The sequence below is a fragment of the Populus alba genome, chromosome 10, assembly GCF_005239225.2.
Source record: "Populus alba chromosome 10, ASM523922v2, whole genome shotgun sequence".
NCBI lineage: Eukaryota > Viridiplantae > Streptophyta > Magnoliopsida > Malpighiales > Salicaceae > Populus > Populus alba.
This window is the reverse complement of record NC_133293.1, coordinates 15,300,364-15,364,315: the sequence shown is the minus strand read 5'-3', so window position 1 is coordinate 15,364,315 and position 63,952 is coordinate 15,300,364. Positions and strand designations below refer to the sequence as shown.

General features: G+C 36.6%; 5 protein-coding genes, 1 long non-coding RNA gene and 1 pseudogene across 19 annotated transcripts; 3 read left to right on the top strand and 4 right to left on the bottom strand.

Annotated features, from left to right (window-relative positions):
* Nucleotides 1-5,359: 5,359 nt before the first annotated feature.
* LOC118039992 (uncharacterized) lies at nucleotides 5,360-9,144 on the bottom strand. Of its 10 annotated transcripts, XM_073411795.1 has the most exons (7): nucleotides 8,556-9,144; nucleotides 8,117-8,216; nucleotides 7,677-7,706; nucleotides 7,397-7,480; nucleotides 7,238-7,302; nucleotides 5,676-5,774; nucleotides 5,360-5,568 (listed from the first exon to the last, which is right to left on the bottom strand). In XM_073411795.1, exons 2-7 carry the CDS (start codon nucleotides 8,209-8,211, stop codon nucleotides 5,561-5,563), a joined length of 381 nt encoding a protein of 126 aa, XP_073267896.1. In that variant the 5' UTR covers nucleotides 8,212-8,216; nucleotides 8,556-9,144; the 3' UTR covers nucleotides 5,360-5,560. The 10 variants fall into 10 exon arrangements, 6 of the variants coding, with proteins under 6 accessions (XP_073267896.1, XP_073267898.1, XP_073267900.1 ...); XR_012170920.1 differs by lacking the exon at nucleotides 5,676-5,774 and having other exon boundaries at nucleotides 7,397-7,485; nucleotides 8,647-9,144; XR_012170917.1 differs by lacking the exon at nucleotides 8,117-8,216 and having other exon boundaries at nucleotides 5,676-5,781; nucleotides 8,647-9,144.
* A 6,954-nt stretch (nucleotides 9,145-16,098) lies between these two features.
* Nucleotides 16,099-18,107, bottom strand: LOC118040003 (uncharacterized). Of its 2 annotated transcripts, none has more exons than XM_035046865.2 (2): nucleotides 17,835-18,107; nucleotides 16,099-17,730 (listed from the first exon to the last, which is right to left on the bottom strand). In XM_035046865.2, exon 2 carries the CDS (start codon nucleotides 17,667-17,669, stop codon nucleotides 16,587-16,589), a length of 1,083 nt encoding a protein of 360 aa, XP_034902756.1. In that variant the 5' UTR covers nucleotides 17,670-17,730; nucleotides 17,835-18,107; the 3' UTR covers nucleotides 16,099-16,586. The 2 variants fall into 2 exon arrangements, with proteins under 2 accessions (XP_034902756.1, XP_034902766.1); XM_035046875.2 differs by having other exon boundaries at nucleotides 16,099-17,726.
* Nucleotides 18,108-19,725: 1,618 nt separating this feature from the next.
* On the top strand, nucleotides 19,726-22,447 carry LOC118040022 (uncharacterized; annotated as a pseudogene).
* An 806-nt stretch (nucleotides 22,448-23,253) lies between these two features.
* Nucleotides 23,254-29,439, bottom strand: LOC118040014 (probable protein S-acyltransferase 22). The gene is made up of 9 exons (XM_035046884.2): nucleotides 28,678-29,439; nucleotides 28,467-28,580; nucleotides 26,821-27,219; nucleotides 26,430-26,498; nucleotides 26,278-26,349; nucleotides 25,584-25,712; nucleotides 25,309-25,389; nucleotides 24,887-25,075; nucleotides 23,254-24,534 (listed from the first exon to the last, which is right to left on the bottom strand). The coding sequence occupies exons 1-9, from the start codon at nucleotides 28,717-28,719 to the stop codon at nucleotides 23,752-23,754; spliced, it is 1,878 nt and encodes a 625-aa protein (XP_034902775.1). The 5' UTR covers nucleotides 28,720-29,439; the 3' UTR covers nucleotides 23,254-23,751.
* An 11,598-nt stretch (nucleotides 29,440-41,037) lies between these two features.
* Nucleotides 41,038-51,837, top strand: LOC118039952 (uncharacterized). 4 transcript variants are annotated; one of them, XM_073412088.1, is made up of 13 exons: nucleotides 41,038-41,282; nucleotides 41,989-42,052; nucleotides 42,227-42,394; nucleotides 42,851-43,224; nucleotides 43,312-43,395; nucleotides 43,473-43,802; nucleotides 44,125-44,254; nucleotides 44,388-44,550; nucleotides 44,949-45,077; nucleotides 45,247-45,441; nucleotides 46,003-46,125; nucleotides 46,480-46,551; nucleotides 51,687-51,837. In XM_073412088.1, exons 4-13 carry the CDS (start codon nucleotides 42,948-42,950, stop codon nucleotides 51,723-51,725), a joined length of 1,542 nt encoding a protein of 513 aa, XP_073268189.1. In that variant the 5' UTR covers nucleotides 41,038-41,282; nucleotides 41,989-42,052; nucleotides 42,227-42,394; nucleotides 42,851-42,947; the 3' UTR covers nucleotides 51,726-51,837. The 4 variants fall into 4 exon arrangements, with proteins under 4 accessions (XP_073268189.1, XP_073268192.1, XP_073268190.1 ...); XM_073412091.1 differs by lacking the exon at nucleotides 42,227-42,394; XM_073412089.1 differs by lacking the exons at nucleotides 41,038-41,282; nucleotides 41,989-42,052 and having other exon boundaries at nucleotides 42,106-42,394.
* On the top strand, nucleotides 46,579-49,589 carry LOC140956052 (uncharacterized). Its single transcript, XR_012171027.1, has 2 exons — nucleotides 46,579-48,532; nucleotides 48,617-49,589. It is a non-coding gene; the product is annotated as an uncharacterized lncRNA (long non-coding RNA).
* A 765-nt stretch (nucleotides 51,838-52,602) lies between the features above and the next one.
* Nucleotides 52,603-55,894, bottom strand: LOC118039985 (probable WRKY transcription factor 4). The gene is made up of 4 exons (XM_035046843.1): nucleotides 55,338-55,894; nucleotides 54,125-54,798; nucleotides 53,868-54,026; nucleotides 52,603-53,195 (listed from the first exon to the last, which is right to left on the bottom strand). The coding sequence occupies exons 1-4, from the start codon at nucleotides 55,743-55,745 to the stop codon at nucleotides 52,937-52,939; spliced, it is 1,500 nt and encodes a 499-aa protein (XP_034902734.1). The 5' UTR covers nucleotides 55,746-55,894; the 3' UTR covers nucleotides 52,603-52,936.
* Nucleotides 55,895-63,952: the final 8,058 nt, after the last annotated feature.

Here is a 63,952-nt window from a genome sequence, read left to right as displayed (position 1 = left end):
CAACACATTACCATGTCCTGTGGGATGAGAACCAATTCACTTCTGATGAACTACAGAAGCTGGTTTACAATCTGTGCTACACATTTGTAAGGTGCACCAAGCCAGTTTCTTTAGTGCCTCCAGCTTACTATGCTCACTTGGCTGCATATAGAGGCAGACTTTACCTTGAGCGATCAGAGTGCATGGCTTCCATGAGAAATGCTTCTACAATTCTCAAGAGCAGCCCCACCAAAGGCAGCTCCTCTACAAAGCTCAGTGAAAATTTAAAGAAGCTAATGTTTCTACTGCTGATTTTTGTCTAAGTCTAAGCCTATGAATTCTTTCAATTAATGACTGGCATCAATACAAAACAGTACCTAGCTCCAGATGTAGCGCAGCCCATTTATCACTTTAGCTGGCTAGATGCGAACGCTTAGAACTTGCATGATGTTAAGAACCTCCTCCTCGTAGCAAAACAACAAACCAAGAGTTGTGCATTTCTTTGTCAATGAACTACGACGCATGTTCTTGTTTGGCCGGAAAGTTGTCTGAATGGCAGGGACTTGCACAAACAGCGCCATTCTTTATCTTTACTTATTTTCGCGAAGAAGCAAAACTATTCCCTTAAGATACCAACCAAGTAGATTAAATTGGTAAATTATATTTGCTAAGATACGATTTGTACTAATTATTACATCTTGATGGATGGAAGTGGTTAAAAGACTTCAGGAAATGTGCGACGATGATCACCTGATCAGGAACCAAAGGAAAGAAAAAATACAGCCCATTCAGCCTTCATGTTATGTGCCAGAGAAATTAAAAGAAACAAAGACCAGATATATAAAATACCGAGGAAAACAAAAGAGAGGACAGTTGTAGGACCCGGAAAGAGAAGAAATGGTCCATAAAAACCAACCAGCTCATTTAACAGACAGGATTAGCCAGCCCAAACCCAATTGAATGGAGACAATACTGAGCTCATGAGACAGGGAAAAGGGAAAGATAAATATGGGTCATGAAGTAAAGACAGTGGAGTCTGTCTTTCGAGTTTTCGAGTTTCCCTTTTGTCTCGTCGGCTCTGTCTCTCGCTCACTGTAAAACAAACAAACATTATATCTGATGACGCACCAGCCAGCCATTGATCTTTTCAATATCTTCTGTTTTATTCAGAGAGTATACTCTTGGGAGTGGGACTGCACGCCCCACAGAACAGAACTCAGCAAAAGACCAGCCCCAATACGGGACCAGTTATGCATGGCCCCACACAAAATCTGACACGTGTACCAGCCTGATATTTACTGTCATAACCTTAACGGGCAGAATACTTTTTAAAATCTATTGAAATGAATTTTTTAATAGTGGTATTTTTTTCTATATTTTTTTTATTTTTAATATTAGTATTTTAAAAAAATATTATCAATTAAGTTTTTTTTTTTTTTTTTTAAAAAAAAAAACTCTTAAAAACATAACTAGAAACGCCTTCTTGGAGTTGATGTCACTCTAATCAATTAAAAATGCTCACTTCCTTTGTGTTTTTTGTTTAGTAAAATTCGTTTCAATAGATTTTAAAAAATATAAGCATACACAACTTATAAATTTACAATTCTGTCTTTGAAAAAACCTTTTTTTTTTTTTATCTCAAATTATAGGCTCATGATTGTAATGTTATTCCTCAACAAGTTTTCCTCCTATTTCTTTTTATTGTTTCAGATAAAAAAAGGTTGATTTTATTCTTCGACGGTCTTGACAAGTGATAAATATAAAGCCTGGATTTTAATTCAGTTCATTCCTCCTCCTCCCCCTCCCCCTCCTCCTCCTCCTCCCCCTCCCCCTCCTCCTCCTCCTCCTTCTCATTTCCGCCTTCATTCTAAGAAATGGTATGAAATTGCAGAATACCCTTCAGGACATGGAAAAAATTACCCAAAAAAGAACCACGTGATATATCATCAGGAGCTATAACAGGTCATATATAGCCGTTTAATTATTTGGTATATCTAGTTCAGCAGCTGCAAGTTTCTCGTCCTCATTAAGCTAAATGAATAGTGCATTCCATCAATATTCTGATTTCGTACACACAGAACTGGCCAAGCGCCTGGTAAAGTTCCTGTTGAAGTATTGCAATAATTTGTACTGTATACATGCAGCAGGCTCCTCTCCTGAGAAAATAGGTAGAATATTTAAGTTAATGGTGGGACTTAATTATGATCAATAAGCTGTGCTAACCATAGTGTCTGGGATTCATGTATACATTAAACAAAACTCTTGCTACTGCAATCTGCCCGCTGATCACCGGAAAGTTGGCTCGATAAGGGCGGAGAGACTGCCTCCATTATATACATGATCCGGTAAAGAAAATAAAGAGCGTCATATAACCACATACATGGGTGGCTCCGCAGCAGGGAAAAAGAAAAGAAAAGAAGAGCATAAATGTCCTTGATATATCTGAAGTGGCCGTGAATTGATTCCTTTTGTCGGCGAAAGCAAACCTTTAATTGATTAATTCAGCTCTGCTGCCACACAAACACAGCGATGCACAGCCGCGGCCGTGGAGAGTATTAATAACATAAACAGTAGTAAAAACAGCCTATAAAACAAGAAGTTATTTTCTTTCATTTACCGGTCCCATCCCATCAGTTCAGTCCAATCAAGGTTCTTAAAATGATAGCGATGCGCTTGTTGCTTTCCACTATACCGCACTGTTGATGACCCGATGGGTTAAATCATGCGTTGCCCAATGCATGAAACAAGCGATGTTGGCATCAGCTGTTTGGTGATGGCTACGAGTGAATTCATCTCCTCCGTGCTGTCCAATCCCAGAGTTGCTTCTTTTCACGATGAGGCATCTTTTCTCCCACTGGCCTCCATCCTAACAAACAAACCCTATTTCAGGTGGGAATCATTCTAAGGTCCAGTTTGCCAGTCACATGCCGGGAAGGGAAAAAAAAATTGAGATGACTCTTCATCTTTTTTCTATTTGCAGTTTTTTTCAATAAAAATATGAATAATATTTGCTCATAGCGATAAGAACACTCCAAGATTACATCTATTGTTCACTAAGAATCAAAACCATAATTTATATATAATAGTCATTTTAATATTTTATATTTGTGATAATTTTATTGTGGAATATTAATTTTTGTGGAATATTGTTAACTAAAAACATATTTATACTATATATATTTGTAATGAAAATTAAATTTTATGAAACTAACTAACTAAACATGAATATGTAGAAAATATATAATTTTAAACTTTTACATCACAAACTAAAAGGTGCTTGTACATAATATTTCGTTTTAAAAATGATGAAAAATTGTAAAAAAAAAAAAAACAACAAAGAATTTTTAAAATATGTTTCTTAAACTTGGTATAAATTTTAAAAATTAAAAATTAGTTTTTCGATTTTCTAAATAAAAAAAAAATGTATTTGAGCATGACACTTCAGTTTATTTTTTTCTTTAACCCTAGTTCTTCAAAAAGAAAATAGAGTGCCAGTGTATTTCTGAACAATATATATAAAAATATATGTTTTCACTTTTTTTTTCTTTTTAGCACGCATAAGATGTCACTCCCCCTTCAAAGGCATCTCTAATGGATGTGCTAAATAAAAAATTAAATATTAAAAAAAATATTATTTTAATTTTTTCATGTTTATTTTACAGTACACTTTAATAAAAATGCTAAACAAAATGCAAATTTTTTTTCCACAAATATTATTCCTACATATCTCTCAAAAAAAGTTAAAAAAAATTAAAACCAATAAAGTGAATCCACAAAATAGTTAATGTAGAAAAAAAAATAATATCAAACTTATTAAAAAAAATTAAACACTGATTTTTCATATTTTAATATAATTTACTTTTCAAATAGTTTTTTTCTATTGAAGTGTATACATATAGTAAAAACACTATATTTATATTATTTAAAATATTATTTTATCGATGTATCTTGGTAGTTTTACCTGTTAGCTAGTAGTAGGATAGAGGTTCTGACTCCTGAGTTTAACAATACAGATGGCCTTAATTTTGCTGCCTGTGCCTGTGCCTGTGCCTGTGCCTGTGCCTGTGCCTGTGCCAGCAATAAAAAACAATGGATATCAGGTTCCCTGTAATTCTGTACAAAATTTGTATTGCCCGGCTTTTCTACGTGTGAACCTCAATGTCCACAGAACTCACACTGCTGGCCCATAGGCCATCACTAGGTTGGCGCCGTATGGGAGGAGGTAGCAGATGATCTTTGCTCAGGGGTGCTAGCAAGCTTGCGAGTCATTGTTAAGGTACATTTGCTTTGCGAAAAATGTTTTTTCTTGAAAAACATTTAAAAACCCAAACCCATGGATGCTAATAAAATATTTTTCTAGGATTGTATAATTTGTGTGTATTGAAAAAATAAATAATTTTTAATTTTTAAATAATGATAATAACATGAAAAAATTATGTTGTTAGTAAGAAATAGTAATAATGGTAATGTAATGATTATAACAGTAATATTTTATAATACTGATGAATGATAATAGCGGTATAATAATTGTAGTGATGGTGGTTATAAGAAGACAATTGTTATAACATTGGATAACCTGTTTGAGAGTGTGGTTAAGATTGTTTTTCAAAGTACTTTTTATGCCAAAATGCTTCAAAATAATATTTTTTATTATTATTTTTTTAAATCAGCGCATCAGTATGAACCAAAAAATATTATTTTTTTTATAAAAAAAATTAGCATTTAAATTTGTTGGAAATGCAGGTTGGCCCGCATCGTAATGTTGATAGTTATAAGAAGATAACTGTTATAATTGTTATAACAGTTATAATTATAATGATAATAATAGTAAATGATATGATGATAATTGTTATGATAATAATAATATTGAAATAATAACAGTAATAATAAAAACAATGATGAATTGATAGCTAATCAAGTGATAGTAATTGATAATGATGGTGATAATAATATTGTTGTTGCCACAATGATAGTGATAGCTAGCTAGGGATGAAAGTGGTGGTTTAAATTATGATGTTGTTGGATACTAGGAATTGATAATACTAAAAAATTATGAAAATTAAAATATTTTTAAATTGACAGTATTTAGAAGTTTATTGAATTTTCCTTTTCTTATTTTTCAATGTTTGTTTCACAATGAAAAAATGGTTGAAAAACAGGTGTCAACTTTTTGTCTAAAAAATATTTTCCATATACCATTTTAAAAGATTCAGCTCCTGCCCACATGGTTCTGTGACTCCTGGGTATTCCGTCATTGCCGCATGGCTTTTACAGCATTCCTGGTGGTAAATAAACGTTTGCGGTTAAAACGGTTAAAAGTAAAATCAGCAACGCTACAGGAGGGACAACTTGCAGAAGTGAAAAATAACAGGGACGCGACTAGGTCAAACTTATCCTCTAGATCCCTGAATAAGAATCTTTTGTTTTTCACTTTCTCGGACATCACTTTCCATCAAAGTTTCCCCGTGTTGATTATGAAAGAAGGGAAAGTCGTAGCGGTACACTTTTATCTCTTAAATATTAAAAAACACGCTCTGGTAACGATTTATCTGCTGGCAATTGGAGTAACTCCCGAATCCCCTCACAAACCTGCATGCAACAATGATATAGTTCTCAAACCCCAAAAAACTATCAAGAAATGCTAGAAAACATATCATCACGTGCTTTCAGCATGGGCATGTATGGTTAAAACTCACATCCAAGAAAAGCCCTCGGTTCACAAGTCATTTCAGTTGTATAGTTAAATGTAATGTTTATGCCCCACCTTGGTTCACGAGTCATCAAAGGACAGCAACCTGTCTACTTAAGAAAGATGAAAAAAGAAAAAACAAAAAAAAAAAAAGATGAAAAAGGACCCGCTGAAAGCAGTTTCCTAGGAGCATTGAGATGTTTCAAAAGAAAGTGGAGTGACTTTTTTATTTTCTTAAACACCAAGATGATAGAAGGCAACCGACATTCATATAATTTTTAATTTTAAAATTCATAAAATTAATTAAAGGAGACCCGAATATCCATATTAATCTAAGAAAAATAAACTATCACTAAAGAAAACCTAAATATTCCTGCTACTTGAAAATGGCTACAGTGATGATATAGCCACACACAATGGCAAGAGTGATGATACAGAGAGACACAGATGCATCGACAATGAAGTGAAGGGAAGATGCAAAAGCAGATGTATTATGCAAAAGCTTTTAAGATCTTATAGTCTCATTCCATTATTGAGCTTGCATAATTAGATCACAATGAAACAGAGCCCTATTCCAGCATCCCCGCCCAAGGGTTCATCAGGATTAATGCCAATAAGTTGTAACCGTGGCCAAGCAAAATGTTCAAAGAGAAGAATAATCTGGCAAGCACCAACTTCTGCCTCGGAGGCACTTTGAGGTCCCAATATATGCTATTAACACAGGATTTAATCCATGTCATCTCTTAGTTATCGTAATGGAATCCATAGGACTTGTACAACAAGCTTTTCTTTTTCTCTTCTTGTTTTATGGTAGTCCTATGGACTAAATACGTAATGACAAATGAGGTTCGTCATAACACAGGATTTAATCCATGTCATCTCTTAGCTATCGTAATGGAATCCAGAGAACTTGTACAGCAAGCTTTTCTTTTTCTTCTTCTTTTTTATGGTAGTCCTATGGACTAAATATGTAATGACAAATGAGGTTCGTCATAAAAAGAACTGATTCTAGATAGCTCATGGTGATAATAACCAGCAAGGATTTCTTTTTTCTCAGTCCTAACATCAGCAAGTTGTCTTGTTATTTAGGGGTGTTTGTTTTACTTAAAATATTTTTACATCCATGACATGTTTAACATATTCTTCGAAGTTTGGTAAGTAATGACATGAAATATTTGATGGTAATGGATTCTTGGCAGAAAGATGGTGGCAAAGTTGTGGTTGAATGACGATGCCAGTAGGGTGGCAGCAGCAATGATGGTGGAAGAGAGGAGGAGGTGGTGGTGGTGGTGGGATGCCATTGATAGGGTGGCGTTTAAAATAGTTGGATGATGGTGTAAGTAAGAAATCATGAGTTCCGTATTATCCATGAAATATTTTACGGAATTTTATGAGCTAAAATAATTTTCTAAGTTCCTAGGTCCACTTCAAAATATTGTACATTTGACCATTTTTCTATAAAATATTTTATGCAAAAACAAATGGCCCCTAAGTTTCTATCTTTGCAACATGTTTCTAGGGGAATGAACTTTAAACAGAGCTTTGATTAACCAAAGAGAAAGTGCATACTTTGCCAGGTAAACTCCACATGGAATCCAAGTCCAACATCCACAAATATGCGGTGGGTATCTGGCCTGATATGTAAATAATACATGGAGTTCAGAGAAGGAATATATCGATACAGCTACTGAAAGGTGTAGTAGAGTACTCAAGGCAGCAAGCACTTACACATCAACTTGCATGTACAATACGGAGCCAAGGTTGACCATCGTACGCTGTTCTTCTCTAAGTTCTCTATGTTCCTTCACAAATCTGAGCTAGAAGTAAAGAGTCAAGCAGATAATGGGACTACCTGGGATCAGTAATTGAGTTGCGAAATTCAATTGAAAGACACTCGATGCCCAATGGCCTCCTTTCAATGCACAAGGAAATTTTGGTTATAAGAAAATGGGTACTGACTACCCACTATTTAATCTCCAAAGAACCATCAATAAAAAGAAAAGGATACAACATCTTTTGTTGCTCAAAAACCTTGTCCCTGCAAAATAAGAGCATGAAAAACACTCAATAAGCATTCAACATAGCAGAAATCATAAATCTCTTTCTACTTGTCAACTTTCGATCCAACAAATTAAAGAAGCAACATCCTAAGAATTTGATGTTAGATAGAATCAATTTTTTTAAGAATTCTTTTCGCATAGAACAGTTGTAAGCTTAAACAGGAATCTACTTGTCCAATTAAAGAATTCTTTTCGCATTCTTTCTCACTTAAACAGTCGTAAGCTTTGAGATTTTAATAGCAGTAGCAGAACCTATGTCTGAGATTACAAAGCAACCAGACAAGCCAAAACTTTTAAAATAATTTGTTATCATTTTGGTTCACGGTTGCTAAAATGGTACAAAGAGGCAATTGGTAGTAATAATTAAAAAAAAAAAAAACATATATACCGTTCAGCAATAGCGCGAACAAGCTGTGGTTTCAAATGGCCATCAAAAAATTCCTCGACTTTATGAACTTTTTCCTGTATGTTGCTATCCATCATTATCCCTGTTACAAAATATAGTCAAACTTATTAAATGACCTCCGAAAGAAGTCACTCTTCTTATATAAACTTGCACGTAAAATATAAAAGTTGACGCAAACCAGCAGCATCTTTTACAATTCCAGTCAAAAAGAGGACATGGGTATTTATTTGATTAGCCAAAAAAACTCACATATTTCAATCAAATTGGAAAAAAAACAAACTTTTCATTTAGACATTTTGTCGAACAGTCTAACCGCGTTATCAACTTCAAGCACCCATGTTACTAAAAAAAAAACAAGAACTAGAAGAAGTAGAAGAAATAACTATTATCATACTTGCGAGTATCCTATACAAGTACTTACCCCTAACCACAGCTGCGACAGGAAAGCAGAGATTATAGAGTTTTTTCAATCCAATCCAAGTACAGCACCTGTGAACAACTGGTATACAAACCTGAAGTAAGGATACCTGCTGCTGCTGATTTGGGAAGTTATTATTACTCGGGTTTTCTTTCCTTCTTTTATATTGACAAAAGGCATCCCCTGTTTGTCAACTGAAGGGTAGCCAGTCCAGCCAAAAATGAACGACACGCCATGATTGAGAGTAATGAATGACATGTCTTCCGCTGTCGTGCTTGGTTTCTTTTGCTGCTAGGCTAGAACCAAGCCGTTCGATCAGCTCTTAGAGAAGGGATTCCAATCTCTTACAAAATTCTAACACTCTTCGGAATCAAATTTCACGATAGGTTTCTGCTTTATTTATCAGTATCACACTGATTTTTTTAAAGGCTAATCTACTTTCTTTCTTCTTTTTTCCTTGCTTCGCGCATTTTTGCCACGTGGAAAATGGCCATTTATTTGCCTTTAATATAATGACATAGTACCATTTTTTAGGAGCATTGATGCTCATAACTCTGTCTCGTGTCATCACTCCCGCTGAAATTGAGGGCAACCTTTTTTCTCCGCTCTGTTTTCGTTTATATAAAGGGAGTGTGCTAATCAATTTTTTTATGTTGCTGCAGAGATGCCATTTTGCTGTTTTCCATTCTACTGCGGTATAAATTGTGATTTTATTTTATTTTTTTCTTTTTTCCTGAAATCATTTTATTCGTCTTCCTTTCCTAAGGTTTCACTCTACTTCATCTTCATATTTTGCAGGAAAGAAAAGCAAATCAAGACATCAGAAAACTGTTCATCCAATTTACTCGACCCATCCGGTGGATCCTGGAACGAAGAACACGCATGTTGAGAGGGGATATGGTGTCGAAGGAGATCAAATACCAGAGCCAATAATCCCTTCCCTCCCAGTAAACTCCCAAGCAGATAAAAACATTGGATGCAGCAACTAAAGGATGTACGAATGGACGATGGCTGTGCCCTGCTAGACTTCCATATCACTAGAAGCATGGCAGGCAACTCTAAGAATGACAAAGGTGTTCAATAAACAAATGAATTAAAGCAACATGCACTATCTGATCCAGGACCTTATAGCATTAACGTGAATTCTCAAGAACTTCAACAGACTATCAGGCAGCAAGGAGAAGCATCAACCTGTCTTCAACAAGAACAAATCAATCTTGAGGGTATGGCTTATAACATTTAAGATCAAAGTTTGCTACCAGCTAAATTGTATACTTTCCTTGCTTTTGGTATATAGACCATCTAGATGCAAGAAATCAACTTGTTTCACTTATTTCGTTAGTTTTCAGGGAAGAAAAATCCAGGAAAGGTGAATGAATGCCCAAAGCATCGGCATCCAAAGTGACCCTGAAGGGTCAAGCACTAAAATACCTGTGAAGTTGTGCAACAATAACAGTGAAATTCCAGGAAGTAAAGACTTGGTTCTTAGAGTTGACAAAACAACAAATCATCTAAAGGGCATAAGAATTTGGGACGGTGACACTCAAGTGGACTTCCTTATTGTTGAGAGCGAGGATCAAGGAGTTAAAGAACCAAATGTTCAGCAAAAGCCCCATGCAGGACGAGCAACAGCTTATGTTCAATAAGAACAAATAGCTTTGATACTTATAATGAAGTTATGGTGAAAGATATTCGAGAAGAAATGAAACCTATTGAATTCAATCATCTTGCTTCCAGCCGGATGGAATTTCGGTGATGTTCACAGCATAAAGAGCAATTCTCAGAGTTCTGGTGAATGAGGCACTGAAACTAAATGAATAATAAATGAATCCCATAATACGTAGAATGGCTTTCAAATTGAAGATGTGTTTCTTACAAGCAAATAAACTTAGAGATTTTCTGTTTAAAAGATGTTTTGCTTTCAAACATGCATCTCAAGATGATAAGATATTCCATTATTATAAAAGAAAACCTAAGAAGTATACTTCAAAATCCTTCCCCTGAGTTTTCCAGCAACCAACAAGAGTAACAACAGCTACATGATGTAGAACGCTTGGCAGGGGAAATTGAAGAACAAATTGATAGGTGCATAGTGAAGACGAAGAGGTCCTGAGTATTAAACGTCAAGTTTTAAATAGCATTCAGTAGCTATAATTAATCATGCATGTTACAAGTAGAATAAATACACAATGTAAGCATTGTCTTACGGTCACTTTTGTATTCCAAATATTCAATACAGTTTGAGACTTATCTCATTTTCTGGTGGATTCCAGATGAACTCTTGAGGGTGAACGTGAGGATCCCTCTGTTATTTTCTTGTTGTGTCAATTGGTATCAGAGCAGGTTTGCCTTGGCTCGATGGCGAATGACCCAAACAATGATCGACCCCTTCCTGGTGGGGAACTAGTTTCCAGGAGAGAGTTTGACGCTCTTGCTACAAGCGTTGAAGAGATTCGACAACTGCTTCTCAACATGGGAAACAACAACAACAACAACAATGAACAAGATAACCAACGTGGTGGTGGCAGAGGCAACCGCGAAGGTCATCGTCAACGGGAGGAGATTGGATCTGATTCTGAGGAGGAGATAGAACGTCCCAGGAACGCATTTGCTGCTAATCTACATAATCGACAACCCATTGAAGATTATCGGATGAAGGCCGACATCCCTTATTTTAATGGTCATCTATCCATTGAAGGATTTTTAGATTGGCTTGTGGAGGTAGAGAGATTTTTTGAGATTATGTCAATACCAGAGGAGAGGATGACTAAGATAACGGCTTTTCGCTTGAAGGGGAGTGCAGCTGTATGGTGGGATAATTTGCAGAAGTCACGACAGAGGCAGGCCAAACAACCGGTCAGGACATGGCATAGGATGAAACAATTGATGATGGACCGTTTTCTTCCAGTAGATTATGAGCAGCATCTCTATCGCCTCTATCATAATTGTATCCAGGGAAGCAGGACCGTAGAAGATTATACTGATGAATTCCTACGGTTGGCAGAAAGAAATTCGTTGAATGAGACTCAGGGGCAGACGGTATCAAGATATGTCAATGGATTGACGACATCAATACAGGATAGAATCGGGTTACAAGTTTTCTGGGACGTCCATGAGGCTCAAAATATGGCTATGAAGGCGCAACAGTTAGAGAAAGAACTGAAGGAACGTGAACTGAAGGAGAAAAAAACAAACTATGGCAACAACAATAATTACCCGAGGAAGGCAGCAGATTCTTATGTTCCTAACAAGGAGAAGAAAGAGATCCAGCCGATACAAAGAAATAATTATAAAGGGCAGAATTACAGAGGAGAGAGCAGCCAGAACAATGACATAAATCAGAATCGAAATCAGAGACCAAACCATGGCCCATACACTAGAGCAACTGGTGATGTTTGCTACAGGTGTTTCCAGCCTGGCCACCGATCCAATAATTGTCCGAAGCGGAAGCAAGCAAACCTTGTAGAAGGAATCGACGAAGCTGATGATCATAGTGGAAATTATGATGATGATTATGATGGGGCTGAGTTTGCATATGAAGATAATAATGAGGTTGTAAATTTGATGATGAATCATACTGCTCTGGAAGAAGATGAAGTGCTCAGCATGGTGCTACAACGAGCTCTCCTTTCGCCTAAACAAGAAGGACAGAGGAATCACATATTTCGTTCCTTATGTTCTGTTGACAACAAGGTGTGCACATTGATTGTAGATGGTGGCAGCTGTGAGAATTTTGTGTCACAAAAGCTGGTTGATTATTTAAGACTCCCAACAGAGAAGCATAAGAATCCTTATATACTAGGGTGGGTGAAGAGAGGACCATCAGTAAAGGTGACAGAAGCATGCAGGGTTCCTCTTTCTATTGGTAAGCATTACAAACATGAGATTTGGTGTGATGTCATTGATATGGATGCCAGTCATGTATTACTAGGAAGGCCTTGGCAGTTTGATGTTGATGCTACCCACAAAGGGCGTGATAATGTGTTTATCTTTGAGTGGGGCTCTCATAAAATTGCACTTGCTCCTGTTGATCCATCTGGAAAGTTAGAAAAACCACAAGCTGGGAGTTCAAATTTTCTAGCTATCTCCAGGAATAGCCGCGAGTTTGAAGACATTATTAAAGAAGTTGGATTTATGTATCCAATTGTTCTTAAGGGGCTTATGGTGACAAATGTTGTTTCAAGTCACGTTCCAAAAGAGGTGCAAGAAATTTTGAGCGAGTATGAAGATTTGATTTCTGAAGATTTACCAGCTCAACTTCCTCCTATGCGAGATATCCAACATCAGATTGATCTAGTCCCTGGAGCAAGCCTACCTAATCTTCCCCATTACCGGATGAGCCCGAAGGAAAATGTGATCTTGAAGGAGAAGATTGAAGAGCTGCTGAAGCAAGGATTTATTCGTGAGAGCATGAGTCCTTGTGCAGTTCCTGTCTTGCTAGTGCCAAAAAAGGATAACACCTGGCGAATGTGTGTTGACAGTAGAGCTATTAATAAAATCACTATCAAATACAGATTTCCAATTCCGCGGTTGGAGGATATGCTGGATGTCCTTGAGGGTTCCAAGGTGTTTTCGAAGATTGATTTGCGTAGTGGCTATCACCAGATTCGAATTAAACCGGGGGATGAATGGAAGACGGCATTTAAGAGCAAGGAGGGTCTTTATGAATGGTTGGTGATGCCATTCGGATTATCAAATGCACCAAGTACTTTCATGCGACTCATGAACCAGGTTTTGCGTCCTTTTACTGGGTCATTTGTAGTTGTTTATTTTGATGATATTCTTATTTACAGTAAAAGCAAAGAAGAACATTTGGTGCAATTAAGACAGGTTCTGGATGTTTTGGAAGAGAATAAGCTTTATATTAATTTGAAGAAGTGCACTTTCTTTACAAACAAACTGCTATTTTTGGGGTATATTGTTAGTGAAGATGGAATTCATGTGGATCAGGACAAAGTACGGGCAATCAGAGAATGGCCAACTCCAAAGACTGTAAGTGAGTTACGTAGTTTCCATGGCCTTGCTACTTTTTACAGGCGTTTTGTACGAAACTTTAGTACCCTTGCAGCCCCTATTACTGAATGTCTCAAGCAAGGAAAGTTTCATTGGGGTGAAGCACAAGATAAAAGTTTTGCGTTGATTAAAGAAAAACTTAGCACTGCACCAGTTCTGGCCCTTCCCAACTTCGAAAAGATATTCGAAGTCGAATGTGATGCAAGTGGATTGGGGGTGGGAGCTGTGTTGTCTCAAGAAAAAAGACCAGTGGCATTCTTCAGTGAAAAATTAAGTGAAGCCCGTCAAAAATGGAGTACTTATGATCAAGAATTTTATGCAGTTGTTCGTGCTTTGAAGCAATGGGAGCATTACCTGGTGCAACGTGAATTTTTTCTCTACACTGATCATGAAGCCTTAAAGTTTATCAACAGCCAGAAGAATGTGAGTAAAATGCATGTCAGATGGGCCACTTTTCTTCAGAAGTTTCCTTTTGTGATTAAGCATAAATCTGGATCTCTCAATCGTGTTGCTGATGCTTTAAGTCGGAGAGCAAACTTGTTGATTACTTTAGCACAAGAGATTGTGGGATTTGAATTTCTGAAGGAGTTATACGAAGCTGATCTTGATTTCAAAGACGTTTGGGTGAAGTGTGTTCAGAGTCAACCTGTTTTAGACTACCACTTGAGAGAAGGATATTTGTTTAAAGGCAACAGGTTATGCATTCCCAGCTCATCCTTACGAGAGAAGCTTATTCGAGATATTCATGGAGGCGGCTTGAGCGGGCACCTGGGAAGAGACAAGACCATTGCAGGAGTTGAGGAACGTTATTTTTGGCCTCAGTTGAAGAAGGATGTTGGCAAAATTGTGAGAAACTGCTATGTTTGTCAGGTGTCAAAGGGACAAACTCAAAATACTGGATTTTATATGCCTTTACCAGTTCCTAGCGATATTTGGCAAGACTTGTCCATGGACTTTGTGTTGGGGCTTCCTCGAACCCAAAGCGGGGTTGATTCTGTGTTTGTTGTGGTCGACAGGTTCTCTAAAATGGCACATTTTATAGCTTGCAGAAAGACTTCTGACGCTACTCATATAGCCAAACTATTTTTCAGGGAGGTGGTGCGTTTGCATGGTGTACCCAAAACTATTACATCTGATCGTGACACCAAATTTCTGAGTCATTTCTGGATTACTCTATGGAAGCTCTTCGGTACTACCTTGAAGCGTAGCAGTACAGCACATCCACAAACAGATGCCCAGACAGAGGTGACTAATAGAACGCTTGGCAACATGGTTCGAAGTGTCTGCACTGATAAATCAAAGAAGTGGGATAATGCCTTGCCGCAAGTGGAGTTTGCTTACAATAATGCAGTTCATAGTGCCACAGGAAAGTCTCCTTTCTCTTTGGTATATACTTCAGTTCCTAACCATGTCGTTGACTTAGTAAAACTTCCAAAAGCTCATGGAGTTAGCATAAGTGCTCAACATATGGCTAAAGATGTTATTGACGTTAAAGAAGAAGTGCGAGATAAGCTGGAAAAAACCAATGCTAAGTACAAGGCTGCTGCAGACAAGCATAGGCGAGCTAAAGTTTTCAATGAAGGAGATTATGTGATGGTTTTTCTCAGAAAGGAGCGATTTCCTGTTGGAACCTACAGCAAACTGAAGCCGCGCAAGTATGGACCTTACAAGATTTTAAGGAAGATCAATGATAATGCCTACATTATTGACCTGCCTGCATCTATGGGAATTTCAAGCACTTTTAATGTTACAGATTTGTATGAGTATCATGAAGATGAAGCTCTTTATTCTGAAGATAACTCAGAGGCGAGTTCTTTCAAAGAAGAGGAGTCTGATGTAGAACGCTTGGCAGGGGAAATTGAAGAACAAATTGATAGGTGCATAGTGAAGACGAAGAGGTCCTGAGTATTAAACGTCAAGTTTTAAATAACATTCAATAGCTATAATTAATCATGCATGTTACAAGTAGAAACGTCAAGTTTTAAATAGCATTCAGTAGCTATAATTAATCATGCATGTTACAAGTAGAAACGTCAAGTTTTAAATAGCATTCAGTAGCTATAATTAATCATGCATGTTACAAGTAGAATAAATACACAATGTAAGCATTGTCTTACGGTCACTTTTGTATTCCAAATATTCAATACAGTTTGAGACTTATCTCATTTTCTGGTGGATTCCAGATGAACTCTTGAGGGTGAACGTGAGGATCCCTCTGTTATTTTCTTGCTGTGTCACTACAAAAGGACTTGAAAGTGAAAGAATCAGGACTCGGAATTATTATATCACTAACTGCCCATATCAATGCTACGATGCTTAGATAATATATATGAAATTATACACTTCCTCAAAATGTCAAAAGAAATCAAAATTAATTCTGAGCAAAATAATATCCAGTGGCTTGACTGTACCGCAAACCGACACAGGTGAATAATCAATTTCATTTGGTCCATCAGGCACTTCCAACATTTCAAACTTATGCACAATGTCCTCGTGAGGAAAAGAATCCATATAACTGGCAAACTCCATCCAATACAATGAACAGATTAATTTATAGAACTCAAAATATCAAGTCCAATTCACGTTCCATAACAGGCAGTAAATCTTTTGATGAAACATTAACAGTTTGATAAGTGAAATTGAATAATTAAAAACAAATTTGACTATCCATGAATGAAAACACCATAGGCAAATGACAAAAATTAACTAAGGACTATATCTTTATACAACGGTACTGTACCCATCAAACTTCACATGCCTGTTCTGATTTCGTTTTCATCTCCTGCAGAATACTAAAAATGTGATATATAGCATTCCAGTGACATTTATAAAGAAAACTAGATAATCATCTGAGGTAAGCACCAGCCTTAAATCTTTGCATGCTAATGGCTAGTGAAAAGTTCCCATGAGAGTTCTTTAGCAGTGGTGAGAAAAGCAACGTAACCATAAATTTTCTCACATAAGTCCTGCCTTCATTAACTGGAGAAGACTCTACAATGGTAATCATTTCACATGATCACATCATGGAGTACCCGCAGATTCAGCAGAAACAGTGACTGCTTCTAAAATTGACTGGCATTCATCATCCGAGGTTTCCATATTATAAGATCTGCAACTATAGTAGAAAACTGCACTCATCATCAAATCAATAAGCACCACAAATGAATGCATAACAACTAAAAGAGGACCTTCCCAAATCCTGGAAGACCCATCTCCATAACTCAATGTCTTCACCCTATGCTCAAACAAACCTTCTATCATTGCCATCCCAATTGTTGATCCAAGAAATATCAGAAGACCCACCTGAGTCTGTCCCCTAATTAAAACACTTGACCGGAGCAGTGCCTGCGGGCCTGAAACATCTTCCAACATACAGACCACGACAGCAGTCTTGCAAATAATAATCGCATTTGCAAAAACAACTGAGAAAGCTAGCCCCGCTATTATTGCAGCATATAGATTTAACTCTTGCCAAAACCCAATTGCCGAAAATGTACTGCAGGCAGCTAAAAGAAGAACACAGAATAATGTGAGACAGCCAACAATCACCAAACTCGACCACAAATACGTAGAAACAACCCTTCTCCAATTTTTACTAATTATCACCAAAAACTTTGAACCGTCGACATTTTTCTTCGAATAAGTGCAATCTACAGAATAAACCACCGCAGCTCTCGATAACAAAGACAAGGTAATAAACAATGGGAAGCACATGGCAGACGAAACAGCCATCTCGGAAAAACGATGACACGACTGTTTGATAAAAGGCCTCAATGGGAGTCCACTGGATTTGGCAACCAACAAAAGCCTAATACTCAATTTCTTAACAATAGACTGATCAACCAATACATTTGACAAAAGAATGGCAGATACTGGGCAAATAAGCAAAGCAGCGATCGTCATAAACGACCATGAATTACATCGGAGAATCCTCACTGTTTCTCTCAGGATCTCCAACGCACTCATTGAATGGAATTGATGATTATGCCTATCACTAAAATCAGATGATTCAAGCTCAGAGTTTTGCAAATGGGTTTCTTCAGATCCCTCCTTTTTTAGCTGATCCAAGCTCATTCTAGGAGAAGCTGTACTAGAAACCTCCATCTTGATGTCGATACATACACAGTGTCTGTGTCAGTCTATTGGATCTTGAGTTAAAATCTGCCTAGCAATGTAACACGCAAAAAAAAAAAAAAAAAACAACTTGATTTCGCTTTAACGGTCAATACGAGGAGCATGGAAAAGAGAGGATCAGATAGCGAAAAAAACCTGGGAACTTTGCAATATGATTGTTGGATTTGAAGGGAATTCACGAGGATTTCACAATTGTGAAGGATTCTGGTATCGAAGGAGAAGTCGGTGGATAATTGGCGTGAATGGAATGGTGGGGTGGGGTGAGTTTTCCAATAGCATGATATGTGGGACTGGGAAGCAGTAGAGGGTTTGCATATATATTTTTTTCCTTTGAAGTTGAAGATGTTTATGCTACCATTAGAGCCTATCGAGCTACAGTTTTATTGGATTGGATGGGCGTTACGTCAGAGTGGTAGAAATAATAAATTTAAAAAGAAAACCACGGACGTCCCAGAGGAAATAATCAAAGAAAAGCAGTCATTAATCATATCCTTGTGATTCTGATTATCATTGTAATAATCATGTCTTATTTATGCAACTCATGTTAGGTAGTGAGCCAGAATTGCGAACGTGAGGATTTGTTAACTGTGTTTAATGGAAAGTATTTTTTGTTGTTTAATTTTTTTAATAATAAATAAATATAAAAACGTTTAAAAATAGCTTTCAAGAAATTATTTAACGGATCCTATTTTTGATTAATCAATTATTTTGTAATTATAGCAATTAGATGATCCAGTACAATTAGATCCAATAAATATCTTACTACCTTGTTAATAAAAGAAGAAAAGTGCACGTGTAAAAAAAGTTTCCAAACACATACACAATTAATTGGTCTCTCTTGTAGAGAAAAAAAAAATAAATGTAAACTTTCTCAGACATTTCAAGCATGGTATTCTTGAGATAAAAATTAGCTAAATGTTAACATTTTAAGTTATGCTATTCTCATCAATATAACCAAGTAGAATAAAAAAAAAATTAAAAAGTTATTGTTGTCGAGATAATTATGATTTTTTATTTTTTATATATTCTATCAGGTTGCGTTGATGAGAATAATGCAATCTATTGAATTTTATACCAACACAACTAGTTAAAAAAGTGTTATTTAACTGATTTTTTTTTTATTAATTATGCTAATTTGTTGCTTTTTTTTTTGTTGTTGATGGTACCGTCTAAAAAAAAAAAACTTAACAATATGGTAAAGTTGAATTGACCGCGGCCCCTGCTCGAGCAACTTTTAAAAACACTTTTGAGTTTGATAAATTAAAAGTGTTTGTTTTTTATAGTTGATAATTATTTTCGTTAAAAATTATTATTTTATTTTATATTAATTTTTTTAATATTTTTAAATTATTTTGATATGGTTGTTTTAATATCAAATATAAATTATAAAAACTAAAATAATATGTATTATTTAAATATACTTTGAAACAAAACCACATTAAAAAATAACTATCTCTTGATTATTCAAACTTAATATCCTGTTAACTTAAGCTTATCCTAAACGAAATTTTAATAAAATTTGGGATATGTGCTATAATGACTTCATGAAAACAAATTATTTTTTTATTATAAAAATAATTTAAAGAGACTACAATTGTAATGTTTTTATTTTTACAAAGAATCATAGAAATGGTCTTCCTTTATACTAGTACTGGGTAACTGAGAAACTCCACCATTAACACGGTATTGTACTTAACAAAGTATCATCCAGTTCGAATAAATTTAAAAATATCTCATTAAATTGTTCTAATATTCCATCCATGCCCGAAGAAACTTCGTCTTTGAAACATACCAACTCACCAGAACATCTTCAAACCTGCTTGCGCGCCAATCGAACTGATTGGTTTTAGGTTTTGGTCACAATCACAAACAAAAAAGAATGGCGATCATACTGGGTCGAACCCAACCCTCACTTCTCCGGTGTAAATGCTCGACATTGGAGCTCGTAAACCAAACTCCCATGACTTCAGAGTAAAATTTATTTATATTAAATTACGCAAATAAGATAAATTTAATTGATTTTTTCATAAGAAAACTGATGTCATGACTGCCTTTTTCCATGGCGGCGATACAATCAAACGACCCGAGATAACTTCCAATCTCTCCATACACAAGAAATAAAAAAAGAACAAACCCATCACTTCCATCCAGTAAAACAAAAACACCACCACCACCACCACTTCTTCCACCCTCTCGATCAACCCAAAATCCACCATGGGATCAACAGCGGCCGCTGACCTTTGCTCTGTCTTATCATAAACACAACGTATAATAAACGCCCACTCCCGCCATTTCTTGGCTCTCTCTGTTCTCTTTATCCTCCCTCTTTCTTTCTTTCTTTCTGTCTACCCCACCATCCAAAACATCATCTCTCAATCCTCCACTCTCCATTCCAAAATCCTCTTTTCTCACGCTACTTTTTATCAAGATGATCTCTCAAATCTTTTCACTACAAATACCATTATCCTCTGCCTTCTCCTTGTACTATTTTCCGTTACTTTCTCTCTTTTCGATACTGGCTCCATCACCTGCAGTGTTATTCATGGATTCTACGGTAGACCTGTAAAGCTTTGCTCTTCAATCAAATCTTCTCTCACTTCTTTCCTTCCCCTTTTGATATCTAACTCTTTTGCTGAAGTTATCTTTTTGGGGGTCGTCCTCCTTTTTGCGTTGTTCTTTTTTGTGGTTATGAATGGAATTCAACTTCTTGGATTTGAAGTTAATGTCTCTTCACCTTCTTTTCAAGTCTTTTGCCTGATTCTTGGGGTTTTTCTGGTCTTAGTTTTGTTTTATCTGCAGTTGAATTGGGTTTTAGCTTAGGTGATAGTGGTTGCGGAATCAATTTGGGGTCTTGAGCCATTGAAGAGGAGCAACTTCCTAATTAAAGAAACGAAAGGAGTGGCTTTGTCTTTGTTTTTATTTTTGGCTTTTTTCCCTGGCTTGTTTGTAATTGCCATTTCATTTCCATGGGGAGACTTGGATATTGGCAATATCGATAGCGCATGGAATATTTGGCCTTTTGTTGTTCGAATTGTGGTGCCTTCAGCTCTCCAAACGATGTTATTTCCTTACAATATCGCGGCGTTTACTGTTATTTACATGGATTGCACGGCTGTACACGGAGAGCTAGTCTGGGGGGTTATTGCTGAGGAGTTTGCCGGTGACTATGTCAGCTTGCCTTTTGATGATGGAAAGATACCTCATTTTGTTTCTGTTACCTATACTTGACAAGGTTAGTGGCCGTGCAATGCCTTTTGTTTGCAATACATGTTTTTGGTTTTCCTTTTTTTTTTTTTTTCTCTTTAGCTTAACAGAGTTTGTACCCGTGTACATGAACTCAGTTCTATGTGGATAATGCAATGAATATGAAACTTGTGTGTACCATAATCTGAAGTAAGATTATTATGGCTCTCTTCTTTTTACATATACTTGGTTTGGCTAAATATTGGACAGGACTCTAATTGAGCAAATTGTGCATTTTGAACGCTGCACCTGCTTCAGATATTGTGGCTTGGGAGAATACAATTTAAGTGTAATTGGTGAATTCACAGCTCAATACAGAAACATAATAATACCGCAATACAAGAAAAAGCTCCAGATTGTAGTCTTAAGCGGTTCAGTTAAATATAACCCAAAATTTGACCGTTGTGACTAGAGAAGGTTGAAATTGGTTTACACTGAACTTAAAAGATGCATGTAAATTGAGGGAAGTAGTTTAAATGATCAGTTCTAGATTTATTTTTCAGATATTATGAATTTGAGTATTATAAATCTTAAAATCACTAAAAATTTATATAATTATTAACTTGAAGATTTTAAAAGACTAGTTGAAATGGACGTAAATATCCAAATATTGTAAGTTAAAAAAACGAAAAAAAAAGCATGTATCATTCCCTGAGATTCAGATGTATCAGTAATCAGTGTATTCTAAATCACAAACGCTATTAAGGAATGAGGTTTGGCTTCAAACTTTTTGACTATATTTTTTATTATTTTAAGTGGTTTCTGCGTAAATTGGCTAAGCAGTGGCCGCATTGTTATCAAGAAGAATCGGTGCCTGGTGTAGTTCAGCATTTGTCTGCAAATTGCTACGACCTCGTGACTCTTGATGCTTCTAATGTGTTTATTAACGCGGTTAAACTTGTTTTTCAATTGTCTGAAAATCATTAAATTTTCAGACATGTGTTAATATAAACAAAATTTAAAAAGTATAATACGTATGCAATTAAAAAACGTTGTTAAGAGAGCACATCACGTTACATAATACCGATGAGTTTATATCACCACTGTTAGGTTTGTGTTTGCTTGTAGCTTGACAGTGACAGACAGCCAGTTCCAGCCAATCATTGCATCTACTGTTTGCTTGTTGCCGGACTGTATTTGATTGGCTAGGTTGGTGGGTTTTTTTTTTGTTCGTGCAGCATGTTCTAGCCAATCATTGCATCTACTGTTATGCAGAATGCTGGTTTTGGTGTACTGCAGACCGAAGTTGATGTTCAAACTGAATCTCTAGATGTCTTGCTATCATTTGCCAATTCTTGATGCATCTGAATTGGAAGAAGCGGCGCGTGTAAAATTAGTTACCGATGAAGTCCCCTGCCTTTTTATTGGAAAATTTGCCCTGCTTCTGTTCATAGTCTGGTATTTTTGTCCAAGTTCCATGGAAAGTTAAAGCTTGCCGAGATTTCAACAAAGTTACTCCTTTTAGATCATGGGGAGTGTTTGGTACAAGACAGCTTTTGTTTTTTGTTTTGGTTAGTTAAATTGATTTTCTTTTTTATACCAGAACTTGCATATAATTTTCTGCTTTCATTGGGTGCTGCTATCGACCGACGACGTCAAGTATAATCTAAAACTCTAACCACTACTTTGCATTCCAGTTGGGGCTTGCTTGACCAGCTTATAGTCACAAGATGAGTGGTTTGCTTGACCAGCAAATTGCGTTCTAATTGTAAAACCCATCTATTAGGGTCTGCCATTCCAGTTCCTTTGAAGACAAAATCATTTTAAGGGTTCTAAATAGTTTTTCATGAGTCAGCAATTGGATGCAGCGAGTTTCCATTATTGGCACTGTTTACAACAGATTATATAAATTTAATACTAAAATTAAATTTAAAAAAATTATAGGGACTTGTTACTTGGTAGATATAAAAAAATAAAGAACTTAAATAAACCTTCCAAATAAAATTATAGAACACCATCTAATTTACCTGTTTTTTGTACTCTAGTCCTGTATCTTTTAACTCAACCATTCCTTTCAAAAATATATATATAATTAGACGCTAATTTAGACTTTCAAAAAGTACTAATTTAAACTTAAACAGAGCTCAATTGTGTGCGTGTATAAAAATCAAGAACCAAATTAATTTTTTTTTTTAAAATTTAAGTATTCCAATTCATGATTTGTGAGAGTGAACAGTACAAAAAACTACAATGAACTACCCAACACCACGTGTTTTGTATAATTTATTGGTGATTTCTGGGTTCCACTTGAACCAACAGGAGTTCAACAAGAACACCATACCAGCATAAAAGAAAATGAAGTGAAATGGGATTAGAGCATATTGACTTCGGGCTGCTTTTGCATTTTTTTTAACAAAAATTTCTTTGTAGCATCCCCGAGCTTTTCTCCTGTTGGTTCTACTGACAGAACCCGGAGAAACAATACAGAGGTACTCTTTGTGGATGTTAAGTTCAATCTACAAAAGAAACCATCTTGAGAGTGCAACAAACCCTTCAAAGGGAATACAATCCAAGCATTATAAACAACACATGATCAAATTTTTTGTACCAAATGCAACAGCCAGAGATTCACGGTTGCAATGAGACTGCATGCAAGAAGCTTCCTTGCGGCTCAGAGGAACGCAAGTACAACAACCTTTTTACAGCAGTGTCGTCTTCTAGCGAGGCCCTTGATTCCAGAATCCAAAGCCAAATACAATATCAATAGGCGAAGTGGCCAGTTCTTGAAGTACTTAGCCCATAAATGAAAGAATGTTGAACTTCTCCCCACAGAAATCAAAAGGAACCGAACTTCATCGAAGAGTCATCGTCAAAGTTCTCTATTGTTAGCCTGGATGGATGAAGATGATGCTTTCATTCTAAATACAGTCTCGTCCCGATCAGCATGGAAGAGGAGGTTACTCCAGTTATCTGACCTTTGAGCAATCCTGGAAGGAACCCTGTCACTATCTTCTCCACCAGAAGCTTCATACCCATCACTAGTAGACCTTGAAATTGGGAATGCATTGTGAGAAACAGCACCAGCTACAGATAGACCTGTGAGACGTCTGGACTCTTCAGCTCCGGATGAGGAAACCCGGAAAGGATGGATATCTGGGGAGTCTAAACTGCTTTCAGGAGAAGAAGCAGCAACCCCAGCTGAGCTTGACATTGCTCGGCTGGTCTGGAAAGCACTACGGGCCTCGCGCTGAAGAGGAGCCAAGCTTGTAGATGTCTCTGTGAAACCTTTCTCATGAGTTATACAGGAAGTCCTAGTTACAGACTCCATGGGTAGGTCAGCTGGAAAGCGTATTCGCTTACTAGCTCTCCTTCTATTATTGTCAATCCTTGGGACCATCCGATGGCCACTGCTGCCAAAGCTGCTATCTGTGTCTAGCCCAAAAGGGGGTTCCCGTCTTGTCACAGGCTGCAGGATTTTGGATTTTTTCCTCGCCTCTGCTGCAGCTCTCGAAACTTCTTCGGCGTTTAATCTGGCCAATGTCCAAGGACTGATCTTTACTGTGGCAGGGTTCTTTTTCTTGATTGGTTCTTCTCTCATAGACTTCTTTCCTAATGAGCTAACAGATCCAGTCTCTGGAGGAACAACATCAAACTGAAAGAAAAAGAAAATTGCCGTAGCATCAAGAAGTTTAGCAGTGCTTTTAAAAGTGTGCGCATGCCTGAGTGCGAGGCATTCAGAAAATAGAACAGAAAAAATCTTAAAAATAAAACACAATATAGTGACTGCTCAACCTATTAGCTCAAAAGATAAAGTGAATTATGCAATTGTACAGAGGTTGTATGTGCAAATGCTACACACGCTATTAAAATCTTGTAAAATCCATCAACTAAAACTATCATTAATCAACTGAACTGCAAACGCCAAAGTTATTGTTCCTCTTACAATTCACGGATTCACAATTGCACAAGCATGCCCAGCAGAAGAATGGATTAGTAAAAAGTACCTGATCTTCCAGAAAAAGACGAGGTGGTGTGCACCAAGCACCCCGGTGAAAAGTAGAAAATGAGCTTGCACTGCTTAATCCAGTGAGTGAGCTGGCAGGAGACATTTGAACACTTTGCTGACCTTCAACGCCCTGTTGCTCTTGTTCCTGCTCCCTTAGAGCTATTATGTAATCATAAGTGCTGATTCCCTATGACATGTACAGGAATTTTGTGATGTCAGCTAATAAGTAATAACTACTTGGAATGAAACCGAATGGGATCAAAAAAATAGTAATAAAAAAAAAAAATTGAAGCTCTTGCCTGCCCAGATATTACGAAAGCAAAAAAAAAAAAAGCTCTATATAAAGATTAAATATTACTCAATTGAATAATTAAACAATAGTAAGCACAATTTGAAGAAAGAAATGATCGGCATCATTACCTTTTTTACAAGGAGGATATGAAAGAAGAAAAGCTGGGCAAGAGGTAAGGTGGCAATCATTGCCAAAATGGTACACACTGACTGCAAGAATATAGACATTCTTTTAGTTTGGTGCAGAGAAATGAGGAAGTACAAATAACAATAAATCATTTCTCTACATTTTTAGCTAACAGGTTTGCAACTTTGCAAATGTTTAAACAGCATTAAAGAAAAAAAAAATGATTACCCAAGAAAAGGTTGGGTTACTCTGAGAGCAAAACATCAATAGCACTCACCACCACGATAACAAAGGGGGCCAAAGAGAAACTGCTTCCCAGCTTGGCAGAGATGTCCGCAGCGAATCGCTTCCGTTCAAGAAAACAGCAGATAAGTACAAGGATTCCAGTTGACCATTGTAGAATAAGCTGCAATCTCAAGCCCAAGGAATACAAACCATGTATATACCTGTCAATAGTCAATTACATCGAAAATGACTTGAAAATGAAGGGCTTACTCTGGGAAATCTTCAGTAATGGGAGGTTGCTCGTGGGAATCAGGATAGGAAGTTCAGGATGTGAAAACTTGTTTGATAAGAATCTCAGGCATGATAGGGAAACTATTTAAGCACAAACAGTAAAGCCATAGACCCCAATGGAACTTGACAATCGACCAATAATGCAGAGCAACCAGCGGACTCAAGAAAAAAATATATATATATATATCCCAACTGTCTTGGACTCATCTGAAATTGTTTAAAAACTCAAGTGTTCATGCATGGACAAATTATCAGGATTAGAGGCAACAACACTGTCTGGATTCAGGATGGTAGGGATCAAAGGCACTTGCATAAGGAAGAATGGAAAGAATTTAAGAATTAAGATATGGAAAATCCTATAAGCCTTTATTTATAGACCAGGGATTACAGGGTATTGATGCAGTCTGACCATCTGAAGATTCCAGGTAAGGAAGAATGTGGAAGCTTGGGCTTACCAGGAGGAGAGCAGAAACCATAAGGGTGAAAAACTGTCCGTAGTTCTTCTTGCCTACACAGTTGTTAAGCCACTGCAGAAGTCCAGTAGAAAATAAGCATGAGGATGATAAAATAAAAATGAAAAATTCCCAACAAATAAGACCTCTCATACCCTGCAGTGATGATCAAAACGATCAACACATTTGTCACATACTCTACAGTGCTTGCTGTACTTGAAAACCTGTACAAGATCATAATTTCATAAGCAGAAACTTTCATGAACTGTCAACACAAAAGTAGTACAATAGAACTTTAGATTGAACTCAAGATGCCTACAATGGCTGTTAGCTTTCTAGCTTTGAGCAGGTTGAATGTGAAAATGTTTTCTTTCATAAAGCAAATGTTTGAAAAACCCCAAAAAATTGTAAATATATGCTACATTATTAAAATCATAATTCTTGAGGGTGCCAAACTATGCATTTCAACCAAGGCACTGTGTATTTATGAACTCTACTGAACAATTCAAAAATAAAAAACTACTGACTTCAAGCACTCCGACCAACCTCAACTTCACACAAACTGCAGTAGAACATGCCATCTTCACTCATCTGTAGCTCAGAAGATTCATCACTCGAACTGCACCAATTACAGATCAAAGCACAAGGAAAGAAAACCCACTGAAGACAAGATGAATTCCCTGAGGACACCTTCTCAATTTGAGTATTTGGCTCTTTCAAAGTTGCATCAGCACCCACCGCCTCTTTATCCAGAGATTTTCCTCCAACAGTAGAAGTATTTGCATCATGTATCGATGAAGTTGACCCTCCACCAAGTTTTGAGTCCTTCTGTGGGTTATGCTTTTCACTGTCTGGAATCTTGAGATACTTCTTAGATCTAAAAACTCCAGGGTCTGCTGGATCAGCAGCTGCACACCAAATATATAGGCCAAAGGCACAAGTAATCTGAAAAGAAAAGGTAGATGTTATTAAAGTTCCAACTACGTTTACATACCTGTATTTGTTGTTGCTAATAAACAAGACTAAACAGATGCACATTCTATGCATAAAAATGGCCAACTCATGTAATGGTTAGCAGAAATGAAAGTCAAAACCGTAGCATGACTGAAATTTTAGACTTACTTTTTCTGACAAACAAATTATTGTTTTTAGATCATGCTAACAGAAAAAATGAGAAGTGTTTCAAATATATCACGAAGTCGAAGGATATCGATTGGACTAGCATGGGTTAACATGCCAGATATAAATATATTGATATCACTATCACAACCTATTAGCTTCTCATCCAAAATTAAATCAATCAGAAAAACCTCTAGCTAAGGCGTATAATGAATCACGCAAGTGAAGTTGTTTGTTAAATACAGAATTAGGTAACCTGAAAATGCATAGCATGTAACACTCAAATCCTGCCCAATTCTGTATTTTGGAAATCAACGGCTATCAGCATCATCAACCTATTGTGTTGACAGAGTAGAAAGCATTTTAGTTCTCTATTCTGTACTTGGCAATACACCAGCTTATAACATATACACACCATTCATGTTCTCAAAGGACACAAAGGTGATCTGATTGTCTTGATTCCCAAGACCATGAAAGGATAGAATTCCAGAATTAATCAATGGTTCCACATTAATCCAGATTGTGTGTGTAAAAGAGCAGCCAGTGAAGGGCATTTTGACAGTACGAGAAAATCCATAAACGAAAGAGGTCAGTGAGAAAGTAAATTATAGTCCAACTATAGAATTTGCAAGGATTGGCTTGATATCCATTGCAAGACCACATTAATAGTATACTGTATCGAATATCCGCGATTTGTTAACATAGGCAAATGCCAAGGGCTAAAATAGCTAATGGGACAATGCTTATTGTTCCAACAAGTGACAAATTAAATCATCTGTGGATCAAATTCGTGGCTCATTTGTTATAGTTTTAGGTAACAGACACAGGGAGACAATCAACTCGTTCACGTAAGTACAGATGTTTGATATGTTTGAAAGGATCTGTAGATAAAAGAACCTCCATAACAGAACAACACAGAAGGAAACCGTATGAGAGAAAATAAAGCTAAGAGCTTTAGAAACGAGCAGAGGAAAAACAGATCTTGGTTATTAAGCCCGCTCGATATATTGAAGGCACAAGGTAAAAATTATATATAAAAAATTTACTAAACGGAAATATGTGAATTTGCTTACCAGAGGAGTGTAGATTCCCATGGCTATATGTTGGAACAACTTCTTCCCAACAAAAGGAGCAAAGAACACATAAAAAGCAAACCCCAAAGCAAGAAATACAGCAACAGCCACAACCTTCACATTGAACACTCAAGATCAAAACTTGCATCCAATAAAGCTGCTAAACACTGAAAGATAACGCAGCAAAAAGGGGAAAATAAAAAAGAAGTACCTGAAGGGGGTGATATGGAAGTTGCCATCCATGCTTTCTCATTTTTTAGCCAAAATGCAGGGGACCAACGTAAAAAAAAAATGTATGCAAGACAGAAGAACAAAAATGAATGGGAAAACAAAAGGTATGACTTCGGTTTAACTTATTTTTTTTCACTTTCCCTCATTAACCTAGTAAAAATTAGCTACTTTAAAATCTCTCATTCCACTGCATTACCAACCAAAACAAAGGTTACTACATAGACATCATTCACATGAATCTAGTCAAACAAAGAGAGACGATGGGGTGATAAAAAGGAACCAGAAAAACAGGTGGAGGCTCAGGATATGACCAGTATGATGTGCTGGGTGGTGAAGTGGAACAGACAGAGAGGAAACCTTTGTCTTGTTAACTCAATGATTCATAGACTATGGTCATGGAATGGAAGGTGAGAGACAAAAAATAAATTAATTAGAATCAGAGAAAAATAAGAGGAAGGAGTGTGGCTTGGCCTGGTTTAGGTTCTGGGTTTTTCTTATTTTGTTTGTATATTCAGGCATAGCTTTTCAGTTTGAGCGAAAACAAAGATCTGTGACCGTAAAGGGGAGAGAGAGAGCGAGAGAGAGAGAGAGCATAGGGGTCTGGTTTTCTTTCCATACCTATAATTACCTTGCAACCTCCCTTTTACTTTTTTTCTCGTTTCTAGCGTTACCTTTTTCCCTGGCCAAATCATGTGTCACAGGCTAGTGCAGCAGACAGTTGTTTGGTTACACTTTGTAATTGCCACCAACCTCTCTAGTCTCTTCCCTTTTAAACGTTGAACAGCGACACCCAATCGTGCCTTTGTAGTTGATTAAATAACAACTACAAATTTGTAGTTGATTAAATAACAATAATTGATTAACATTGATTGTTAATACTAATTAGTAGTTTTTCTGTGATAATTTGTTTTGTATTTGCATACAAGGTTTTTTTGTTGTGTTTATGGAAAACACCGGCAAAGAAGATGGCCCGCGTCAACATTGCTAATAAAGACACTTGTTCTGGAGAAAGGAATAACACAGTGAGGAACAAATGGAGGGAATTGAGAACCCTCCCTCAAACCCCACTTCTTCAAATAGCTTTTCTCCTTTTAAAGCTCCCGGGGGCTGTATCAGTATCACCCCTCTTGGCATGCTTTTTTCCTGCTAACTCCAATTGCTAAATTTCTTCCTATCGTTTTTTCTCCATTATATTGCTTGGGGTCACCTTGTCAAGAACAAATCTTGAGCCAGAAAACAAGATTATTGTCAAGACCAACAAAAACTGTTATCGGGGTGCACTGTTGAGCGTTAACTACCGATCCCAGAAGGGAAAAAAAAAAAAAAAAAACTGTAATTACCAGTCAGGTTTTCAGTAACAGGGACAGGCCAGGATGGTCGCAATCGAATACAGCATGATATAAGCTTAATTTAAAAGCTTGAAAAACACTTGCGAAAAAGTCAAAAAGGCTGTACCATATGGTTGCTTCACAATGTAACAAGAGAAAAATATGGACAGTATATCTGAACCCGTAAAAATGAAAAGTTAGTGAAAAAATAAATAAATGGAACAGGTGAGAAATCATGGGGGGAGGGATGGGGTTGGTCAAATGTCCCATGGCTTTGTAAATTTAGAACCAACACCACCAAAGACAAAGGGGGTTCCCTGTGGACACTGACCAAGAGGAAGGAGGGCGACCCTACAGTGGAGAACGGTGTCTGCTGCAGGGATTTTTTTTAGGGTTTCGAAAAGTTTGGAAGATGCATTTGGCACTTTCTTGTTAGGCATTATGGTCTGTGAGCAATGTAAAATATACAAATCAACAACCGGTTATAATACTATTTATGTATATATATATATATATATATATATATATAGGGTTTTGTATAAACTGCACTATAAACATTTTTATTTAAAATAAAAAACTTTATGTATACATGCAATCAACTTAATTAAAAATAATGTGTTAATAAACAAATAAAAAATTATTATCTATATCTAAAGATAAAGCTTGAAAAAATCAAAATACAAATATAGATTTCATGAATCAAGATACATGTCGTGATCTCACGAGTCAAGATATGTGTCATCATGTGGGAGGTGTACATCACGCCTCTTGCTAGCCAAATTTGTTGTTTTACTGTTACTTTGAAAGCAATGGCTCACCCTTTTTTTTTTCCTCTTCCACCCTCACAAATTCACCCTTGCCCTTTTTGTTTCTGATATTTTAGCAGCGGTCTTTTCTCTTTTGATTCTTTTCCCTAGTCATTTTATAACAAAAATATTTATTTTCAATTTAGTTCATCAATAATAATTTATCATGCACACCTCAGCGCTCCATGTTCTTGGTGTTTTAGTTCTCATCATTCAATCAGATTATATGGTTTTTTTTTTCGAACTGGCCCTTTGTTTTTTTAATTTGTTTTTTCACTTTGTTGAGATATTTTTACTTTTCAACTTAACCCTCCAGTTTATTTTGTTTTTTTTTCTTTTAATTTGATTTTAATTTTGATTTTCGTCCTCGTTATTTTTATTACAATTTTTTGTTGTAGATCATTTCATGTAATTATTTCTTTTTCCTATTTAGTCATTCAATGTTTGATTTGTCAGGGACTGGGCTTTGTGATTTTTATATTTACTATGCTTTCAATTTAACGATCAAGGTCACGAGTTTAGAAAATTAATACGAGTCGATATTTTTTTTCTTACTCATTTTTTTTCTAATTTTATCGTTGGACATTGTTTTTTTTAAATTATTTTATAGTTGTTTTTAATTTTTTTTTATTGATTTATTCTAGTCCCATAACCTAACCCCTTGGCACTGTGGACTTTTTTTTAACTAAGTTTTTTATTTAATAATTATAATGGGTGTGTTTAATTTTTTAAAATATTATTTTGATCCATCCACATGAAAAGATTAAAAAAAAAAAAGAAACTAGCTCAAATGCTTAAATTTTATTCACTCAATAATAAAAAAAAAAAATTTACTGTACCAACACACGATTACATATGTATAAAGCTTCATTCAAAGCATAATGTATTTTAGCTTTTGCTAATAAATTATAAATGTCGTTGCCATTTTTAGAGTGCTGTGTAACTATAATGTACTATAAAACCTGGTAGTATATGATCGTGTGGTACTGATACGATGGGGCGGTGATTATCATCATTGCAGTCATCATCACTGTCTCCACATGAGATCAGGGTCTAGCTCTAGCCTGATACCACTTGATTTTATTTTTGGAAGATTGTTCGTGCTTCATATGCAAGATAATCAGTAATCACCTCTTTTTCACAAAGCGTGCTCATGTGCTTGCGGCCATATTTTTATTTTTTTTTAACAATAAAACTACTTTTACGTGAATTAAACATTTTTTTAATAGCCCGTTTAAAAAAATTAAAATGCAATGCATGTATAGTAAACAAGGTTAACTTGCTTAGTAATAGAAAAAACTACAGGAATTATTTTAGATTTAAATATATATTAAAACATATATGAAATCAAGTACAGATATTTATCAAATTAAAAGTCATTATATTAGTAATTATACTCGAAATAGTCAAATATTTTTATTCATTCTCACTCCTACTTCCACAATGACAAAAATTATTTTTTAATTTATCTTTAACAATACTACAAAATATAAAAAATATAATTCACTTTTTAACAATCTATCGCTTAAAATATATATATATACTGAGATGGGAGTAAGAGCACGGGAGAAAGACGATGAATGGGGGCACCCAAACATTGACCAGTGAGCACGGACAGCTTAGCTACATGCCATTCAAATAAGATAAAAATAAATAAATAGATAAATATTACGACACCTAACCGTGGTGGTGGCATTGGTAGTTGCTACTACGTGAATTTTTTGAAAAAAGAGAAGATGAAACAAAGGAATATGTTTTTTTCCGAAGCAATAATAATATAATAAAACAAGGAATTGAAAACGGCGTCTACGTAGGGGAGGGAGGAGGGGTAGCTCAGCTGCATTAACTTGTCTGGATCTCAATCTGTCGTTCCTCAAAAGACACGCCCTTTCCAAGCCCCACCCCCTCCTCCTTCTCCTTCGCAGCAGAGGCCCCCACAAAACTGGTGGTCAACAAGTAGCTGCACAGTACCTGGCTGATCAGACGGTGAGATTTGTTCCAAGGAAATGATCCGAGTCATCTGTCGGTGAGAAATGAAAACGAGCGAACAAACGTCGTATTGCACGTACTTCTCCGGCTGTCTCCCTGTGTGCTCCTTTCGTTCGAGTCTCTTGCGACTTCGGGGTGCTCGGAAAAGGCTGTTTAAATCTTGTTTTATAAAAAATTGATTTTTTTTATAATTTTAAATTGTTTTAATGTGTTAATATTAAAAATAAAAATATTATTTTAATATATTTTAAAATAAAAAATACCTTAAACCGCGCTCTTCGTTATCCTTCCCCTCTTTCTGAAGGGGACCTCCTACTTTTTACCATTAAATCACAACAAATGGGTTTCGTAGGATCATGGGCCGTGGCTCTGGTTAATTGGTCAGCAAAGGATTCAGGAGATATGCAAATTTTGAGCCCGCGCCCGGGGAAGGTGGAGCATGGAGAGGGCGCATCACTCTCGGACTTCTCGTTGATTTATTGGGAAAACGTGAAGGCGTTGACATGATAATTAAAAAGTATGCTTTATCCAAACTAAAATTAAAATGATTTATTGGAAAGGTTATCGAATCTTCTTTAAAAATGGAAAACCTAAGGATTGGAAGATACTTGTTCTATTTGATTTACGATTTACTGGGCTCGAAAAACTAAAATGAACCATATTTGTGAAAAACCGAATTATATGACTTGCATTGAAACAAGGGTAGTTTTGTCTTTTTCTCATCTTAACTTACTTGATAAACCAAAGCATCTTCTTTTGCTTAATATATATATAATTTTTTTTTCATAAAACATATATAATTCGGAACGATACAGATACTGGCAAGAATTACTGTGTACAATGTGAGGGAACCGCACCAAAAATTAAGAAAAGGAATCAAGAAGATTTTTCAATCCCTTCGAGTAGTCAAGTCAAGACCAAACATTCCAAGAATGGTGTGCAACTTTTGACATCTTCATCAATCAATCAATCAATTATTTTTTATGAGATGCCAAGTTTTTACGTTTGAGAAGACGAACATCTTATGTTGGGTGAAAAGAAAGAAAAAAAAGGTAAAGACAACGAATATCAAAATTAATCTTAGCAAAATAATAACAAAAAAAAGCTAGGAGAGACAATCATTTCTTATTCATAACTTAACTGGTTGGACTATGTTAAAATATATGATTTATATTATTTTTTAATATATTTTTTCAAGTAAAAAATTTTTAATCTTAAAATTTGCATAAACCTCCATTACTTTGTATTTTAATTCTTATCAAATAAACATGGATGATGAGATTTGAATTCATGACTACTTGACTATCAAAGGTTTAATATCATGTCAAGAAATTATTTTTATCCAATAACTTAAAATATTAAATAAAATTTTATAATATAATTTATATTATTCTATAAATGGTATTGGGTATGAGTCGCACATATAAATAAGGATCTTTATGTTTTTTTATTATTTTATTTATTTTTGTATTTTTAAAAAAATATATGCATATGTTAATATTAAAAATATTTTTTTTTTAAAAAAAATATTTTAATATTTTAAAAAATAATGATAATTATATTTTCAAGTAAAATGAGACCCATTGTGAACTTGAACACTCTAACATCGCAAAGTTCACCTTGACATTCGTGAGGAAACATCACTTTTAAGTGTCAAAGTAAAAAGGACGTGGTCCGTGACTGTCCATTCCAACCTTCTCTCTTTTTTATTTTTCAGCTTTTCTGAGACGTGATCTGATCGAAACCCGTGACCTTTGAAAATAGAACTTGCTACCAGCAGCCTATCGCCATCCTATTGCATGAGGTTGCGGCTTAATGAATATATTTTAGAATAATTACAAGTTTTGAAAAAGATTACACGCAAAGAGAGATTAATTTGACATTTACTGTGCTCATTATCATAACTTATTACTTGGCTTTTACTCCTCGACAAGATGCAATGTTGTCAACACATGCCATACACTACCAGTCCCGGTAAACAACTCTTCGACAAGACTGGGATCCTTTCATTTTTCCCTCTGCATCTTCTTTTCGTGTTTTTTCTCAAGTCAATTGGGCCATCCATTTGATGTAGAATCCATACCAGATTCCAAAGTGCAGCAGTCCAAAAGAAGTTGCTTCATTTAGGTGCGCAAGAAGAGGCGGGGAGGGGGGAGAAACTTGTATCTTACATTTTCATTGCTTTACCATACCATAAATCCAACATTATGCTCATTAATCCCTACTAATCTGAGCGAGGAGCAAAAGGTAGAGAAATATTTATCTCGTACCAACATTCACGTGTTCAATGCCAGCATTTCAAGAGAATTTCTCCAGAAAAAAAAAAAAAAAAAGAACACTGGTAATTTAGGAAGCCCAGGAGTGCATTTTGTGGGCTCAATTGCACCCGATTTGCATGAAAGCACAAGAGGCCCATTTACTTGGATCGGTTGCTTTGTCGAGCACACACACTATCATTTCCACAAAGGTCTTCCTGGGAATTTTATTTTGAAATGACACTCCGATTTTACAACACGAAGAGAGGAATCTAGGGATCATCATAAAAACATGGGGTTTGAGCACCTGGTTTTCTTTCCAATGGTCCCTCCACTAATTGACGAGGAGGGGAAAAAGCACGGGTCGGTGTCTTCCATTATTTTTACTTTAGACCAATCTGACGGGAGTTTGTACCAAACCTTTCCTTCCGATATTAAATGGGAAATTAATTGCTCATTTTGTTGGTTCACGCCTGTTTTCATGACACTCCTCTTGCATGATGCATCACAGTTCATACAGACCATAGAATGGAGAGACTTTCCATGTTTGACCGGACAATGGGGTAGGCTTGTTTGCTGTCTTAGCCCAGACAGTTTCGTTGAAAACTCTGGCCCAGGCCCCTTCAAGAGATGTTAACAAGGCCTGTAGTTGGCAGTGTTAATTTTAAAGTTGAGCCCGGACGGACAAACTATCTTCCCCTCTTCTTTTAGAATAGCAATTTTTTTTCCCGATTAGGCCTAAACGAAGGCCCAATCAAAAAGGCTACTAATTATGTTGGAGTGTAGATACTCTCGATGTGTTGCTTCTCAAATGGATAGGTACGGTGACTAAGGAGATCCGCTTCTTTGATTTTCTGAGTTGGAATCCTGGAACTAACATTGAAAAGAATTTATTCGACTCTCGAACTCGGTTAAAGCTGGGATCCCACAGTAATCTATCTATCGAACTGGCTAAGATTTGCCGTGTCAAATTGCCAGTGAGTCCTAGGGCTAGCGACCTCGTGTCATCGGCTGAGCCAAATCAAAATGGCTAGAGCTCGCTATCAGGAGATAGCTTCTGTGTGTAGCCGTTCAGCCACGCTTCTGGGGCCTGGTAAGAAAATGATTGAGGCCCAGAGAAAGTCTTGTCTTGTTAATAGAGATGCCTTGCGATCTTGAATGGAATGGAGACTTGCTAAGGCCAAGGTTTGAATTCCAAGCACCGATCCCCAGTAAATTGACAAGAAATATATCCCACGTGCCATACCTTACTCGCAGTAATTGGCAATAAATTTCAGAACATGGTGTTTTTAATGCTTGCCATCACAGCCCGAGAAGAAAAAACACATCGCGCCATTAACTGGGTGTTGTTTGACCTCACACATCGTTATATCAAATCTTGCAAACGTAAAGCAGGCTCCATCTTAAATATCATGGTTCGAGGGCCCAGAACAAGGTCAAGGAGAACAATCATTTTTAAGCAGTCAACTGCCCTGTTCAGTTCATGTAACTCGAGGGCAAGAGATGGCAGCGCTGCTCGATCATCCTATTAATTATTTTTACATCTCCTTCATATAATAAGAGATCATGTCTCCGCTCTGTTCCGAAAGATGGACACGCAAGTTAGCTTGTTGTGATGTCGAAGTAGTTGTTGATTTTGATTGCCGAGGGAACAATTTCAGGAGTGCTACGAGTGTTGTTTTGTAGGCGAGTTTCTAAACACAATAATTGACGAGTAGGTGTTTCAACAAATCACATATTGTCTGTCTTCTAGCTGATACAGACCAATGACAATTTCTTTTAGATTGCCCTGAGATAAATAACCAGGACTCGGATTTGGTAAGGAAATTGAATTATATTTCGTCTCTCTCGCTCCTCCCCCCCCCCCTCTCTTCGATATAGGTGCTATGTAGCTAGAGATTCCTCATACCATTAATTGCGAGTGTTCTTGCACCTACCGAACGAGCTAGGACTTGCCTGACTCGTAGTAATTCATGGACAAGACCAGCTTGTTAATTTATAGTTTGTGCAATGTCATTTGCTTAGAATAGTACACAAGGAATTGCCTTCACTCCGTAATTAAATTGTCTAACCTCAACTGAGGCTAGTTAGGCCTCTCGACATTGTTGAAGCTGTAATCTAGTATTATACTTTGGCACATCAACTTTGAACTTCCAACCAATAAGTCATCCTTCACCCAATTAGTTGAGTGCAACCTTCAAAAACTTGGAAGATGTGAAATGATCAAAGAAAGGGGTGAAAGCGAGAGAAAAACCAGCCCTTGCTGGTCTTTGCCTACCTAATCTCTGCTCACAGCGTAGACATGTTCATTTTAAATCTATCACCATTTTCTAAGAAGCCTTCAAGGAATCCCAAAGATACTGCAACACTGATATTTTTCTCAAAAGTTTTTGTCTTTTTTAAAAAAGATTTCTTTTTAAAAATGAATCAGTACAAGACTTGGACGTAACTCGAGAACGATTCTATATCATAATTAAATTGCATAAATCACCCATTAAACAATAAAGGATCCGGTCACAGGTCGACCCAATTGTTGTAGGTAAACAATAGTTTATTTATTTATTTATTTTCGTCGGAAAGGATAAAGGCACCCATCAAAGAATTAAAATTATCTTTTCATGGTGGTTCTTTTCTTCAACTGGCTGGCGAGACGAGGACAAAGCTCGACTAGCCGAACGGAGGAGTGCCCTCACGGCCCAACTACTCCCACACGGCCACACGGGTTTCCACCAATCCGATAATGGCTAATCATAGGCAAAGAAAACTTGTAGTGCTAATCATTATTGTTTTGATGAATGGTTGGGTGGGCCCTTCCGCACCTTTAATTGAATATAATAATATTGTCTATCTGAGTTCATTTTATAAAGAGAGAGCAACCATCAACCTATTCATATATAGAAAATGAACCATGGTATTCATGCTTCTTCATTTGGTCGGGAAACATTGGAAGTATCTGAATTCTTATTTCTACTTTCTTTTCTTCTAATTGTCTCTCTCTCTCTCTCTCTCTCTCTCTATATATATATATATATATATATATATGTGTGTGTGTGTGTGTGTGGGGGGGGGGGGGCTATAACACCCATATGCTCAATGTCCCACTGATATAAAGTACCATACCATTTCATTTTCTTTCTGTTAGTTTTTTTTTTTTTTAATTTTTTTTTCGCTACCATCTCGACTTATTAATATCCATCCAAATTCCAAGCTATTATTACATGAAAAAGACGGAAAAAATAATAATAAAAGCACAGTTCACAATTTTAAATTATGAAGAGAGCGCACCAGAGCAAAAGGACCACTCTAAAATATATCGACTTGTAATGTCTGATTCAACAGAAAAATAGTATTTCTTGTAAAATTGATACTAACACGAGTCCCTATCCAAGAAAATACTACCAAGTTTCACCCAAATCAACATATAAAGAGTGTGTGTTTAACTCTCTCTCTCTCTCTCTCTCTCTCTCTCTCTATATATATATATATATATATATATATATATATATATATATATATATATATATATAAAAACCAAATCCTAAAAAAGAAGAACATTTTCCCAATAACTAAGCAGGGCGAGCATTTTGAGGGTGTGTTCGAATTGTGTTTTGAAAAAAAATTAATTTTTTATAATATTTTTATATATTTTTAATGAGATATAAAAAATAAATTTAAGATATATATATATATATATATATTATTTCAATATAAATTTTTTAAAAATAATTTAAAACAAATTCTCTGTCACTGTCACAAAAAGTAAGCCGAATTATTTAGCCAAGGCAATAAATGAGTTGTTTGTAATGAAATTAGGTAGTTGGCTAGCTGTGGTGCGATTTTGTGGAAGAAACAAGCTGGTTTTGTTCCCACGGACAACAAGAGTCACTTTCACATACCAGCTAGCTGCACTCGGACACCCACGCCGGACTCGTATCTCTCTCCTCGCCACTCAGACACGATCACGACCTTCGGATTACTTTAATTAACGCACAATGCTCTCCAACATGTTTCTGCTTCTCGTTTTTATATCGAAAAAGTATCTTGGCCCTCAATTATATGTCTCAGAGAGAACCGGAAAACCATGAGAAATGGGTTTAGCGGGGACATTAATCTCCTTATTTCGTTTCCTATTTTCCCTGTAATCGATTTCTTCTCGGTAAAATGCAGTTCATATATATATATATATATATTTGTCTCAGAGCGAGCGACTTAATTATTAGTCAGGTGGGATTAGGATCTAGGGATATAAACTAGCTAGTGCTTTAAAAAAGGAGATGGCCGTGATCCAGGCTACGACAAAGAAGCAAAATTTCTAAGAAGAAATTTGGCAACGTCCACCATCAAGTTTCACACACAAATATTTAATTAAGGCCACGATCGCTTAATGATTGGTTAAGCAATCAATAATGCTCTCCCCCCTTAATTTGGCAGGCCTAAATACCAGATTTCTACGCCGATTTATTTCAGGGGTAGTTGACGTGTACAGAAGCATTTTTTGTGCGTTGAATATGAATTATATCACGGCTCCCCCCAAAAGTATTTTGTTCTTACTTTCCTGTGATATTCTTAGAATAATTCTCATTCAGTCTATCCAATCCAATCCAGTCAAAAACAAATATTCATGGCAGAATTAATTAAAGAATTCATGGATATTTTTATTTTTATTTTTATTTTTATTTGCCATGAAGTGAGATTTTCAACCCCGATAATTATAATCAGAGGACACCCTTTTGAGTACGAGCTCAATTTCCTTGAATTAGGAGTAATTAAATGAGGACCTCCTCGTTGGTAATTAAATGCTAACCTCCTCGCATTATTAAAATGGAAATTCCCTAATCAAGTTCATGCACGTTCTCGTGTTCGTGGAATTGGCTATGTTACCATTCTTGCCTCGTTTCATTCCGTCCTTTAATCAGGGACGTTAATTAATATCACGTTTTTTCATTGGATTCCAGGTATAGTTCTGGAGATTTTCTCTGTTCATAATTATAAATATATTTATAGCTACCAAGAAATATTTAAAAGTTAATACAGGACACATTCATAAATACGTACGAAAGTTTATATAAATATTAAATCTCATCACAATAATTTCGATAACACGCGCGTGGTAAAATATAAATATACATCAATATTGAATCTATTTGAAAAATCATCCAATATTCAAAAAAGACAGTAGAAAATTAAAAAAATATATTTCTATATAATCTGGACGGGATATGTTCATGGTCCATTCCCATTCTCATGTCCATGCTGGGAAGAAAATGTTTATACCCATCTTTACTGGAATCCCATCTCGGAACGGATGATGCTATCCTTGTCGTTAATTACATGCATGGGAGTTTTGATTTTTTTTTTTAATCTGCCATTAGTTTTTATCATTTTCTTCCATCTCAAATTCATGATCACAAATATATACTGTTTAATCTTTTTCATGATTTTATTTGATTAAAAAAAAATTTTAGTATCAATTCCAACATCAAATTTTTAAGAATTCTCAATTAAAGTTTTCCATATCCAATATTTGAAGTTTTCCATCCATATTTATATACAAATTATGTTTTTTTTTCTTAATAAATAACATTATTCTACAAGAAAACTTAACTCCTAATTAAGTATTTTAACATAAATTATTAATTAAAGTATAAAATAATTTAATGATAAAATTGATATAAAGATTAATTTGAATGTAAAATTAATAATACTATTATACCACAGTAGCGCGTGTGAGAGATGTTCGAAAGTAGCCTGCATTGAATGAAAACACGTGCGAGGAAGACAAAGCGGGGCAGAAGGGAGCACCGTCATAAATTGATTTGCCGCGAATTGTCGGGCGAGAAAACATGGAAAACTGTAATACGCTGAGTTTAAAGTTTAAACTAAAAAGAACATTTATTTTATTTTAAAGAAAAAGAAGATAGAACGAGACATATAGACAGAGAGGGAGAGGGGAAGGAGGTTTAAAAGGAGAGGGATAAGCAGCCAATCCAAAGGAAGAAATTCATAAAAATAGGATCCGAAGAAAACGCAAATCTGCCTGCCTACATTGTGCTGGACAAATATTACAACATTATATTATCGTCATTACACTAGACTCCTCGTGGTGTCACGTACGGATTCAGATACAGAGAGATTGATTCAGCGAGGAAAATCCGAGTTTGCTGACTCGGGTTTTCTTTCATGCATGCCGGAAAATATTCCTCACGGGTACTACTTTTCACTTTCCTTAATTACCATGTCAAATATTCTTCTTGTTTCACCTTTCCCTGTTTTTTCTGCTCTTCACCGTCTATGTTTCCCAGTTTTTTCTTTCTCGTTTGCTTTATTTACATGGTTTTGCTTTGCGAATTGTAACAACATTGGCAGCAACCCCCCTCGTTTCCTTTTCTTGAATAAACGCATGTCCATGGTGGAGTAGTTTTGTACGATCTTCTTTCTCTCTATGCTTAATCATTGCGTTATTTTTCTTTCTTAGTTTAATCATATTCTTGACTCGGTTAAGGTTTCAGCTTTTTTTGTTTTGGTGGGGGTGGAGTTGTTAGAGTTTTTGTCCTCAAAGAGTCAAGATTGTCTCTGGCATTCAAATTAGTACTTTTTTAATTTTATTTTTCAATTGCATTTCCCCTTGTACATTCCTTAATTCAAGTTTGATTGCTATTTTGTTTTCGATACCTGAATGACTTAGCATTTAGTGTTTTTTTTTTTATGTCACGTTGCACATTTCTAACTTCTACTTGTTTTTTGTTCTCTTTGATAAGGACTTGTTTTAAAACAAAAAGGGAAAAAAAGGACTTGTTTCTTGTTGGTTTTGTTTAGTGGATGCTTAGCCATCAAGATTATCTGGATTTGTTTGTCTGCTACTATCTTCTTTGACGTGAACCCATAACAATCCCTTCTGATATTTTGTATTTAGGATTTGTTTGTTCTCTCCTTTATACACGAAGTTTGAGTCTAGAGGATTTCTTCAGAGAAAAAAGGTAGAAATTTTACCACAATATCAACCAAGTTGTTTCTGTTTTTCTTCCATGAATTTGTTTGTTGGATAGTGATCATACTGTTTTGATCAGAATTAGGAGGATTCAAATTGATGGTGTTGTGACTTGTGAGTGCTCTTCAAGTAATATGGATTTTCATCCCCTCTTTTTCTTCAGGTATTTTTCAGTGGTGGGGTTAGGCGGTGTAAATTTGGTGACACTTCAATATTCAATAATCTCATCGCAGGATTAAATTTTCTTTCTTAACCGGAAGGCAGCTTTTTTCCTGGAAGCTACTCTGGGAGGCAGGCTGCCTTCTCTCTGGAAAGCATTTTGAGGTCAAAGGTGTGTACTTGATGTGAAACGCTAAAAATTATTTTTTTCGTTTTGATGCAATGAAAACTGATAAACTTGATGAAACAGCTTTCTAACTTTAGCTCTCCACACCTTATTCAAGCAATGGTCTCTGCTTGTCCCTTCCCTTCTTTTTTTTTGACGGAGCAACTATGACGTGGAAAATTGTTAATTCAATTCTATACGGAAAGGTCAATCATAGAACTTCATTTTAAATTTCAATGCAGAACCAAAGATTTTCATGAATTTACTTTCTTTCTTGCTATGCATCGCATGAATTTATCGGCATATAGAGTAAGCTAATATAGAGATTTTGGCTTATTTTCGTTAGGGTAAAGATGGTCTTAATGCAGATGTTGTTTGTTTCTGAAGTTCTTGTTACCAATGAAAGCTTCTGCTTTTCTATTTTTTTTATATTTCATTTTTTGTTTGGTTGGAATTTCGCAGGTTCATCATTTGCAACAAGTTTACCTGCTTGGTGCCTTTGTCTTCTCATATGAGTAAACATCTACTGGCTGAGGTTTGCTGAAAGCTTTCTGTCATAATGGGTGGCTGTGTCTCAACAAACAATGAAAGAATAAGAACAACTAGGAAACACATGCGTAAATCTTCCAAAAGTAGTGGAAAGAGTTCCACTTGTATTGCTGATGCCCCTATTCAACGGCTTAGTGATGCTGGAATTAGTGATTTTGCTCTTAGAGAGTTTGTTCGTCTTGACTTTGAGAAGGGTGCTGCAACTACCCGCAAGAGATCTGAAGTTTCTAATAAGACATTCCATCTCACCCAGCTACAATGGAACCATAGTCAAATTGATGCAAATGGTATGTCCTTTCCATCCATTGATTTTTAAGCCTCGGGCTGACACTTCTTGAACAGTTTTCTGACCATAAAATTTCAATTTTCTGCAGGAATATGTCAGGAGGAAGTATGGTTCGACTCTCTTAGTATTATGGATTCAGATTCGGATGATGACTTCATCAGTGTGCACGGAGGTGATACACATAAATTTATTGAAATTGTGACTCTTCAATTGGTAGTCAGTGCTGATATTGTTCTTTTGGCTGTTCAGATTGTTTTCCTCCTGTTGGTAATGCAACTGGACATAAACAAAACACTCAAATGCTTCAATATGGAGCTGCATCATGCTTTGTAGATGCTGGGTGCAAGTACGAGGGCTTCTATGAAAGTTACCTGAAAATGGATGGAGGAGGTCCAAAGGGCGATGAGGTTTCTAGTAAGATAAAGAAAGCTTTAGATGATCCTTGTGGAAATTTTAAAGGTCTCAAAGAGGGCATGCATGACTTGGCAGAGAAAACTCAAGAATGTAGAAGGAAATCGAAAGTAATTATGCTATCATTGAAGAGGAAATCTTGCGATGGAGAGGAAACGACTGAATTCTGTGAGTACAGATTGTAGTCTTTATAAGATCACAGAGAGACACATTTATATCCCAGAAGTATTAGGATTGCCTGTAAGACATGACATTGCCTTGGTGCGAATTCCTATTGCCACACATGATATGCAAAACCCCCTGAAACTTTATACAAGTACGATTCATTTGATGAACACATGTTATGCTATTTAACGAGTTTATTCCAGCTATATAAGCTTTGAATTGAACCTTAGCATAGAATAGGTGAAATGTAAATTCCAGTTTTGTTTTTAATGATTAAGATACATTTTTTCTTATTAATAATGAATGAGTGCGTGAAATGGTGCAGCCGAGAGATTACTGTATCGCCCAAGAGCAGGATTTCTGATTCCATGTTCAAAAGGGGAGAAGCCAACTGCTGGATGCTGGTCTGAGATTTCACCTTCAGTTTTTAAGCTCCGAGGCGAGACTTTTTTCAGGCATGATGTTCACTAGCTTATGATATTAGTTATTTGTGCATACCTACGACTATTAGTCAATGATGTAATTATTTTTTCCTCATATACTTTCAAGGGAATTGAACTGTCTAAACATTAATCTCTAACCATGCAGAGATAAGCAGAAGTGCCCTGCTCCGGACTACAGTCCATATGTACCAATTGGTGTAGATTTATTTGTATGCCCACGGAAGATAAATCACATTGCTCAGCATCTTGAACTTCCTAATTTGCAAGCACATGAGAAAGTACCGCCGCTGCTGATCATTAATATGCAGGTCCTCTCTCTCTCTCTCTCTCATTCACACACACAATTCTGATTGTGCAGAGTTGTTTGTGTATATTTAATGAGGTTCTGGATATTATCTGATGAACTGTTCGACAGTTTTTATTCATTTCCACATATGAATTGTGACAGGATCCGTGCTTGTTGTTTACAGCAACATTTTAAGTGAATCTGCTAGTTTTATTTTGTTTAATGAATTGATGGTGAGTTCCCTGGGAATTCCTTCATAAGAACTTTGGCTGGGAGCGACATGGTTGTGATCTCAATTCCCTTGAGTTGATTCTTGGGGTTCAAGTGATTGGACTGCTGTGCTATTTTCTTCATTGAATTACTAGGTTCACTTCAAAGTGATGGAACATAATTTTCTTATTATGGGTTTTCACGCTGCAGCTTCCCAGTTATCCTGTTTCAATGTTCAACTGTGATTCTGATGGAGAAGGCATGAGCCTTGTAGTATATTTTAAACTATCTGAGAATTTCAACAAACAGATTTCACCTTGTTTTCAAGACAGCATCAAGGTATTTCCTGAAATAATATTTCATGAAATTTCATACGCTGATCTGTGCTTGACATCATCTAGTCTTCCTTGTTCCATTGCTTTTTTATACCATGGCAAAATGCTTGGAAGCAATCTTTCCCCACCTTGTGAAATATTTTAGTTGATGAATCTTATTGCATCCTACCCAGAGACTTGTTGAGGATGATATGGAAAAGGTTAAAGGCTTTGCAAAAGAGTGCACAGTTCCTTTCAGAGAGAGGCTGAAAATTCTGGTGGGCCTAGTTAATCCAGAGGAATTGCAGTTGAGTTCTGCAGAAAGGAAGCTTATTCAAAGTTATAATGACAAGCCAGTGCTTTCACGCCCTCAACATGAATTCTTTAAGGTAAGGATAAACTTTTTGTCTACGAATCACATTTGTTCTATCAATGTTTAGTCTAGCAATACTAATTTCATTCGATACAAAATTCCGCGTTTATTTAGTAAGTTGAGATAATGTGGAGGATCAGGATCATGCAGTTTTGGAATGTTTTGGCCTTTTGGATGATGTATAATCCTCAATTGACCACTAACTTAAATTGTTAGGTAATATTTAAGATATAATTTATATTATTTTTTAATATATTTTTTAATTAAAAGTCTTTTAAACTTGCATAGACTCGTATTAACTCGATAACTTAAGCTATTAGATGAAATTCCAATATTTTTTTAACACACCATCCTTTCTGATACTATATTAAAAAGTTATCTCTATCAAATAGTTTAAACTGTTAATTGAGACACCACGATACGAGTTATTTAATTTTTTAACATACTAGTACAAGGTGTCTTTTCTTTTTCTTGTGGTTTCCCCTTTTATAAAAGAAATGAAAAACATGGAGAAGGCGCCTATAATTGGTTTTGGTGTTTACATTTTAGGAAAGTTGACTAAGCTTCTATCTTGCAGGGACCTAATTACTTTGAGATTGACCTGGATATACATCGGTTCAGTTACATATCTAGGAAAGGACTTGAAGCATTCAGAGATCGCTTGAAGCATGGAATAGCTAATGTGGGTCTGACTATTCAGGTACAGAGACCTTGCAACTTATCCTATTGTAAGCAAATTGGTTTCATCAGAAAATAAATTTTTTCTCAGTAAAACTAAATTATATTTTTTCATTTAAACATAGTAAAAATAAGAGAGAAGAAGAGGGGGTTTTGCCCTGATTTTGATGAAGCACATTGATGGAGTTAATCTCCTCCTCGTGATAGCTTCTACTGATTTTACTCGCTATTTTTAGACAAACATAAGCGTCATTTGTTGGTCATATGCCAAAACCTCGTTTGTGTTCCTGCAAGAATTGTTAATTTTTTATTCTCTCGTGAACTTCCTTTGTTTTCTCCTGTTTGTTTAAGTGCTTTATTGCGATAATCTTGCCAGGCACAAAAACAAGAGGAACTGCCAGAGCAAGTGCTGTGCTGTGTGCGCTTGAACAAGATAGATTTGGTAAATTGTTAAGCACAGCTTAACATATGTAAAGAAAATAGAGAATAGAGAAGAAAAGAAGGGAACTCAGAGAGAAAAGGAAAATTTCTTATTCTTTGCGTGCCCTCTAAGCCATCTATCCTTCTCCTTTTATAGCTGTCCACCCTGCACTATAACTGCTAACAGCTAACAACTAACTGATTCTTTAACTAACCACGTGTCAATTAGTTTGTTACAGCTAACTCTCAACTAACTGCAACTGTTATTATTCCAGCTGTAACAATATTCCCCCCTTGAATGCCTTCTTGTCCTCAAGAATGCTCAATTATGAAGCTTCAAAAATGGCTTGGCAATCCGGAAATTGCTTCTGTAGATCAGAAAGGTCTTCCCACGTTGCATCCTCTGGATATAAATTTGACCATTGAACTAAGACTGCAGTGGCTGCTTCATTACCTTTCTTCATCAACTTCCTGTCTAATATAGCTAAAGGCATGATCTGCATATGCCCCTCCTTGTCTGATACCGGTAGCTTGGAAGACACTATGGCTGCATCTCCAATCTTCTTCTTCAGTAAGGATACGTGAAATACAGGATGAATCAAGCTACCTTCTGGAAGTTTTAACTCGTAGGCCACCATCCCAATCTTTTTGATGATTTGAAAAGGGCCATAATACCTGGGGTTAAGCTTGAGATTTTTCCTTACTGCCACACTGTTTTGCCTGTAGGGTTGTAATTTAAGAAAAACCCAGTCCCCCACTTCAAATGCTCTCTCTGTTCTCTTCTTGTCAGCACTCTGCTTCATCCGGTTCCTTGCTAATTCCAGCTGCTTCTTTAAGGCCTGATCCATGTTTGCCCTCCTCTGCAGTACTGCTTCCACAGCAGCTACTGGGGTTGGTTCCTGTGACAACCATTCTCTCTGGGGAGGGGCATAACCATATAAAGCTTGGAAGGGGCTCATGCCAATGGCTGAATGATGGCTTGAATTATACCACCATTGTGCCAGTGACAGCCACTGAAACCACTGCTTGGGCTGATGCATGGTCATGCATCGAAGATAAGTTTCCAAACACTGGTTCACCCGTTCGGTCTGCCCATCTGTTTGTGGGTGGTAGGCAGTGCTCATCAACATTCTGACCCCTAGCTTCTTGAATAGTTCCTTCCAGAATACACTAGTGAAAATCCTATCCCTGTCCGTGACAATCACTGCTGGTAATCCATGGAATCTATAGAAATGATCCAAGAATATTTGTGCAATGTCTTGTGCTGTGAATGGGTGTGTGAGTGCCATGAAGTGTCCATATTTCGTGAACCTATCCACCACAACTAGGATTGCATTCCTCCCTTCTGAACTTGGTAGGCCTTCTATAAAATCCATAGTCACTGCTTCCCATGTACCTCCAGGCATTGGCAGGGGCTGTAACAGTCCTGGATATGCCACTCTCTCGACCTTGGCTTGTCTACACACATTGCATTCTTCCACTACCCTTTTCACCATTGCCTTCATTCCATACCAGTGGAAATTTGCCTTCAACCTTCTATATGTGTTCTGGACGCCAGCATGACCCCCAACATATGAATCATGAACAGATTTAATTAATTGAGCCCTGAGTGGTCCTTCCTGTCCCACCACTATTCTGCTCTTATATCGCAGAATTCCCTCCTTGTAGGTGAAGTCGGGTTCCCCTGCTGCCCCTGTCAGCTTGCTGATGATAATAGCTTGTAGTCTACCATCTTGCTCATAAGATGCATAGACATCTTCATACCATGCAGGGAGTATACTGGTAATAGCTGTCAAGGTTCCAGTCTCTTTTGCAGATAGGTTGCTACTGCTTTTCCTAGACAAGGCGTCAGCCACAATGTTTTCTCGACCCTTCCTGTATACTATTTTAAACCTTAACCCCAGCAACTTTGTCAGGCCTTTCTTCTGAATTGGAGTATGAATTTTCTGGTCCAGCAAATACTTCAGGCTCTCGTGATCAGTTTGGATGATGAACTGTTCCTGCTCTAGGTAATGTCTCCATTTCTCTACTGCCATAAGAATAGCCAGGTATTCTTTTTCATAGATTGATAATCCCAAGTGTTTCGTGCCTAGGGACTTGCTGGAATAGGCTACTGGCCTTCCCTCCTGACTTAGCACAGCTCCTAAGCCATAATCACATGCATCTGTTTCCAGTATAAATGGTTTGGAGAAGTCGGGTAATGTCAGAACTGGGGCTTCACAGAGAGCTTGCTTCAAAATGTTGAATGCCTGTTGGGCTGGTATACCCCAACCATAACTGTTCTTCTTCAGTAGATCAGTAAGGGGTTTACTGATGATCCCAAAGTGTCGGATGAATTTTCTATAGTAACCAGCCAGTCCAAGGAAGCCTCTTAATTCCTTCAGGGACTGAGGAGTGGGCCAGTTGGCTACAGCTTCAATCTTTTTCTGGTCTGTAGCTACTCCCTTGATGGAAATCACATGCCCCAGGTACTCTATTTGTTGCTCTCCAAACGCACACTTGGACTTCTTAGCAAATAATTGATTGGTCTGCAATGTCTCCAAAACTTGCCTGAGGTGAACCAGGTGCAGCTCAAAGGTTGAGCTGTAAATCAAGATGTCGTCAAAGAAAACCAATACAAATTTTCGCAAGAATGGTTCCAGGACATTATTCATCAATGCTTGGAAGGTGGCTGGGGCATTTGTGAGGCCAAAAGGCATGACTCTAAACTCGTAATGCCCATGGTGTGTCCTGAATGCTGTCTTCTCAATGTCTTCCCCGTGCATTCTGACTTGGTGGTAACCTGATCGCAGGTCCAGCTTGGAGAAGAATCTGGATCCATGCAGCTCATCAAGGAGATCATCTATAAGAGGAATAGGGAACTTGTTCTTAATGGTCTGCTCATTAAGTTGTCGATAATCTATGCAGAATCGCCATGTGTGATCCTTCTTTTTGACCAGCAATACTGGAGATGCAAATGGACTGACACTATGTTGTATTACCCCATTAGCTAGCATTTCTGTGACTAACTTCTCTATTTCCCCCTTCTGAATGAACGAACTCTTATAAGGTCGGATATTTACTGCATGAGAGTCCTTTTTCAATAGAATTTTATGATCAAACCTTCTTGCAGGTGGCAAGGTTCGTGGCTCTTCAAAAACTTCTGCAAATTCTTTTAACAAGGATTCAATCTCTTCTGCCACCTTGGTTGGTCCTGCTTCTCCTTCTACTTCCATAGCAAAAAATTGTCCAATTACCCCTAGCACCACATCTTTGAAACTGTTCTGCTTCTTAAGTGCTGTGATCATGTGTAGTTCAGAGTTGTGTATTATTCCTTTCAATTCGACCATTCTGTCGTTCTTCTTGAATGACAACCGTAGTTTGATGAAGTCGAAAAGTACAGGAGAGTATTGCTTCAGCCAGTCCACCCCAAGTACTATATCATGTCGACCTAGACTCAGCACCCTCAGGTTGGCCTTGAACTCATAGCCTTGCATGAACCAAGTAAATCCAGGGCTTTGCATTTCACATAACATCACATTCCCATTAGCCACAGTGACTGCTAGCAAGGTGGTCTTGCTTTTGGCCACATTCAATTCTGTGATTGCCCCTTCATCGATGAAACTGTGGGTACTCCCACTATCTATCAGGATTATAAGGTCCCTGCCTTGACAGTTTCCTTTGATCCTAATAGTATTGTATGTATCATTTTCTGCCAAGGCATTCAATGACAATCCAAATTCATCTATCGGCCTTTTTTCTTGGTGTTCCTCCTGTATGGTGTCTTCCAATTCCTTCATTTCCTCCCCCTCTTCTTCTTCTACTCCTTCAATCATATGTAAACTTTTAATACTGCACCTGTGACCAGGAGTGTATTTGTCTCCACACTTGAAACACTGTCCCAGCCTTTTTCTCTGCTCAAATAGGCTATCGGATTGAGGCTTTGTTCCTTCCATTCGATTTGGATTAAAGGCAGTGGCTGGAGCATTACTGCCCATCCTTCCATGGTTGAATACAACACCACTGCGTTGCATTGGCCTGGACCTCCTGGATATTGCATTGTTAGACTCTTCTTGCCACCTTGCTTGTTCGAAGGCCATTAGCACATTTGAAGGCTTCAATATTTTCAACATAGGCTTTATGTCTTCTTTCAGCCCACTGATGAAGCTAGATACATAGTAGGATTCTGCCAGGGATGGATTTAGAGCACTCATCAATGATCTTAATTCTTCAAATCGCTCTATGTAATCATCCACACTCTTATCTTGGTTTAACTTGTTGAATTCTTCCACGCTATCTTCTCTGCTGCCAAACCTTCTGCACAGAATCTGTGCAAATTCTTCCCAATCCATCCAGGAGTCATTCTCCCTTACTAATCCTTCAAACCAAACGTCTGCCTTGCCTTCTAGGTAATAGGATACCACCTCCACCCACTGGTGTGTTGGTATTGTGTTTAGTTTGAAATATTTCCTGCATTTTCGCAACCATCCTCGAGGATTCTCTCCTCTGAATGTTGGCAATTCAATCCTTGGCAATGGTATGTTATATCCTACCTTATGAAGTTCTTGCCCATTCATTTGCTCACCTCTGAACTGACTCCTGTTTCCTGGGGAAATTCTCTCGATTGACACTGGAATTCCTGTTTCCTTCTCCATGCCTGGTGTTGCCAAAATGCCTCTGGAACTAGCTCCAATGTCCTTCCTCATTGTTTGACCAGCAATGAATTGCTGGAGCTGTGCAGACATTGTTTCCATCTGCAAGGTCAGCTGATCAATCTTGGTGCCTTGTTCTGTCCAACGCTCTTTACTTTCAGCCATAGATTCCTGCCATTCTAGGTGATGGCTATGCAGCTGAGATTCTAGCTTTTTACAGTTCTCATTCACCGCCTTGAATTTGTTGCTTTCTGCCATGCTCTGATACCAGATGTTAAGCACAGCTTAACATATGTAAAGAAAATAGAGAATAGAGAAGAAAAGAAGGGAACTCAGAGAGAAAAGGAAAATTTCTTATTCTTTGCGTGCCCTCTAAGCCATCTATCCTTCTCCTTTTATAGCTGTCCACCCTGCACTATAACTGCTAACAGCTAACAACTAACTGATTCTTTAACTAACCACGTGTCAATTAGTTTGTTACAGCTAACTCTCAACTAACTGCAACTGTTATTATTCCAGCTGTAACATAAATCATGGCCAAATACCTACTGTTGTTACTCGGGATGATTAATTTGAATAGGCACCAAGGGGATGATTCCGGCAAAAGAAACAATCTATAAGCACATTTTGTAGATTCCTTGATCTGTATCAACCACAAGAAAATGAAAATTCAGTTTTTTGTATTCCTTTCCCACCACCATTTGTTCTTTTTCACCACGATGATAAAGTTGATGAGAACCAGCACTGAAAGATCATGCGTGTGATAATGTCCTGTCGAAGGATGTCTAAGAGATAAATTTGGTTCAGTGAGCAGATAACCTACCTCATGGATCATTCTCCATGTTGAAAATCTGTTTACTTGAAGAAAAAAGGGTGTAACAACCGAGCAAATTTTCTTCTTAGGTAAACAAAGCTGCGACAGAAATATGACTATCAAGTGCCTGCACAAGCTAATTTGAAGATTTAAAACATGGGTGCCTTGGATTTTATGTTATAAGGTAATGGAAATCGAATTTGCCAATAATTTGATATTGTTCTTTATTAATGCATCAACTTTTTCCCAGTCAAATCACTTTGACTTCATTGAGACACCATTATACATCCACGTTACATTCCACCGAAAGTTCTCCAAAACTGCTGCGAATTTCTAGAATTAAGATGTTATTGTCACAGATCCTCCCTTTCCCTCTCGTGTATTTGCGATCTGGCGTTTCCGTTCTAAGGTTGTTAAAAAGTGTTTCTTCCCAATTATCAAAGTTGAATAACAAACAACAGCTCCCTTGCGTTTCACATTGATTCGACGCTACTGCAAATTAGAACTAGCTTCAAGATCAGTTTTGGGATGGACCAAACTTTGTGAAAGCATCAAGCTAAACCAGCAGAAAAGGAATTCATCGGCATTACTTTCAAATAATGAACATCAACATAAAAGTTGAAAAGAGCGGTGCTGTCACTGTCAAACATGAAATTCCAAATGCTGAAAGTTGTAAACAATTATATGAAACATTAATTTCATATTTCCATGTACAAAAGAATGCACAGAATATATTTTCAAGGAAGTTTGTGTTCGGTGAACTGTTTGACATACAATAAGAAAGCTTGCTTTATAATTTTTTCTCCGTCTCTTTTGGTATTGCTTCATCTTTTGTATATCGGGCAGATGGTTAAATGGGGGGCATTTATCAAAGTAATGGCCTCCAAGAAAAGATAAGTTGCAGCCATTCCCCGGTTCATGGTAAACGTTTGTTGTTATCTTCCTCCTATGATACCAAGTCAGACAAGCTATGTTATCTGCTCTTCTTTTAACCGTAGACGTGCCGCAGGCTGCTGACTGTTGCTGTTTGATGCATGCTTCTCCAGAGTTTGTGGTTTCAGATGAGATGCATTACTATTGACTGTGTTGTGGCTGCTATTTTTAGCTGCTGGTACATCGTGATTATGTTTGCCCTCATAGGTTGTTATGACAGCTTTTGGGTCTGCTGCAGCCCTCTCGACATGTTTACGAACTTTGCATCCTGCGGTTGTGCATTTATAGTAGCTCCTGTAGATTGTACAAAAAAGAAGATAAGGGGGTTGAAGACACTCCATAGACATCCAAAAAGCAAGTGCCGCACACATTTAGAGGTAGAAACCAGACATTGAGAAATGAAGACACGTTGTCCATTTCCAGAATAAACAATGACTTGCGAGTTCAGCAATTACACCAGCAGCACATTTCAGCATCAAAATAGGATGCAGCTCATTGTTGTCTAACCATTTGCACATTCATGACCTTCTTACATGTTTTTTACACCAATTTACAGCAACCATCTTTGGCCAACAAAGCTACTAAGGATGCAGCCCATGGATCACTATCCATGAATAAACAGCTTTATAGCACATTTCACATTTTAACAACTTCCAAAGGTAATCCCAAGAAAAACTATTTATCCCTTTTATAAGTCTAATAAACCTGTCACCACAATGATGAAGTGATCTCAACAAGGAATAACATTTATTCTGCCTTTTGTTTAATTTTTACCCTTGCACTGTTAGAAGCTCTTCAAGAACCATGAGCTTATGCCTGCACTGCATGTAAGTGAAAATCTAAAAACAGCAAATAGCCAAAGGGCGCAAGTAAACCAGCACGATAACCAATAATATGACCAAAGATAAGGATTTTTAGGTTTTTCATGTCCAATACAACTACAGCCTATGGAGTAGGGAAAACCACCTTGGATAAGGATTGCCTTTGACAACTTTCTGCCCATACTTGCGCCATCTATAGCCATCATCTAAGAGATCAACTTCACTGGTTGTCTGCACAATGATTCTGGGCTCCGTTACAGTCCTGTGTGAAGAAGCTGGCTCTGTCACTCTAACCTCTGTACTTCTGCACATGACATGAGAGATTCCATTAGATATACAAGATAGACTATCAATCTTAGCCGGCAAGTTAGACCACTCTAAGATTTGCTTGCACAAAAGTACCTTCTCTTAGGATCAGGCTCGTCTTCATCAACTTCACCACCAGCTTCAGTATCACCAGCTTCCTCACTATCACTCATCCCAGATGCATGTTCAGGTGTAGCTTGACTGGATTCCTGATTCTTCCTGTCTCTCTCTTTGCTGACATTTCCACTTTGAAATCGGGAATCTAATTCAGAATTCCCGTGACTGTTTGAATTGCCATCTAAGCCTCCAGTATCCTTTCCACGCTTATTGGATTGCGGTGGCTGATGATTGTGTTGCCCCTTGTAGATAATTTCAGTTACTTGACCATCAAGAGATCGCTCAACTTTTTTCTTGACAGGACAATTAGGATGTGTACATTTATAATAACTTCTAGGATACTCACTTCCTTTCACATGTTTCTGCCCATATTTCCTCCAGTTGTATCCATCATTAGCAGGCTTATCAACAGCCAGCGAAGAAGATTCAGATCTCTGATCAGACCGAGAGAAGTCCGAGAGTTCCTGTATTTTCACTCTAGAATCCGCTACTGAGCGTACCATCTGCTGCTGCTGGTGTGCTCCAGGAGTGCTAGTAAAGGTCGAAGACATTGCCGGTGTCGAATATTCCGGTTGAACATGCATAATTGAATTGGCTTGCGCAGCCTGAGCCGTGACCTGTGCTAGCGCCTGCTGGTGTGTCATTCCAAAGCCCTACAAACATCTCGAAAATCATAAGAACACCGGAATAGATAGAAAAAAGAACTGCAGGCATTCAATTTTAAGCAGAGGCATATTAATCACAGAGAGGGAGAGGAAATTAAAAAAAAAAAACACACACACACACAGAGCTTTACCACAATGCAATTTTAATTCTAGTAGGTGTCAACAATTGAAACTGCTAGTAACTAAATCATTTAGAGGCTAAACATTTAGCATTCCTTCTGCTTAAAATCCTCATGGAGAGTAATCCAGGTCAAATAAGCAAACACATTTCTGAAAAAAAAAAAGAGAGCAAGAAAGGTGGAAGATAAATGATAAATAAATAAATTAAGAGTTCTCTCATTTCATTGAGATTAGTAGCAATGTTTGAAATGTAAAGTTTTTTATTCCTTTCTCAGTAATCAAATTGAAATTAAAAAAAAAAAAAAAAAAAAGCAAAAAAGACAAAAACTTTCTCAGGCAAAAAAAAAGTAAAAAAAAAAGAGAGTTAATAAACAGCTGATGCAATCAGTATATAACCACTTGATTACCTGAGGAGAAAAGATTCCGAACCCCGGTGAATCAGGAAGAGACACCGGACTAAGCCCCAGCGGCATCGAGAACATCGGCGGGGGAGGGACGATGGACAAGCTCGATGAACTGCTAAAGTCACCGGCAGAGCTCTTGTCATCGGGAGGTTTAAAATTAGGGGAGGCTATGGCGCCGGCAAGAAGCTGAGAGAAGGACTTACAGTCGTCGGAGTCAGAGAAGAAACTTGAGAGAAGAGTCATAGGGCCTGGACTGAAGCCCAAGGAACCAGGGGCCCCACTGGAAAAGAATGTTTCGGTGAAGGAACGAGGAGGGAGTGTTATGGTGGTCGGGCGGGAAGACAATGATTTGGAAGGTGGTGATGGTTGTTGCTGTTTTGGCTGCTGATGCTCCTTTCCATTTTTGGTCATTTGATCTTAGTCTTGTTTTCTGTGTGTCTGTTCTGGTGTCCAGTTTGTTAGTTTTGGTCTGGTGCTTGTTTCTTCGGCTTTTTGGTGGATCTGGAAATAAGAGGAAAAAAAGTCCACGCAGCTGATGCGACGAGGAGAAGAAGAAGAAATCGATAAAGCAAAAAGGAAGGACGTCTCTCTGTCCTTATTTTTATGGATAACTACATATTAGTCCCCAATCTATGTAATGAATCATGAATCCACCCTTCTAGATCTTGCAAAACCTTCCATCATCGTGACCCAGGTGGGAGCTCAAGCTCGTTTGTGATGTTTTGAATATTGGATAGTAAAAAACATAACATACGATCCAAAATGTTTTAAATTTCCATGCTCTATACAATTCACCTCCATGAAAAACAGAGTCTTGCATTTAAAAAAGATATTGAAATCTCACGAACAGACCTTGCAGGTACAACAGTAAGGTCGATATGTTACGAATAAATGATTGGGGACTGGTTTGTGATTCATTAAATGGATTTGGGATTGACTTGTAGTTGGACAGGCATCGATTTCTTTCTCCTTCTTTTTTTAGTAATTCTTGAAATCTTTTCTGGAGTGTTTGGGAAATCACTATTTTGTCCCCGTCGACAAGTGAATTGACAAGATTGCCAATTGGAGGATAATGCTCGGAGGTTTCTTGTTTAATTAAAAATCTTAAAAGAGAGTATTAAACGAGCGGAGCAATTAGCATGCATGTTATGCTAGTGCCACTAGATTTATAGCAGGTGGCAGTAATAATGGACCTGGGGATACTGCTATGATGTGGGTTTTGTTCCGTTTGGTATCCCCCCCCTGTAGGAACCACGTGGCTAGATGTGATTGGACCAGGGAATCCATCGCCATGATTGTTAGCTTAGCTCAGTTCCCACCCTTATCCGTCGTCTAATTATCCTGGTTCAGGGGAAGTTCCATCATTTTTGTAATTGCCGAGGGAGATTGTACGTGAAGCAATGCAGTAGAATTACTACTCTATGATTTCTCGCTTTAATTTCCAGCATCGTGGCTGTTATTAAATTCCACCGTAAGTTTAACTCGCAACATATATTAATAATTATCCTCTCCTTTTTCTTTAAAAAAACAAAGCAATATTGCCTCAATTATATCAAAGCTTCTTTGTCCTGAAATGTCAAGATCAAGGAGGGAGCACGGAAATCTTATCCCCCCAGTTTCTCATTTACATTTACACATGTCACAACTTGTGGTTCCCGCCAAAACAGTTCTCCTAAAATGTTTGTCCGCTTCGGGGATAGCTTGTCATGACTTCTAGCGAATCTTAAGACAACGTTTGTGCCGTGCCAGCAAGTGCATTGGTCAATTCATAATGCCATGTCCGCTGTTCAAAAAGTCCAAACCACACAAATAAAGATCATTGCAAGTGCGAACCATCACCCAGTTGTCAACACACAGTAGTGGATCAGTCATGCTGGGTGATCAGTTGGGTTAATTTTGAGCTCTCATGAATTTTTTTAAAGTATTTTTTTATTTAAAATATATATAAAAAACATATATGCAAGAAATAGCTGCAAGTTTTTCTAAACTTACATTGATATGCCCATAAATAGCAATAATTGTAACTGCCACACAAAGCATTCTTTTTTTTCCTGTGGTCCTTCTTCTCCTTGTATCGTACTTTGCTTGATTTTAGGGTGGGGCAATTTATTAATTATTCATTTACACTCTTGTCTTTTAATTGTGATAGATTAATTCTTGTATTTTTCTAAATTCACTCAATTAATCCATGTGTTTTCAGAATCTATTGAATTATCCTAATGACAATCTCCTCTTAAATCTCAACACGTCTCCATGTTAACTCTATACTTTAATAATGCTTTTATTTTATGAAATTACTTTTTTTATATCTGTATATGGGTTTTTGTGTTGATAAATAAACCGTCTTTGAGCGTTGAAAAACGAGTTTTGATAAAAAAGGTGGCAAGGTCTTGCCTTGAGGTGTGAGAAATGTGGCGGGCTTCTCCGCCTCAATTACCTGTTCTGCTGACGGCATGCAAGTTGTCAAACTGATATCATTGTTTTCAGTTGCGAATATTTATTGCCAACGGCAAATGCTTCGTGCGGGGCACCTAGGGCTGGCCCACACCGTGGCTGCGTAGAGAGAGACGGTCCCACGTTCATTATAAAAATCCAGATCGGTGGTGACGATCGAGCGAGGGTCAAATTACCCCTTGCTGATGCTACCCGTTTTTATTTTTATCTTGCTGCATTGCACGAAACACTTGAACGAATTTACCACACGACAATTGACATCAATCGGACAATTGGATCCATAGAATCCCGTACATCCACTCTGACAGTCCATGCTTTTCATTTACCGATTTATTAAAAAAAAAAAAAAAAGCCTGGCAAGTCCTCAGATTTCAGGGAAATATTGGCAGCTGGGAAAATGCCGGTGATGTAAAGCAAGCTGTAGAAGTGCATGGCCCATGGCCATCAGGTCGCATCAAGTCCTATCGGGAAATATTGAATCTTTCTGTTTACAAACGATCCCTTGTTGATTTAGGCCGGCATCTTAAGAGTACATGAACTCAAGGAGGTGAATACTCGAAAGCCAAAGATCTCTTTCGTCCCGTCCCGTCAGTAAACATTATGTGGTTCTGGACTGTTTAATAATTGATTTAAGAAAAAAATGCTTTAAATTAATATTTTTTAAAATTATTTTTTATATTAGTATATTAAAAAAAATAAAGAAAAACATAAAAAAAAAATTAAATTATTGGAATGCATGGTTACAACCCTTTCCGACCAACTGTTCCCTACGTCGATTTTCCTTTGAAACCATTAATTATCACACAGAAATCATCCGTTTGAACAAATGGAAAACAATTCACTGATTAGTCATTTGTTTTCCATCGGCTTTACGTGCCTTTGACTGTTAGGTTGTGATGGGTGGATTCAGGGGCGGAGACAGGAGATGGCAAGCATGGGCTGAGGCCCCTACAAGAAAATTGTTTTTTCAACCTTTCCTTGATAATTTATATGATTTTAACTAAAAATAATAATACAATTAAAATCTTGCTTTCCTTAATTTTATCTTTTAGCTCCGCCCCTGGGTGGATCTTGTTTTTTTTTTTTTTTTTAGCTTAGGGTTTACTCAACAAAAAAACAAAACAAGACAGTTCTCAAGTAGTCTTGCTTTCTTTCTGATCGAATCAATATAAACTGACTGTACTTGGCACGCTTCACTTCGCGAGCGTTGATTCCTTTTTTTTAGACCAACTTAATTTTCATGCTATCCCCCTTTTCTAGTGTGTGTCTGTATATATATATATATATATATATATCAGATTATAGGCTTTCAGCTGGTACACTGAGTTTGAAAAAAAAAATTAAATTTTTAATATAAATAAATAAGATAAGACCAGTAATATCAGGATTCTTTATTAAATACAGAGTATACTTAAATTTACAAAAATATAAATTTTGCAAGAATATAAATAATATAAATAAAAATAAAAGCTTACATAAATTTGTATAATAAATCAATACAGAAAATATTAATTACAAAGAAAAATGATTATAAAGAAGCAAGAAAATAAAAATTTTCTAGGAAAAATAATAGTTTGCTTTCTAAGGCTATAAAAATCCCCTTTATATATATATATATATATATATCATAAGCCTTTCAATAATATCCCATTGAAAATTATTTATAAATCTCCATACACTCATGCATTCAAATGACTGTGTTAATAGTGAAGCTTTGAGATTTTTTTTTATATATTTTTTTTTTTAATATAAGCCTTTCAATATATATATATATAAACACTGCTCGTGATTATTATTTTTGTCTTATTATATTTGTTACATAGACTGGGAATTACGGTTGTTTCTATATCTATAAAAACATAATATTTTTTCAATAAATATTAAAAAATATATATATAAAAAATCTCGAGCTTTCACTATTAGCGCGGTCATTTGAATGCACAAGGGTATGGAGATTTATAAATAATTTTCAATGGGATATTATTGAAAGGCTTATATATATATATATATATATATATATATATATATAGAATGTTCATTGAGGTAAAATATACATTTAACGACAGAAATAACGAAACCAAGAATATGAAAAGTCACTCGTATAAAAATATCTACGACTGGATGGGTTGGAGGTTGTCGTCCCATCTTTGCCTTCACAAATAGCAGCAAAGCACTGCCAGTAAAAATCTTCCTCTATAATCGTCTCCATGGATATGGATATATGCTTGGGTAGACCTCTACTCCCTAATTGGGCTTGGTCTCGTATATGGGCTGCTGGGTTTATTTTCTTTTCGGCTGAAGATACTATCAGCTTGTGCTTTTCATTCAGTTTTTTTCCCAATTTGATGTTCTTGTTTTTATTGTTATTTGAGTTTGTGAATTTTAAAGTTTCTTTAATTAAATATTTTTTTTACATATATAAAAAAATAAAATACTGGTGCATAGGAGCTTTCACTTGTATCACCGCCTGACAGACCAAAATCCATTTCAATATTATTTAAAAAAAAAACATGTATTCCCCCCTGAATTCTTTTTTAGTATTTTAATTTATTAAAAACTAGATTTTATAATTTGTTATAATTTATTTTTCATGTGGCTAACCCACTCCGTGACCCATGAAATGGGTTTAATAAGTTGATTCAGTTGACTTGATTTTTTTTAATTAACATTGTGTTTTTAATTTCACTTTTCAACATTTAGTTAATTAAAAATCAGACTTTATTATTTATTTCGGTTTATTTTGTATGAGGTTAACTTAATCTCATGATTCGGGTCGTGGATTTTGCAGGCCAGATCGACTAATGTTGTTTTATTGTGTTTTTTTTAAGATTTATTTTTTAAATTTCACCACTCAACAACGAGTTTATTGATAATTGAACTTCATAATTTAGTTAACTTGCTTTATATAAAGTTATCTTAGTCATGACCCATGTCACATAATTAACATGTCAACCCAAGTCGATTTAGGTTGTTTTTTTCATTTTACTTTCCATGAGATCATTATAGTCTCGTGACCTGAGTCATATGTTAGATAATTTAACTTGAGATGACTCATATTGTTTTTTTTGTATCTTTTTTCAAAATTGATTTTTGTTTTTATTTTTTATTATTCAATATTGAATTGATTGTGAGCTGAGCTTCACAACTCGTTTTAACTTGCTTTACATGGGGTTATCATAACCTCATGATCTAGGTTGGAGTTTGAAAAGTTGACTCAGGTCGATCCAATATGTTTGCTATTTTAATATCTTTTTTAAAAATATTGTCTTGATTTTGTTTAGCAAACTACATTTTTACCAGCCATTCAGATTATCTTTAAGCTTATAAAGTCAACCAAATTATATCGAATTAACTTACACATAATTTTTTTTCTATAAAAAAATACTAACCATGTCTAAATATTTATCTTACATTAAAAAATAAAATTATAAAACCTGCAGGAGCTCCAACCCACAATCCAATACATTAATACAGAAGTTCAATTGATATGTGGCGTATCATGTATATTAAATGGGAATTATATGAAGAAGGCATGCTTTTATCATATAGTTAAAAAATCCGGAAAGAAAAATTAAAATCATGCTAAGACATGATAAAAAAAAAAAAAAAAAAAACAATGCTAAGAGGCACAGAATGAATTCGCACCATGCGTGAGTTTTTCCATATCAACAAGAGGCACGAGTTAATGTCATGAAAATTGAAATTCCAGAATAAAAACCTCTTGCAACACACACACACACACACACACACACACACACACATATATATAAACTCTTTGTTTTAATAGGTTGATAAATCAAGGAGATTATACACACATTTATTTTGCATCCCAAGAAGGGAAGAAAAATAATTACAATATAAGGTTAAATTCAGTTGCATTTCTTTCTAGAACAATATAATCAAGTTGTAAAATCATAAACTCTGATTGAAGTGGACAGAAAAAAAAGAAAAAGAAAAGGATAAATTTGGTAATAACAGGGTGATAAACAAAATGATTATTTGTTCTGGTTGGAGAACAAACTTTAATCCACACAAAGCCAAACACAAAAGCTAACGAGTCACACTCAGCCGATTCCAAGTCAAACCAGAGTCGAACATTCGAGTCACAGTACACTGTAGTTGAATATTGTGTTGACAGGCAATGCCTCAAACCCCAACAGAGATTTGCAAACAACAGAAGCAGAAAAACATCAGAAGAGAAGCCAACAGATGGAGGACACAACAACCCTCAGTGTAACCAAACCAACCCGTTGCATTGTTAAACTTGGTCTGTTTGTCTCTCTTTCTTGTACCCTTTCAAATATTTCTGCTTTATGCCTGACAAATTGTTTCTATTCACATTGTTTTGGTTTGATTGATCTTTATTGGTGTAAAGTCACTACTTTTTCAGTTTTTATTGTTGCTTGCTTTCTTGAGGATATATTTGATCTCGATTTGAAACTGGGCTGTGATTTTTCTTTTCAGTATGCAAGTGATTAAGTCTGTAAATTGCATCTAATATCCCATAAAAGCCAACACCGGTATTCTTAATATATATCCGTGACAAGAAAATGAAGGAATGAAGAAAAAGATTCGATTTCATGTGTGATTCTCTACAGTTTGTTGATTATGGTACAGTTTTTTTGTCTCAGGAGGCGCGGCAATTACTTGCAAGAAATGATTTAGAGAAAAATAAACGAAGAAAATGGTTGAGATTTGTTTCTCACAGCTGAGGGAAGCCATGATTACTGGGTCTAGCTCACGAAAGGTTCTTGGGATGGATTGGAGCAAGAGACCTGGAAAAATCAGGAATTTCTTGTGATGCTGACGAATTTTGAGGACCAAAACTTGGATTCTAAGGCAGTTTTGTTGTTGTTCATGGAGCAGGTTATTTTCATAGCTATTTCTTGAATCTGCATTTAGGACATTGAGCATGAGTGAAGATTGTTTGTTCGGCTATGCATTTGCATGAATTAACAACAAAAAATTGTGGAGCGCATTGACCTTGGATTTATATTGGATTTAGAAAGGAGAGCTGAGTGATTGACCCCTTCCAGATATGTAGGAGTTGGTCTTCAAAGTGATGTCCACAGTCTTTTGGTAAAGATTTGCAATGCTGATCTATTGTTTTTGCCTTCAGGTTCCTTTGGGCACTTTCAGGCAAGCAAATCAGGGGTTCATAAAGGAGGATTGAACAAACGACTTGTCAAGGCTGGTTTTGTTGCCACACGCAATTTCCGTAAGATTAATATTTTGCTTTCCACTTGATCTTATGTAATCAGGGAGTAATCAGACCTTTAATATACACTTATAGTGCTGGGTGGCTGGATGCACAGTAGCATGTAAGGTTGAATAGAATGGGAAACAAGTATGGCATTGAAGAGAAAATACCAAACAGAAAATGCTCGATAATGCTTTTCAAACTTGTTTGTTCCTTCCATTATTTGTTGGACTGCAGGATATTCTTTCATACCCATCAAGTTTTATGTAATTTTTGCAACATGATTTTTTCTAAACTTGTGTCATTACTCTTGCACAGACTCTTTGCTTGCTCCCATATTTATCATTTTTCTTGGTAATTTTTTTTTATTACAGGTTACGACTCTTAATCTCGAAATTGTTCGAAGCACTAGCCAGAGGTACTGATCTGAGGCAACTGATCTGAAAAATAATTTGTTAGCCCCTGCTGTATAAGTCTTCAACCTACCTCAATGAACAAGATGAAAAAAATGCTATAACTAGACTATTAATCTGAAGTTTTCAAGAACCTGGTGCTAATATGCTGTAAATTTCAACTAATAGTCCCTGAAATTACACAGCTTCTGTACACTGTAGAATAGTTCTAATCACTGAAATTTCATGCGAAAACAGATTTCAATTTCCAAAATGAAGATAGTTGCTGGAGAATTTTATCATTTCTTAAGCTTGGTTTTCATAATTTTCTTTGATGCCTTTTGCTCTAACATCTTTTGAAATTTGGTACTTCCTCCAACATTTGATATTTGAAATTTGAACATCGAAAATGGTACTTCCTCTTGCAAAATAGGATATTACTTCATAACTCTTGAAATTTGTCCATGAAAATTCTTTCTATTTTCTCATTGGCAGCTATTTCTGCATTGTGTTTCTGGGAATATAGCATATGACTCTAACAAAGGGTTTTTTTTTTTTTAATGGCAGAGGGC

Coding starts and splice junctions, on each gene's coding strand:
- LOC118039992 (XM_073411794.1), bottom strand. CDS start 8,810: ATGTCATTCATTACTCTCAATCATGGCGTGTCGTTCATTTTTGGCTGG. Junction 7,481..7,676: donor TTTGAGCAACAAAAGATGTT/GTATCCTTTTCT, acceptor CTTCTAGCTCAG/ATTTGTGAAGGAACATAGAG. Junction 7,303..7,396: donor TTGTACATGCAAGTTGATGT/GTAAGTGCTTGC, acceptor TTTACATATCAG/GCCAGATACCCACCGCATAT.
- LOC118040003 (XM_035046865.2), bottom strand. CDS start 17,669: ATGGAGGTTTCTAGTACAGCTTCTCCTAGAATGAGCTTGGATCAGCTA.
- LOC118040014 (XM_035046884.2), bottom strand. CDS start 28,719: ATGAGAAAGCATGGATGGCAACTTCCATATCACCCCCTTCAG. Junction 28,581..28,677: donor TTCCATATCACCCCCTTCAG/GTACTTCTTTTT, acceptor TTCAATGTGAAG/GTTGTGGCTGTTGCTGTATT. Junction 26,350..26,429: donor GTTTTGATCATCACTGCAGG/GTATGAGAGGTC, acceptor GGACTTCTGCAG/TGGCTTAACAACTGTGTAGG.
- LOC118039952 (XM_073412091.1), top strand. CDS start 42,948: ATGGGTGGCTGTGTCTCAACAAACAATGAAAGAATAAGAACAACTAGG. Junction 44,551..44,948: donor TGCTGATCATTAATATGCAG/GTCCTCTCTCTC, acceptor TTCACGCTGCAG/CTTCCCAGTTATCCTGTTTC. Junction 46,126..46,479: donor ATGTGGGTCTGACTATTCAG/GTACAGAGACCT, acceptor TAATCTTGCCAG/GCACAAAAACAAGAGGAACT.
- LOC118039985 (XM_035046843.1), bottom strand. CDS start 55,745: ATGACCAAAAATGGAAAGGAGCATCAGCAGCCAAAACAGCAACAACCA. Junction 54,799..55,337: donor TCGGAATCTTTTCTCCTCAG/GTAATCAAGTGG, acceptor AGATGTTTGTAG/GGCTTTGGAATGACACACCA. Junction 53,196..53,867: donor AAAGGCAATCCTTATCCAAG/GTGGTTTTCCCT, acceptor TACAATCTACAG/GAGCTACTATAAATGCACAA.